Source organism: Lepidochelys kempii, chromosome 1 (assembly GCF_965140265.1).
Source record: "Lepidochelys kempii isolate rLepKem1 chromosome 1, rLepKem1.hap2, whole genome shotgun sequence".
NCBI classification, from domain to species: Eukaryota; Metazoa; Chordata; order Testudines; family Cheloniidae; genus Lepidochelys; species Lepidochelys kempii.
This window is the reverse complement of record NC_133256.1, coordinates 66,553,345-66,621,526: the sequence shown is the minus strand read 5'-3', so window position 1 is coordinate 66,621,526 and position 68,182 is coordinate 66,553,345. Positions and strand designations below refer to the sequence as shown.

Genomic DNA, 68,182 nt, shown 5'->3' with positions numbered 1-68,182 from the left:
GTGGCACAGTTTGAGTCTGTGACCAGAGTCCCAGAGGGAACACGCTGAGATTGCTCAGTTAGGGCAAACTGCAAAGAATGGGGCAGACAATAACTGGTGCTTATTCTAATACTTAGAGTCACCAAGCCAGCAACAAAACAGCTTCTACAATATCTTACTGGTTACCCAGAAGCCAGAAATACAATTCCCTTAAAGCAACCAAGCCTTGGGCTTCCACCCAGACAGCCAAGTTAAATATGATGAGGATTATATTCGATGAAGTGAGCTGTAGCTCATGAAAGCTTATGCTCAAATAAATTTGTTAGTCTCTAACGTCCCATAAGTCCTCCTTTTCTTTTTACTAAAAATCTTGTTAATCATATAAAACATTTTACCAAGCCCAAAGGATCGGACACATTACCCATCAGCTTAACAAATATTTTAGATCTTACTCAAATATACACTTACTGCCAATTCTTATTAACTAAACTAAAATTTATTTAAAAAATAAAAAAGAGGTAGTATTAGTTAAAAGATCATTATACATGAAAATATAAATAAAGTTCTTAGGTCAGTTTCATAGTAGAGGTGGTGAACTTTAAAGTTGAAAAGAGACCTTTCCAGAATCAGTTCATTAAGTTATAGTCCAATGGCCAATATCAGGGTGATCCAGAATGGAGCTGAAGATCTCAGACTTGTGATTCAAACTTCCCCTGATGAAGCTTAAGCAGATATGAGATGAAAGTATCAGGGCCCTACAGTTCTTTTCATAGTTGTTTAGCAGCTTCTTGACAGTGTGCAGTCTTTGGGTGAACAGTAGGCAATTATCCTAGCTTTGAAGTAGAACTCCTATGTCCCAAGCATCACCGGTAATTAGCTACATGGATTAACATAAGGCAGCTGCCCATCTTCAGCTATTTACAGGTAGTTTACTGCAAACTTCAAAGAGAAATAAGAACAATGATATTACTACATTCACAGTTCATCTAAATTTTAACATCTCCTTTTGATCTCTGAATTAACAGAATACAGTGATAAACAGGAACCATTTGGCTATATTGTCAACCTCTAACAATGTATATGTAAACCCACAAAACCCGCAACCATTATCTTCTAATATGTCTCTAAAGGTTGAATCTGGGTCAGTTAGTCTGCTAGTTGTGTAACCCTTTCTGGCCGTGTAACATAGTGATTTAACATATTTACTTTATTTGAATCTATTCTGATGATAACTCTCTTTCTATTCTGCTGGTATCTCTGGAGGATGTTAAACAGAAGCTACTAAAGTCTGGCATTTTTAACTTAGAATATCCAAATAACCTGCACCCAAGAGTTTTAAAAGAAATGGCTGAGGAGCTAACTGGACCATTAATGTTGATTTTCAATACATCTTGGAGCACGGGGGAAGTTCCAGAAGACTGGAAGAAAGCTATTGTTCTGATGATTTTCAAAAAGGATAAACAGGATGACCTGGGCCTGCCGGCTTACATCGATATGGGCAAGATAATGGAGTGGCTTATACAGGCCTTGATTAATGAAGAATTAAAGGAGGGCAATGTAATTAATGCAAATCAAGATGGGTTTATGGAAAATGGATCCTGTCAAACTAAGTTGATATCTTTTTGTGATGAGATTACAAGTTTGTTTGATAAATGTAATTGACTCGAACTTCTGTAAGGTGTTTAATTTGGTGCTGCACCATAGTTTGATTACAAAATTAGAATGATATAAAATGAACATAGCACACACTAAATGGATTAAAAACTGGCTAACTGATAGGTCTCACTATGTAACTGTAAATGGGGAGTTGTCATTGAGCAGGTGTGTTCTAATGGGGTCCCGCAGGGATTGGTTCTTTAATGCTTTAATCAATGACCTAGAAGAAAATATAAAATCATCACTGATAAATTTTGCAGATAACATAAAAATCGGTGAAGTGGTAAATAATGAAGAGGACCTGTCACTGATTCAGGGTAATCTGGATTGCTTGCTAAACTGGGTGCAAGCAAACAATATACATTTTAATGTGGCTAAATGTAAATATATACATCTGGGAACAAAGAATGGAGGCCATACCAACAGGATGGAGGACTCTATCCTGGGAAGCAGAGATCCTGAAAAAGATTTGGGGACTGTGATAGATAATCAGTTGAACATGAGCTACCATGACCTGTGGCCAGTAGAGCTAATGTGACCCTGGCATGCATAAATGCGAGTCTCCAGTTGGAGCGGTGAGGTTATTTTACCTCTGTTTGGCACTGATGCATTTGCTACTGGAATACTGTGTCCAGTTCTGGTGTCCACAATTCAAGAAGGATTTTGAAAATTGGAGCGGGTTCATGGAAGAAAATGATTAGAAAGGATTAGAAAATATGCCTGGTAATGATAGACTCAAGGAGCTCAATTTATTTAGCATAACAAAGAGAAGGTTAATCGGTGACTTTATTACACTATATAAGTATCTACATAGGAAACAAAAATTTAATAATGGGCTCTTCAGCCTAGCAGAGAAACATGATCCAAAGGCTGAAGTTGAACCTAGACAAATTTAGACTGGAAATAAGGCATACATTTTTAATAGCGAGAGTAATTAACTATTGGAACAATTTAGCAAGGGTGGCGGTGGAGTCTCTATCATTGAGAATTTTTAAATCAAGATTGGATGTTTTTCTAAAAGATATACTCTAGAAATTATTTGGGGGAAGTTCTATGGTATGTGTTATACAGGAGCTCAGACTAGAATCATCACAGTGTTCCCTTCTGACCGTGGAAACTATGAATGTACCTGAGTGATTTAGGAACATTGTTAGGATATAGATGTTCAGGCCTGTCTGTAAAGGCCTATACTCTAAGAATTTAGGTATATTCTTATCACTTGGCTAGTGATAGAGGTATAAAAGAAAGAATCAAAATCACTGTCTGCTGGTGTAAGGGCCTTCTCTTACTGTGACAGTCTGAGGCCCTGTTCTTAGGCTAAGGCCTTTGGCTAAGCAGCAGAGGCAGCCATAAGCTGGGAAGCAAACAGTCACATCCTCACATTCCAAACTAGTCACACTGAAATAAGGTGCTATTCGGCTGTTAGGAATACAATCCTGTCCTGATAGTTCCTATCACCTCCAGAGAAAGGGAAGTGCCTAGAAAATGTAAAAGGAAACTTAGGGTATGTCTACACTACGGAATAAGGTCGAATTTATAGAAATTGGTGTTTTAGAAATCGGTTTTATATATTCGAGTGTGTGTGTCCCCACAGAAAATGCTCTAAGTGCATTAAGTGCATTAACTCGGCGGAGCGCTTCCACAGTACCGAGGCTAGAGTCGACTTCCGGAGCGTTGCACCGTGGATAGCTATCCCACAGTTCCCACAGTCTCCGCTGCCCATTGGAATTCTGGGTTGAGATCCCAATGCCTGATGGGGCTAAAACATTGTCGCGGGTGGTTCTGGGTACATATAGTCAGGCCCCCGTTCCCTCCCTCCCTCCATGAAAGCAAGGGGAGACAATCGTTTCGCGCCTTTTTTCCTGAGTTACCTGTGCAGACGCCATACCATGGCAAGCATGGAGCCCGCTCAGGTAACCATCACCCTATGACTCCTGGGTGCTGGCAGACGCGGTACGGCATTGCTACACAGTAGCAGCAACCCCTTGCCTTGTGGTAGCAGACGGTACAGTACGACTGGTAGCCGTCATCGTCATGTCCGAGGTGCTCCTGGCCACGTCGGCTGGGAGCGCCTGGGCAGACATGGGCGCAGGGACTAAATTTGGAGTGACTTGACCAGGTCATTCTCTTTAGTCCTGCAGTCAGTCCTATTGAACCGTCTTATGGTGAGCGGGCAGGCAATACGGACTGCTAGCAGTCGTACTGTACCATCTTCTGCCAGGCAGGCAGGAGATGAGGATTGCTAGCAGTCTTATTGTACCATCTTCTGCCAGGCAGGCAAGAGATGAGGATGGCTAGCAGTCGTACTGTACCATCTTCTGCCGAGCAGCCATGAGATGTGGATGGCATGCAGTCCTTCTGCACCGTCTGCTGCCAGCCAAAGATGTAAAAGATAGATGGAGTGGATCAAAACAAGAAATAGACCAGATTTGTTTTGTACTCATTTGCTTCCCCCCCTGCCCTGTCTAGGGGACTCATTCTTCTAGGTCACACTGCAGTCACTCACAGAGAAGGTGCAGCGAGGTAAATCTAGCCATGTATCAATCAGAGGCCAGGCTAACCTTCTTGTTCCAATAAGAACGATAACTTAGGTGCACCATTTCTTATTGGAACCCTCCGTGAAGTCCTGCCTGAAATACTCCTTGATGTAAAGACACCCCCTTTGTTGATTTTAGCTCCCTGAAGCCAACCCTGTAAGCCGTGTCGTCAGTCGTCCCTCCCTCCGTCAGAGCAACGGCAGACAATCGTTCCGCGCCTTTTTTTTGTGCGGACGCCATACCAAGGCAAGCATGGAGGCCGCTCAGCTCACTTTGGCAATTAGGAGCACATTAAACACCACACGCATTATCCAGCAGTATATGCAGCACCAGAACCTGGCAAAGCGATACCGGGCGAGGAGGCGACATCAGCGCAGTCACGTGAGTGATCAGGACATGGACACAGATTTCTCTGAAAGCATGGGCCCTGCCAATGCATGCATCTTGGTGCTAATGGGGCAGGTTCATGCTGTGGAACGCCGATTCTGGGCTCGGGAAACAAGCACAGACTGGTGGGACCGCATAGTGTTGCAGGTCTGGGACGATTCCCAGTGGCTGTGAAACGTTCGCATGCGTAAGGGCACTTTCATGGAACTTTGTGACTTGCTTTCCCCTGCCCTGAGGCACATGAATACCAAGATGAGAGCAGCCCTCACAGTTGAGAAGCGAGTGGCGATAGCCCTGTGGAAGCTTGCAACGCCAGACAGCTACCGGTCAGTTGGGAATCAATTTGGAGTGGGCAAATCTACTGTGAGGGCTGCTGTGTTGCAAGTAGCCCACGCAATCAAACATCTGCTGATATCAAGGGTAGTGACCCTGGGAAATGTGCAGGTCATAGTGGATGGCTTTGCTGCAATGGGATTCCCTAACTGTGGTGGGGCTATAGACGGAACCCATATCCCTATCTTGGCACCGGAGCACCAAGCCGCCGAGTACATAAACCGCAAGGGGTACTTTTCGATAGTGCTGCAAGCTCTGGTGGATCACAAGGGACGTTTCACCAACATCAACGTGGGATGGCCGGGAAAGGTGCATGATGCTCACATCTTCAGGAACTCTGGTCTGTTTCAAAAGCTGCAGGAAGGGACGTTATTCCCAGACCAGAAAATAACTGTTGGGGATGTTGAAATGCCTATATGTATCCTTGGGGACCCAGCCTACCCCTTAATGCCATGGCTCATGAAGCCGTACACAGGCAGCCTGGACAGTAGTCAGGAGCTGTTCAACTACAGGCTAAGCAAGTGCAGAATGGTGGTAGAATGTGCATTTGGACGTTTAAAGGCGCGCTAGCACAGTTTACTGACTCGCTTAGACCTCAGCGAAACCAATATTCCCACTGTTATTACTGCTTGCTGTGTGCTCCACAATATCTGTGAGAGTAAGGGGGAGACGTTTATGGCGGGGTGGGAGGGTGAGGCAAATCGCCTGGCTGCTGGTTACGCGCAGCCAGACACCAGGGCAATTAGAAGAGCACAGGAGGGCGCGGTACGCATCAGAGAAGCTTTGAAAACCAGTTTCATGTCTGGCCAGGCTACGATGTGAAAGTTCTGTTTGTTTCTCCTTGATGAAACCCCCAGCCCCTTGGTTCACTCTACTTCCCTGTAAGCTAACCACCCGCCCCTCCTCCCTTCAATCACCGCTTGCAGAGGCAGTAAAGTCATTGTTGCTTCACATTCATGCATTCTTTATTCATTCATCTCACAAATAGGGGGATGACTACCAAGGTAGCCCAGGAGGGGTGGTGGAGGAGGGAAGGAAAATGCCACACAGCACTTTAAAAGTTTACAACTTTAAAATTTATTGAATGCCAGCCTTCTTTTTTTTGGGCAATCCTCTGTGGTGGAGTGGCTGGTTGGCCGGAGGCCCCCCCACCGCATTCTTGGGCGTCTGGGTGTGGAGGCTATGGAACTTGGGGAGGAGGGCGGTTGGTTACAGAGGGGCTGCAGTGGCAGTCTGTGCTCCAGCTGCCTTTGCTGCAGCTCAACCATACACTGGAGCAGACTGGTTTGGTTCTGCAGCAGCCTCAGCATTGAATCCTGCCTCCTCTCATCACGCTGCCTCCACATTTGAGTTTCAGCCCTGTCTTCAGCCCGCCACTTACTCTCTTCAGCCCGCCACCTCTCCTCCCGGTCATTTTGTGCTTTCCTGCACTCTGACATTATTTGCCTCCACGCATTCGTCTGTGCTCTGTCAGTGTGGGAGGACAGCATGAGCTCGGAGAACATTTAATCGCGAGTGCGTTTTTTTTCTTTCTAAGCTTCACTAGCCTCTGGGAAGGAGAAGATCCTGTGATCATTGAAACACATGCAGCTGGTGGAGAAAAAAAAAGGGACAGCGGTATTTAAAAAGACACATTTTATAAAACAGTGGCTACACTCTTTCAGGGTAAACCTTGCTGTTAACATTACATACATAGCACATGTGCTTTCGTTACAAGGTCGCATTGTGCCTCCTCCCACCGCGTGACTACCCCCTCAACCTTCCCCCCTCCCTGTGGCTAACAGCGGGGAACATTTCTGTTTAGCCACAGGCAAACAGCCCAGCAGGAATGGGCTCCTCTGAGTGTCCCCTGAAGAAAAGCACTCTATTTCAACCAGGTGACCATGAATTATATCTCACTCTCCTGAGGATAACACAGAGAGATAAAGAACGGATGTTGTTTGAATGCCAGCAAACATACACTGCAATGCTTTGTTCTACAATGATTCCCGAGTACGTGTTACTGGCCTGGAGTGGTAAAGTGTCCTACCATGAAGGACGCAATAAGGCTGCCCTCCCCAGAAACCTTTTGCAAAGGCTTTAGGACTACATCTAGGAGAACCGCAAATGCCAGGGCAAAGTAATCCTTTCACATGCTTGCTTTTAAACCATGTATAGTATTTTAAAAGGTACACTCACAGAGGTCCCTTCTCCACCTGCTGGGTCCAGGAGGCAGCCTTGGGTGGGTTCGGGGGGTACTGGCTCCAGGTCTAGGGTGAAAAACAGTTCCTGGCTGTCGGGAAAACCGGTTTCTCCGCTTGCTTGCTGTGAGCTATCTACAACCTCCTCCTCATCATCATCTTCTTCGTCCCCAAAACCTGCTTCCGTATTGCCTCCATCTCCATTGAAGGAGTCAAACAACACGGCTGGGGTAGTGGTGGCTGAACCCCCTAAAATGGCATGCAGCTCATCATAGAAGCGGCATGTTTGGGGCTCTGACCCAGAGCGGCTGTTTGCCTCTCTGGTTTTCTGGTAGGCTTGCCTCAGCTCCTTCAGTTTCACATGGCACTGCTTCGGGTCCCTGTTATGGCCTCTGTCCTTCATGCCCTGGGAGATTTTCACAAAGGTTTTGGCATTTCGAAAACTGGAACGGAGTTCTGATAGCACGGATTCCTCTCCCCAAACAGCGATCAGATCCCGTACCTCCCGTTCGGTCCATGCTGGAGCTCTTTTGCGATTCTGGGACTCCATCATGGTCACCTCTGCTGATGAGCTCTGCATGGTCACCTGCAGCTTGCCACGCTGGCCAAACAGGAAATGAGATTCAAAAGTTCGCGGTTCTTTTCCTGTCTACCTGGCCAGTGCATCTGAGTTGAGAGTGCTGTCCAGAGCGGTCATAATGGAGCACTCTGGGATAGCTCCCGGAGGCCAATACCATCAAATTGTGTCCACAGTACCCCAAATTCGAGCCGGCAACGTCGATTTAAGCGCTAATCCACTTGTCAGGGGTGGAGTAAGGAAATCGATTTTAAGAGCCCTTTAAGTCGAAATAAAGGGCTTCATTGTGTGGACCGGTGCAGGTTTACATCGATTTAACGCTGCTAAATTCGACCTAAAGTCCTAGTGTAGACCAGGGCTGAGTTTGATAGCATCCTGTCTGGCAAGAACTCACTTATCAATAGCTGGGATGTGAAATCCTCACTTTTGTTTTGTCTTGTCATTGTAGTTCCCACTTTGCTATTGTTTGTCTGTATAATCTCTGTCTGGTTCTGTAATTGTTCCTGTCTGCTGTATAATTAATTTTGCTGGGTGTAAACTAATTAAGGTGGTGGGATATAATTGGTTACATAATCATGTTACAGTATGTTAGGATTGGTTAGTTAAATTTCAGGAAAATGATTGGTTAAGGTATAGCTAAGCAGAACTCAAGTTTTACTATATAATCTGTAGTCAATGAGGAAGTGAGTGGGTGTGGGTGGGGGTGGGCATGGGCATGGGCATGTGGGTAAGGGAGATGGGAACAGGGAATGGGGGTAAGAAAATTGGAATCATGTTTTGCTAAAGGGGGAAATGGGAACAGGGAATGGGAGTAAGGAAGTTGGAATCATGTTTGGCTAAGGGTAGGAATGGGAACAGGGACACAGGTGTAAGGCTCTATGGTGTCAGAGCTGGGAAGGAGGATACTAAGGAAGGAAACTGGAATCATGCTTGCTGGAAGTTCACCCCAATAAACATCAAATTGTTTGCACCTTTGGACTTCGGGTATTGTTGCTCTCTGTTCATGCGAGAAGGACCAGGGAAGTAAGTGGGTGAAGGAATAAGCCCCCTAACAAACATAAGTCCTATTGCTTTTCAGTGGGACTTGTACTCCAAAGTCACTTTGTCGCTTTTGAAACTTCCAGCCTTTTTAAAAACAGGATCTGGATTATGGATATATTGATTTAGTTGGCTCTTCTGAAGTACTAACAGCCTATTTTTCAGTTTGCCTCTGTCCTAATTGAAATGCAGGTCACTGTGGGCACAGTGGAAAAGAAATCTGTTACGTATTGGGGAAAAGACACACGTACACACACATTGCATGTGCTCATCTTTTGATCTCTTCTTCAAAACCCTGTTAGACTCATGTGAATGTGTTTATAGCTGAATAGCCCTGAAATGTTATGTTGCTGATGCAGATTGACCTCCATAAACAGCATGTCTTCTATACCAAGATCCATTTTTTCCACTTGTTTACTGCTCCTTTGAGATGATTTTTACTGTGGTTCCCAACTCTGGGGATTTCTGTTGAGAGCCTGTTTGTAGAATGCATACCACATTTTATCTTTCAAGACTTTCTGGCTCTGATTACCAATATTACTTTTAAAGATGATTTACTGAAGGCTACAGCTGTGCTAACTGGGTTGACAAAAAATGCCAAGAAGCCTCTGATAGGGGTTACCCAACTGCCGAATTGTGAATCAGAGACTCTTTGGTTACAATGGTTAATGTAAAATACATATCCGCTAAAGAGAAATGTTATTTGCTACAATAAAACAGAGAGAAAGCACATTTCTTGACAGAAAAGTAATTCATGAATCATTGCTGTACATTTTGTTACAAGATGTTCACTTGGGTACACCTGAGCTCCACTAGTCTAAGTAAAAATACAAAATCACCTTTCCCAAAACATTTTAGTTTCAGATCCCTCCTGCAATGATCATGACTGCTGTCTTCTCCCTCAGGAATAACACCTCTTTAAAATGCAGAGTCTTAGGTGTCAAAGGCCTGACCTGAAATATTTGGATGCTTTCAAGCTCCTTTAATAGTTTTAAAGACAGATTAAATCATATAATTTAAAAACTACTTTGTAAAAGAAAATTAGTTTAAAAAACACCTATTGCAATGGTACAGGCATGATTCAGTCCCACAGACACTGCACTCCTGTGATGTGGCAAAGTAGCAAAAATAAGAGATTGGTGTTACATCTTTCCTTGGATTGTTCTGTGCCCAATAGCAGGTCTCTTAATGTTTCCATTACAGACCCCTATTTTTAGAAGTTAATAGCTCGGCTATCACAATTTGCTTCAGGCTGAAGCTGGCACACAAAGTCTCAGTCGGGAAGCACATTTATAGAGGAATAGAAGATTACCCATTTCAGATCCTTTTTTGGCTGTCATAAAGTCTACAAATAGTTTCTATTTCAAAAATTACATTTGCCACCTGATTGATCTGTATACTATGATCTATTCTCTTGTGACTGCACTTGACCAATAAAAAGCCCTGTAAAAGAGCATGAATATTTTTCAGTCATGTAAAATAATTTTGTTTATGGCCATGTGTGTACATGTGCATATGAACAACTGTACATATCTGTTTCAGGATTTATGCCAGACACTACGTAGCAAGGATTAGGAGGAGAGCTTCATTGGTCAAAATATACCACAGTAGTGCCAACCCCAAATGTTCAAAAATCACGAGTCAGGCTCACCAAAAATCATGCAATTGGCTTTAAAATCATGAGGTTATGTAAAAATAATAGTTTGGGGATCTTTTTATTTGCCTTCTGCCTGTTGAGCCTTTAGGGTGCACTGGGGTCATATTTTGAAGCTTTTTCCACACCCACAAGGGCTGGAAACTTACTTCTTCTTTAAGAATTGAAGGCTGAAATCATCACATATCCATTGGACTCCAGGAGCTGGGGCTTTAAGGAAAACCATAATTATCATGAGACCCATGACAAAATCATGAGCATTGCCAACACTGACACATCTGCCTACTCTCAGTTCTTGTCCCTTTCTCAAAAGCACCTGGTGCTGTCCACTACTGGAGACTGAACTACAGGGTTTCTCAAGGTGCCCAGGACTGTGCATCATCTTGCTGCCCCCCCATCTCCAGTGAGAGGAAGACTTGCTTGTGCGTATCTGGGTATTAGTTCCCAGACCTCACCAGTCTGTTAGCCACCCAAACAAACTCTCAGGGCTCTGCCAGCCCTTATTTTGCCTTGCAGGTTAATAGTAGGTGCACCTTGCCCCTGGACCCCCCTTGAATTGTTCCCCTGCAGTGTCTAACCCTTAACCACTGAGCACTCACTGAAATTCCCAAGTTTCTTATCCACAAGGGCACAGTATACCCACAGGTTGACTAGTACAACTCATGATCGGGACCTTTATAACATTACAGCACTGAAATATAGTTACAGTGAAAACAATCATAAATTTATTATCAAAAGATACAGATTGAGTAAGAATAATGAAAAGAAATCATTACATATAAAACAAACAATATAATGCACTTCTTAGAATCTAAACTTAACATTTACAGGCTAACATCCTCATCTCAAGTAGTATGTCACCTAAACCAGTCCCCCAGCATTACCAACCAACAGGGGTAGGATCCATGTTTCATAAATGCAGAAAGTGCTGTCCTTTTTGCTCCCTCAGTAATGGGTAACAAAATGTCCTTTTGTGTCTCCTTAGATTTCCCAAAACTCATTGTTTTGCCCCAAGAGTCAGGATGACCCCAGTGGTTTCTTTCCTGGTGTGCTGGCTCCAGGTTGTCTTCACATACTCATGTTGACTCTGTATGCGGAACAGGCTTCCATTGTGTTGATTTACAGTGCACAATCTACATGTGAACCTAGGCAGCCAGGTGAGTATATATCCCTTTGCCTGGCAAAACCTGTTTGTCAACCCTGCCTGGACTCTAAAATGTATCTTCAGTATACACAACTCCTTAAATCTCATCTGTACATATATCTTACAATGATTATGATGATCAGCATGACATAAGCTTTTATTAGACACTTCATGCAACCCTTTTTGGATAAATACTATGACTGCAATGTCATAGGAGTAGTGAATTTGTCACACCTGATAGAAGTTGTTGTTACAGAACAGTAAACCCTTTGCCAGTTGGCACAGAGAGGTTCTTAGGGTCAAGGAGAGACCATGGGTCTGATCCACTGTGGTAGTTGCTATGGTTCATAGGGCTTAATCCTGCAGTACTTACTCATACAATGGCCAATTAATGAGTGTTTTACAAGAGTGAGGGGTGAAGGATTGCACCACTGTTAGTCTTATCTAAATCTATTTGGATTTACTGGAATTTTATTAAATATGCAGGAATAGAGGGAGGAGGCTGGTGGATGAGAGAGAGAGAGAGAGAGAGAGAGAGAGAGAGAGGAGGCAGCCAGAGAAGGACAACACAGTAGTTGAGAGGAGCAGAGTAGGATAAAGCTAATAGAAAGGCTCAGGAGAAAGGAGTGGGGTCTTCTAGAAAAAATGTGAAATTTAACATTTATTAGTTAGAGGAACCAGATATTATTGATTTTTTTTAAATGACCTAAAATATTGTAAAACTCAGTAGACATTCTATATTTGACTAACAAATATTCCTTTTTATGGAGGTATGTTAATACTGTACTTTAATGTTGTTGGGGGTTCAGTAAACAGCAAAAGTCTTGACCCATGCTGTTGTGCTGTTTTATAATCCGTAGTGATCATGTTTTAAATATCACTTTTATATTAAATCTATATTTAGTTCCTCTTTCACTCATTTGATTTCATTGTACCTGGATGTGTTTTAGAGTTTTAAATTTTTCATTAAGATTGACACATAATGAAGCAGTATAATGAAATATACCCAATTTAAAAACATAGAGAAAAAGGAAAATAAAAATCTCTATTCAGATTGAGGCTTTGTCCTGCCATGAGATCTGCACAGTCAGCCCCTTACTCCTTGGCATGCTGTTTAGTGGCACTCTGCCCTGAGATGATGGGCTATCCCTGTCAATCAGATTGCAGGATAATGTTCCTGCTGAGTATTGTAAAATAACCTACTTAAAAAAAAATCGTATGCAGCAGTTGTTACTGTTGATCAACTAAATTCTCCATATTTCAGAAATTATCTTAATACATTTCCCCATGAGCCCTGCCAGTATGATTCTTTCTCATCAACTCATTCACTTTTGACAGAGGTTTAATTTCTGCAGTTTAAAACAACAAGAGCAAAAGTTAGCAGGGGAAGGCTCAAACACTGAAGAGAACAACTTTAAAAAAAAAACACCCATAGAAGATTCACCCCCAGTAATATTAAAGATCTGGCTCAATCTGACAGAAATAAGGAGATTTTGAGTCAAGACTGATGTTCCATTCTTAAACCATATTGAAACACGAATGCTTTGAATTTGCTCTATACAGTAGTTGTCATCTGAGGATCTCAAACTGCTGTACAAAATCTAATTAGCTAAGCCAAGACACCTGTGAGGTAGCTCATCTATCCATTTTACAGGTGAGTAAACTAAAGAATCTTAAAGATTTGGTGACTTGCTTAGGGTTGCGTGGACCGTAAGTGGCATGAGCCAGTAATAGAGCCCCAAGTCCTGGTTCTCAGGCCCTTTGTGTGGTAACTATTAAGCCATGCTTGCATAGTGCTGCAGTTCTGCAGCAAGCACAGTACATCACAGGCAGAGATCCCTGAAATTTACAGGCACAATAAGGCAATTTAAGGAGGAAATTGTAACTTTCATTTTACTATTTATTTTTTACATTGCTGAAGGGTATATAGATGAGAACACAAGGCCCGGTGTTGGTACAGGATTCCCACAAGTAAGTATACAAAAGTTATCATTAGAAAATGAACAGAATTGAAAGTAGAACAGGATTGGTATTTTCAGAAAGGCCTGCAGGTGTTTGTTTATTCAGTGTGGCTAACATCAGACCAGTGGTGCAAGTAAGCTGGTACAGTGAGGTACGCTGTCCCAATAAGACATTAATTGCCGTTATGCCCTAGCAGAAAGACACATTCGGTATCTGCTGAACACCGCAGGGCTCTCCCGGGAATTGCAGCAGCGAAAGGAGCAGAACGTGGGGCCGGCGGGCGGCCCCACTCCAGCAGCTCCTCTGGCATGACTTTACGGCCCCCAGCCTTGTCCTCTGGTGGGGCTGTATAGACCCCAGAGAGTAGATGCAACTGCATGGAAGGGCTGGGAGTGGCACAGCCGTGGCAGAGGAGCGGCACCTTTTGCTGCTGTGGTTCCCGGGAGAGCCCTGCGGTTAAGCGAATACCGATTGATATCTGTGGATATCTGCATCCGCAGGTATAAATTTGTTTCCGCGCAGGGCACTAGCCATGGAACATTAAGGCGACTGGTGGGAGGGGCACAAAGAGTCAAGTAACTCTCCCGAGGCTCAAGTGCCCCCGCCGGCCCAGGTGGGAAGAGGAAGGGGCAGGGCCAGAGCTGGAAGGCCAGAGCCTCTCCTCTTCCAGCCAGGCTGACTGGTACACTGCCTGGTGCAGCGCAGCAGCTGCCTGGGAGAGACAGGCACCCTCCGAGGCAGCTGATGTGCTGCACTGGGCAGCAACCAGGAGTGGCTCCGAGGCCTGGCTGCCAGGAAGAGCAGCTGAATGCCAGGGGGATCTGGCTAAGCGGGAAGACAGAGCCTTCCCCTAATCTCATTTGAGACAAGACCCAAGAAGTAGGGCAGGGTTTGTTTGTTTGTTTGGTTGGCTGGTTGGTTGAGTGGCAATTCTGAAAAATGAAAAAAACCCAAATGTTTTGGTGCGTTGAAAAGTAAAAAAAAATATGGCTCAGATTTTATTTTTGTTTTGAGCATTTTTTAACATTTAAAAGTTTTTAAAAAACAATATTAAAGGAAACTTTGAAACTAAAAGCAATTTCAAATTAAAAAAACAAAACCTTTTGATCTACAGTTTAAAGAGTATTGATTTCAGCGGTAGTCAGGAGGGTTAATATTTTTTATGTGCATTCAAACATTTTGTTTCTATTTTTTCAGGGTTTTTTTTTTTAAGGTATTCCTTTCAATGGAAAGAAACCAGTGAAATTGACACAAATTCGTTAACTGTTTCCGTGTCGCCAAATCTGCATTTTTCACCCAAAAAAAAGGTTAGTAGAAAAATTGTGCCCAGGACTAGCAAGAAATGGGTGCAACAAACAATAGGGAGGAGAAGGAAGGGTGGATAAGAGAATTAAAAATAAGAACCCATATATATGTAGGCCAACAATATGCATAGATAGATGATTTCAAGTTTACATATATATATAACACACACAAACACACAAAATACAAATAACAAATGAATCAGAAAAATACCAGAAGTCCTGTTGCTCATTACAAATAATGTATTGACTAAAGTCTAGTTCTTTAACTTCAAAATCAAACTTCAAAATTTTCTGAAGTGGGATTGTCTATTTCAGAGTTCAATAGCAAACATACTGTGGATACTTGAAAAAACTTTATTGGATTTACCTATATTTGTGCTATTTGTGGTATTCCCTATACTTAGGGAATTTAATATCGCAAATCATTAGTTAGATCAGGAAATGGCAAATTTTCAAGTCTTGATCAAGGTGCATCAGGTTATTGTTCTTCCATCTAGTATGGTCTCAGGAGAGAAGACAGGGCAAAGCCTAGCATGTTGGATGTCAGTAGAACAGAGAAGTTTTGACACCCAGTTCCTTTTTTATGTTTTTTGAATAGTTAATGCGTTTGACCCATAGCTAAGACTGGATTAGAAGTTTGATTGTTCTGACATCCCCCGTATAAAGGGTATTGATTTCCATAGTGTAGTGTGGAGGGTTGATTTTTTCTATGTGCATCGAAGAGCTGTGTTTGGTATCTGATATCCACTGTTGAGTCAAAGAACTGCAGAGCCAGGTCCTTGATTTCTTTTTTTGGTTCTTTGCCTCCTCTACACTTATCCTTTGAATTTGTGAGTCATTACAAATCATACATAGTTTAAAGTAACCTTCACTTTAAATTCCCTGCCTTTTGTTGGTTTGTCAGCCATTCAATGGTATTATTACAGAGTTTTCTTTGTATGAACATTGTCAATCATGCTTACCATCTGTTCTAGCACTTACAATAAATTTTTCAGTCACTCTTATGGCAAATGTCACCTATTAGGCCTTTTCAAAATCCTCACAACTGCTCTGAAATTCCAGTGTATGGAAAAATTTACTATTGTCAAGCAGAGTTTTAATTAAAACTCTACTTTGTTTTCAATCCAATTTAGGAACAAATGAAAAAAAAAAGCAAGATGTAAATTTTACAATGCCTGGCAATGTATCCAATTCTGAGCTGAACAAAGAAGGTTATATGCTGAAAATCTTGTAGGAATAAAGCGTATAAGATAAATAAAAAGCTTCCAGTGCTTAATTCCAATCGTCTCCACAACAACTGGAGCTCCTGATAAGACACTTCCTCAGAGTAATGATGCATAATGTGAAGAAGCAATAACCCAGACTGCATAAGTATGAAGGGATGCCATTCTTTTTAAAGAAAAGTGTGGCAAATGTGAAGCTCTGTTAATGTTCTGAGCCATTTTCAAAGGCATTTTCATGAGCATGGCAAAATGCCAGGTGTTGGCTTTTCCAAACATGATAGGGAGAGCAAGAAATGTAACTATTATAAGGACATCAAGCATTTGTCCATGTAGTATCATGTAAATATTTATGTACTATCAATTCATTATTAGTGGCAGTTTTAATATGAATATAAATATTATAAAGTGTGTGTATGACAGATAAATCATAGGGCTGCTAAAGTAATTTGCAACAGTAAAGCTCATTTTGGATAATTACAGAGCCCCAGAAGATTGTGTTTATGTATTACAAAGAAAGGGGTTGTTAAGAAGAAAACTGTTTTGTGCTGCTGACACTTTGCAGAGACAGAGGCTGATCCTGCTTGGGACCAGATTAGGAACATGTGCAAACATTAATGAAAGATGTTGTGAATAGAACAGGGAGGAAAAGCAGTGTGGCGTTATTTGCAGGGCTAACCTTATTCAGTCAACTTTCATGCAGATGAATTACTGTAACTATAGAAATAATATAATAAATGATTAGTTAAGATTATGTTAGCAATAAAGATTCTAATGTTTTATTACATACTGAGTTCTATTTTGCATTTTATGTAGGGGTAAATTAGACCATAACGTTGTTTATTCTTGTTTTATGAAGGCTGTTTTCAGATCCATATTAAAGCTTATTATTGCTTTCCCCCTTCTGTCTCCCCACCCACATTTTATCTGGTCAAAGTGGAAGCTGTTTCTTTAAATCTGTTGAATAACCATTAAATACTGTTGAAGTTTAAAAAAACAAAAACAAACAAACAAACAACGTGCCAGGCAACAGAGTGATAGACTTTGGAAGGTCATATTATAATGAGATTAAAATGTAGTTCTCTCAGCTAACGTTCAGCTGCAAATAAATGTGATTCAATTCTTTTTCATGAATGTTTTACTGATTAGATTAATTTCAAGTGAAACATACATTATTTCTATGACAAGCGAGTCAGTGTCTACCCAGTGGATGACTGTTCAACTAAAATGCAGTGAGAAGAAACAAAACTATTTTCTGAAGTGCAGTAAAATAGTCTAAAATTAGATCTCTCTCTCTCTCTTATGCACTTACACAAACACACATGCACAGTTTTTAGCCATTAGGGAAGACTAGAAGCAGAATACCAAGGGTTTTCCTTTTACATGGAATGGAGTATCAAAACTCAGTTGTCAGTTTGGAGGGCAAAGCTTATCCTAGAGAATTGGTGTAAGAAATATCATCCCTGTTTTTCCATTCATGGGAGCTCCTGACATTCAAGGATTGGTTTTCCTTCATTTTGCTCTATCTCAGCCAACATCAATACCAAAGTGGGCAATTAATTTCCGGATGCAGACAATCAGCATCAGGACTTGCTTGAATGGGAACTATGGCGCTTTCTTCTACTCCATCACTTTGACCACCATTTTCCACAGCAATCACATGTCTACAGTGGCATCTGTCTGAGAAGCTGGTGTTTGGTACTTTGGAGCAATGTAGAAGAGCTGTCTAGCTTAGATGCAGGCCAGGATGCTGTGCTACAGGTCCAGGCTGTGGTGGATATGCTTCTCCATAAGGCAGCTCCCCCAACTCCTCCAGACACTCAACCAGCCTTCTCCCCACTGCAGGTTTTCCCCAGCTGGCCTGTTTACCTTTCAGACAAATGTCCTGGCTGGGTGCATTTAAAAGATTAAAATTATGCCCAGCTAGGCAAACCTACATTTCTGAACAGACTGGCATGCCTACAGCATCTAATGGCTGCCCCTGATGATGTGTCACTCCTCGTCTCCAAGAATCTGATAACATTATCTGCATGCTCTCCCCACCTTGCAAATCTCAATGTGTATCTTTACCCTCAAACCCGGTCTCCCACATAGCAGCCTGACACATCAAAGATCAAGCTGCGGGGTAGACCCAGAGAGACAACTTCAAATGCTTTGAAACAGAAAATAATACAGTTAAATTGTTAACCAGTTCCAGGAGCATTACAAGTGCTTTCTATTTCTAGTACCGTCTCTTCTGTATGGTCCAACTAGTTAATTTAGATAGCATTTAACCAGATGGAACTTGAAGATATTTTCAGAGCATGTAGCTGGCCTTAATTGATTCTTACATTGTTATATCCATGTAACTCTGGTATCACTCTCTCTCTCTCCTGATCGGTCATCTCTCTTTTGGAGTCTGCCTTCATTTTATTTTTGCTTTAGACTATTCCATCATCCTCATATCACAAATTAACCGTTTAATCTGTATCTCCTTGTTGAGGTGATGTTGAAATGCATTCTCACCTTTGTACCTTTTAATCCTTATGTACTGAAATTTTTGTGAGCTCAGCGCCTGAATATTTATGATCATTTAACTAAAGAGAATGTACTGAATCGATTTCCAAAAAGAGTGGGGGTAGGGGTGGAACAACCTCATCCTTACACCATTTTCATTGTATTGGTCACAGTTAAACACTTAATCTTGTTGCACAGTGGTTCTATGCTTTTAAGATGATTACATTATTACAAGTTTGATTATTCATTATGCTGTATTTTGCCAATTGCTACAAAAGTTTTTTAAAAATGTTTTGTCCTTTTTAACAGACAGGCTTTGTGCTGGTTTCTTCTGCACTTTCATGATATGATGTTGCAAGAAAGAAACAAGAGGAGGCTGTGCTGAAATGTGAGTGTGTAGCAATAGCAGATAGATCTCCTTCCTTTGCAATGACTCACCCCACTCAGAGGCTAGCACAGTCCTGCTGCACTCCAGAGACTATAGTTTGATTGCTGTCACTACCAGTTAGATCATTAATCATAATTGTGGTACTGACAGCAAGTTTCTTGACCTCATCATGAAAGGCAAGGAGGTCATTCCTGGGAGCGATTTATCCGTCAGGTGAGGGAAAACTACAGGGAAGATTTATTTTTTTTATCTACAGTATTGTCTTTTGTCCCCTAATTTTCCCTATAATCAGCAGAAATGTGAGGGCTTTGGGGCAGCAGGGTCTGGCATTTCCTCTACTCTTAGGGAAAAACCTTTTTTCTTTTTTTTTTAGATCACTGAACTACTTGCTCCTGCCCTCAACATACCCCAGCTTGGGGTTGAATGTCAGAAATGCAGTAAGTATCTGCAATAGTGTAATGACAACGGCATACATTCATCTGTGTCTGTGTTTATATGCTTGCTGATTGCAGGGGAAATTACTAAGCAGCCTTCTTGTGGACGACAGTGCATAGTCTGCTCAAATAGTGGTCACTTGGCAGTGTTCTCCTGAAAGGAAGCCTGTGATGTTATTACAGCGTGTTACCACCAATGGCCTTCATGCTGAGTACCTTGGAGGAACTTCTCTGAAAAAGAAGACTGAAGATGAAAAGGTAGAAAATGCTATGCACAAGGGGAAAATATTAGTACAGAAGTCTTTTTATTGGGTAGCATGTAGTTTACTTTTGGAGTTCTATTAATTTTGTCTGTGGTATATGTAGTGTTGTTCCCTTCACTCCGATCTACATAACATGCAGTACATTTGCAGGCTTATAATATTAGTATATTTCTGCTGAGAGCATCTGTTCCTCTTACTTGGTATGCTTTTTCTCTTCCTCATCATAGAACTCCTTCATCTTCCAAGCTCTTTGAATACAGCCAATGTTCATCTTCAAAGAGATGATCTCATGAAAACTCTCACAATTAAAGCCAATATAATCTCTCCTTTTTTAAAAAGAATATTTCCAAAAACTGTTACCTTTGTCAGCGCAAAGTCATAAAAGTGCACTTTCAGGTCTTGCACAGTATCAACAAGGTCAGGTTGTAAGGAATTTGTATTTTGAGATTTGGAAAATGATTGGAAACAATAATAACTTTAGCAAAATCTTGAAAGAGGTACATTATCAACTACAATAATATAGTGCTACAAATTCATATGAAAGACTTCAAAGTAGATATTCAAATAAATACTTGAATGAAAGGATAATTAACGAGGGTGTGTCATAGGCATTCCTTAATACCTATTTCATTGCTTTATTAATGATTACCCAGCCAGACAAAGTATCGATGCAATATTATTGGATTACTAAGTAGAACCATGCCTTTTCAAAGACCATAAAGAACCTTTAATCAGATAGAACGTTTTCTGCAGTTTTGTAATTTATATGCTGCACTGTAACTTATATGCTACACCTATCACTTAAATCAGCTTCTCTACCAGATGATTGGAGGATAGCTAATGTGACACACAATTTTTAAAAAGTGTCCAGAGGTGATCCTGGCAATTACAGGCTGGTATGTAACAGTAACTTCAGTAACAGGCAAATTTATTGAAACTAAAGAACAGAATTATCAGACAGATAGATGAACATGATTTGTTGGGGAAGAGTCAACATGGTTTTTGTAAAGGAAAACCATAGTTTACCAATCTATTAGAATTCTTTGAGGGGTCAACAAACAGGGGGAGAGGGGTAAGCTGGTGGATTTAGTGTACTTGGACCTTCATAAAGCTTTTGACAAGATCCCTCACCAAATGCTCTAAAAGTAAGGAGTCATGGCATAAGAGGGAAAGTCCTCTCATGGATCAGTAACTGCTTAAAAGACAGGAAACAAAGGATAAATGGCCAGTTTTCAGAACAGAGTGAGGTAATAGTGGTGTCCCCCAGGGATCTGTACGGAGACAACTGCAGTTCAGCATATTCATAAATGATCTGGAATAGGGAGTAAACAGTGAGGTGGCAAAATTTGCAGACAATACAAAATTACGCAAGATAGTTAAGTCCAAAGCTTACTGCAAAGAGTTACAAAGGACTCTTTCAAAACTAGATGACTGGGCAACAAAATGGCAGATGAAATTCAATGTTGAAAAATGCAAAGTAATGGACATTGGACAGCATGACCCCAATTATACTTACAAAATCATGGGATCTAAATTAGCTGTTACCACTCAAGAAAGAGATCTTGGAGTCATTGTGAATTGTTCTTTGAAAACATCTGCTCAATGTGCAGCAGTAGTCAGAAAAGCTAACAGAATGTTAGGAACCATTAGAAACGGGACAGATGATAAGACAGTAAATATCATAATGCCACTATATAAATCCATGTATGCCTACATTTTGAATACTGCATGCAGTTCAGGTCATCCCATCTCAAAAAATATATATTAGAAATGGAAAAGGTACAGAGAAGGGCAACAAAATGATTAATCATTAACAAAATGATTAAATGGTAGAACAGCTTCCATATGAGGAGAGATTAAAAACACTGGGACTGTTCAGCTTGGAAAAGAGACAAGGAAGGGGGATAAGCTAGAGGTCTATAAAATCATAAATAGTATGGAGAAAGTGAATAAGGAAATGTTATTTATTCCTTCACACAACACAAGAACCGGGGTCACCCAATGAAATTAATACGCAGCAGGTTTAAAACAAACAAAAGGAAGTACTTCTTCACGCAATGCACAGTCAACCTATGGAACTTGTTGCCATTGTATGTTGTGAAGGCCAAAACTATAACTGGATTCAAATAAGAAATTAAATAAATTCATGGAGGATAGCTCCATCAATGGCTATTAGCCAAGATGGTCAGGGATGCGATCCCATTCTCTGAGTGTCTCTAACTTCTGATTGCTGGAAGCTGGGAATGGACAATGGGATGGACCATTGATGACTGCCAGTTCTGTTCATTCCATCTGAAGCATCTGGCATTACCCACTGTTGGAAGACAGGATATTGTGATAGATGGACCATTGATCTGACCCAATATGTCCATTCTTATGTATTGCTTCTTAATAAGTATTTACATTGTTTTAAAAGCAGTTTACAAAAAACTTATAGCCCATAACCATAACACCTGTGTTTACTCACAGAAGTATGCCTCATTTTGGTGGTAGTGTGTGGAGCGGCAGGCAGCACTGATTTACTTCACACTGTGTAGCCTTATACTGTCCTTGAATCAGCGCTTGATTCCCATTTATAGTATAAGGACTTGTGCATGTTGATTAAAGGGAGCATATGCAGTAATATTGCCCAGCATATTTCACTTAGTATTTGCACAGTAGGTACAAGGTTAGGACATGGTCATTAATTACAGGCTTTTCTATTATTCCATACAAATGTGTTATGGTAAGATGTTGGTAAACATTCCTGAAGTTTCGTGGAAAGTTAAAAAAAAAATCACTAATGGCCCAGTCCTGTGAGTGCATGCTCAACTCCTGTTGACTTGAAAGAGAACTGAGGACATTTATCACTTTGCAGAATTGGACCCCCAACTCCTTTTCAGGCACATGTACTTCATGTGTGGATTTGAAATGTCCATAAGTTGCTAGATCATAGGCGCATACCACTGGTGGCCAGTAATGACTTCTCAACTTTAACATATTTACATTGCCCCGCAAATTAAATATAAACTTGGTAATTCCTAGCGTACCAAGAAATGTAGAGCTATGGGTAACACTGTAACTCACAGATCATAATGAATCATAGGAAACAAGTATAGAGACATAATTTCACTTTCACAAATTTTGTAATTCATGCTCAGGTAATAAATTGCTCAAAGACCCTTAGAAGCAGTTTCTTCTGGGAGGCTGCAGCTGGATCCTTGCTTGAGGTACACATCTTTCCTTTTTAGAAGAATTGCTTAGTCCTAAACTCCTTAAATCCTGGGGTTACTCACTGGCTACTTCATCAACTTGGACTCCTAATGGTCCAAGCTGTGAAATGCCAGTGTCTCTCTCCTGGTACTCTAAGGAATTAAAAAGGCCCTTTCTCCTTGCTTCTGCTCAGTGTTATTGGTCTTGATGTATGTAAATGGAGATTCAGCTTTGCCAAGCTAGTCCTTTATTCATCCTGTTTCTTCATCACACTTTCTCTTTCTCAATTCAGTTTTTTTGTTTTGTTTTTAAACAAGACAGTCCACACTATTGTCACACGTTCAGAGTTATTGGTATCCAATAATGTAACATGATACCAAATTTGGTAAAATTCAGTTATCATGTGAGTAAGTTACTAATAAGTGCTGTTTATTGCCAAGCTTTAGGCAGAGTTCAAGCTTTTCACACAGCTTACCCTTCTGCCTTAACCCAAACCACATCTGCTAACCTAGCACTGGCCCTGTCTTGCATAGACACTGCCAGTTGTGCAGAATTGAGATACACTTATGTGTTTGCCTTTTCTCTGAAATGGACAATCATGTGCAAAGGACAATGCAGGTATCACTGAATGCATTTCAGTGGTTAAGTGGAATTTCAACCAGCTAAATGAAACTTTTCTAACAAAAATCCAAATCAGGTAAGGCACATCTAAAACTGGGGACTTTTTAACTTAAACATAAGATTTGCTTAAATTTATGAACCTATCAGCCCGTGTGCGCCAAGGTTTATGTGAACGTGGGTAGATTTGTCGTTTCAGGGGAAAATCCATTAAAGCTTGGTAGTGTTGCCAGTTATGCCTTGAGATTTTGGGTTAATTTGAACCCCAAGCCCCAAATGAAGCTTGGGCATGACCCCATAACATATGGAAACGAAAAAGAAGGATGCATATCAAGGTAAAGCTCTGAAGTTTATACAAATCTGATTTATTCCTAATCTACAGAAAAGGCCAGTGAATCAATCTAATGCATACTGCCAAGATTCTGAAACTAGTGTAGCCCAGTAGGTAGCTTGTCTTAATTATATTCACTGCTTTGCATTACATTCTGCTTTGCATTATATTCAGCAGTAATGCAAGAAACATACAGGCCTGTATCCTGTAAGACATTAGCTTCAGCAAGTTAGAATAAGGCTTGAGGCCTATGAACTTTGAACAGATAAATTTTGCACCACCCAATGGAAAACCCCAAGTATTTGGGGAGCTGAAAATAGAGTTTAAGGGGAAGTTCTGGCCACAGGCACATGATTCAACCACAGAAGTGTCCTGGAAACAAACTGATGTACGTAACAGTTACATGAGATACATCTAACGCTAGCCTGCTTGCTAGCCTATATATCTTTTCTTATAAGTTTCTTATTTACTTATGGGTTTGATCATTTGTTTTATTACAATAGGCTTGTAAGTTTATATTAGAGTATATTTTGCCTATAACACAAGGGACTTGCAGGCCACATCCTGTATGTTGAGCTAAGGCAAAGTTAGCATACATATGTTTGGTACCTTTCACCTGGATAGATGGTGATGAGCTAAAGCATAAAGTTCATATATGGCTGCAACCTTTAACATAGAGAATGCGTTGAAGTAGGCTGGCATGGGGGCTTCCTACATTCGTACCGTTTTAAACTTAACAGGTACACCACAACTTGGAACGTGGAAGGAACCGAAATAACCCGTTAGGACAGAAATAACAAATGTGATACCTGACCACAAAAGGGTCATGGTAACAAATTGGCATATATGATAGTAAGATGAGATAACTGATGTACTAACCTATAGAAAAAAAGACACTCTAACATTAGTAAGGGGAGGAAATACAAATAAGGAAAAGGGGAACAATCCCTACTGAATATGCATCGAACATAACGGCGTTAGTGTAACATATAAAGGTGGCATCCCAGTTTAGGGGCAGCAGGAGAGAGAGTTGAAGTCCTTGGGAGGTGCCATAATGATGACCACTGGTGATGAGGGGGAAGGCGATGGTGAGGAGAAGACGATGGCTCACATTTCAGGTTGTTCTACAAGGGATGGTATGAGTATATGGATGTGCAGCGGTACATTCTGTAGTATCTCTATCTACCTTACTGAGTTGGGGTGTTTGTGACTGTGCTAAATGTGTTAATAAACTATATTTGTAAATATAAGAGTTCCTATAGTGTGAATGTTGTAACTGTGCACATCGGGGTTCCCAACTATAATCTGAATAATACTGGGCCTGATCTTGGGGCAAGAACCTGTCCATCCTCAATGTGATAACTGGGGATTCTTAAGTAATCAATCGGGTTACACTATAGGTGTGGAAATCTTTCTATTTTCCTAATAAAGATCACAGTAACAAGCTGAAAGCACTGCTTTTGAGTTCTAATATGTCTGTTTTTATTCGGTTACAGTATGTGTGCAGATGTATGTAAGTAGTAAGGCAGGGGAAGAGAAAGATGGGGATGTTTCTGAAGGGGAAAAAAGAGAAGGAGGAAGTGAAAAGGAGAATCATAATTTGAGAAAAAATAAGGAAATTGAACTCTGACCTTGAGCTACTAGGACAGATATAATGCGTTATGCATGCAACATGTTTCTGATTATGCTCTGGATTTCCTGCTACGTGCTCAAGTGGGCAAACAGAACAATCATGTTCCATAAGGTAAGGCTTTGTTTTCTCTTTAAAAATCATTTTGTGCATTCTGAAATCACTTCAGAAGTGTGCCTTTCCTCTGAGATTATGCCCCTCTCCCAAGCAATTTGGGAATAGATAACTAGGCTGACATTTTGTTTAATTATCACCATAAAAAACAAGCTTGTGGTACATTATTGTAATAAATTTTAGCAATAAATGAAATAATACACTAGACTTAACAAAGAAAAAGTGGGGGGTTTTTTTGGTGGAAACATTAGAAACATTAAAAATCCTTTGTCATTTGGGTCTGTAATAATAGTGGTCATATAAATTATATGATTATCATCATTTTTTTGTGTCACAAAGGTGCCTAAGTCCAATATTTCGGTGTAACTGACATTCTCAAAACTACCGTTCAGCTGCCTAACCCTGTAGGTACCTAAGTTTCCACCAGTTAGAATTTGCAAAGCTATCTAAGACCTGATGCTGCTTCATAGCTAGTGAGTTGCTTGGAGCCCTAGAAGCAAAAGCTCTGGAAGGGTTCTCAAACTAGGCATTCCCGCTATCTCACCGTTGAGCTTGATCCTGATCAGAGGATGCATGGGATCAGGCCTACATGACGGGGCCTCATGCCAAAGAGGGAGTGTGTCTAATCACCCAGTGGTTAGGGCACCACTTGGGATGTGAGAGACTCAAGTTTGAGTCCCAACTCTGCCTGATTTGGAGCAAGGACTTGAACCTGACTGCCCTAGGCTATAGAGTCAATCACGCTCTGTCTTGCTCAAGGAGAAATACTTAATACTTAAATACTTAAAGGAGAACAGCTCCAACAGGACAGATTGAAAGACACCTCCCAGAATAGCCAAAAGCCCAGTGGTTGTGTTGCTGATGTGGGAGACTTGCATTCAAGCCCTTGCTCCAAATCAGGCAGAGAAAGGTGTTGAATCTGTTTCCTACATTCTAGATGAGAGTGCCCAAACTTCTGGGATTTCTGTTCTGAAGTCTCTCAGGGTGTGTCTACATTGCAATAAAACACTCATGTCTGGCCTGTGGCAGGTGACTTGGGCTCATGGGGCTATACAATTACAGTGTAGATGTTCAGGCCTGGGCTCTGGGGACCTGCGAGGGGGAAGGGTACAGATGTCTATACTGAAATTTTATAGCCTGAATCAGCTGTGGGTGTTTTATTGCAGTGTAGACATACACTCAGTCTCTCTTTTTTTATGAGAAAGGGCTGTCCTGGTGGTGGTGGTGTCTAACTCCAGGAGAGGGTTTACACTTGAGAATCCTGAGCAGAGGGAGATGCCTCCCATGGGCCTGCCTGTCAGGAACCTGTGATCTAGATTAATGGGACCTAGGTGCCTAAGTATCTTTGGGTACGTTTACACTGCAGCTGGGAGCATAAGTGCTGATTTCTTCTGGCACCGGTGGGTGCTCGACCTCCTTTTTCCCCCAGCCCCGCCCCGACTCCACCCTTTCCCTGTCCCCTCCAGCCCCCATTCCAACCCCTTCCCCAAAGTCCCCGCCCCAACTCTGCCTCCTCCATGCCCCTATTCGACTCTTTCCCCACATCCCCGCCCCACCCCCACCTTTTCCCCACCTCCTCCCCTGAGTGCGCCACGTTCCCGGTCCTCCCCCCTCCCTCCCGGAGCTTGCTACAGCTGTTTGGCGGCAGCAAGCACAGGGAGGTAGGCTGAGGAGTGGGGACACGGTGCGCTTAGGGGAGGAGGTGGAGGAGGAGGTGAGGCGGGGTGGTTGGCTGCTGGTGGGTGCAGAGAACCCACTAATTTTTCCCCGGGGGTGTTTCAGCCCTGGAGCACCCACAGAGTCAGCGTCTATGGCTGGGAGGTGTGATTCCCATCACTGGTAGATAGACTCGAACTAGCATACTAAAAATAGCAGTCTGGAGAGTGTGGCATGGTCAGCGGCTTGGGCTAGCTGCCGAGCTTGGACCCCTCAGAGGATTAGGTGGGCTTGGGTTTAGGTGGCTAGCCTGAGATGTCTCCCATGCCGCAACATCCACACTGCTATTTTTAGCACAATAGGTCGAGCAGGGCTAGCGTGAATCTGTCTACCCACGCTGGAAATCACACTAGCCTTTGCTGAGTAACCATGTAATTGTAGATGTTATCCCCACCTTTCCACCCCTAACCTTTCCTTTCTTAGTTTGTTACATTGGGGGAGATTTTAAAGGCACAAATGGGAGTTAGGTGCCAATTTTCATTGACTAACTCCCACTTGTGCCTTTTGTTCTGGAACGACAGTGTATGCTCTTCAGAAGAGGGACCATTTTTTAATTTTTAATTTTACTGACCCACTTTTGGGAACCATAAAAGAATAAATAATTAATACTGATATCAGGTTCAATGACCAGGGGCCCTGCACATCTAAAAGATCACCTTCATTGAGGGGAAGACCATGGCTGACAAATTCACTCCTCTGGCACAATGGAACTTTCTGCCACAAGGGTAAAGCTCATCTGTGCAGGAGAGAAAGCTTTCTCAGGTGCTGGTCCAAGACTGTGGAATGAACTCATCCCTTCCTCTGTAAGTGTCTGACCTACTTCTTTGACTTTCTTTTCTCTAATATAAGCACATAGCAATGCACATGTTTAAAAAAAGAAAAAGAAAAAAACCCCAACAAGCCAAACCCTACCAAAACAAAACTCATCACTGCACACACAGTTCTCCCCATGGGGAAAAGAATGAGAGAAAGAATTATTCACATGTGACAGATGTTAGTTATGTTGCTTAAGACATTACTGCAAGGCACTCAGATACAAGGGTGAGGAAGGCGGTATAAAAACCTGTATGTAATAGAATGCCACCAGTGAGGTCAGTGCGGCTTCATGGACATGGTTTGTGTGTTATCTCATGTTCCCTTTCTATGAACCAAACACATTTTAGAGTGTAAAATTGTTTTAGTGTTCTTTATGCGGGATTTTAAAGATAATTTGAAAAACTACAGCCATTTTGATGTCCCCTCTGTCAGCTTTTAATTTGCGTTAGTGCCTATGTGTGTGAGCAAACATTTATGGGTCAGGTCCTGAAGTCAGACAGAGCTGCACAAGAGCATTTGAGAGCAGGTGGTGTCTAGCCTGTTATGTCTGGATTTTTTTTTATATTGCTGGTAGAAACTCACAGTAATTTGGCAACAGCTTTGCTTTTTAATACTTAAAAAAACAACAACAGAGTGTACCAGATCTTGAGGTCCTTACTCAGATTTTACAACGTCGGTCTATTGGCTGTTAATGTTAGTCCCATTTTCCAGAGAACACACTGAGTAAGAATTTCAGGATTTGAACCTGTAACAATTAGGAAACAAAGGAAACCAGAAATCTGGTTTTGTTTTTCATTCCTCCCAGCAGAGAATCAATGCCCAAAATATGAAAGTATGTTCCCATAGACAGCACAAGCTGAAAAGTATGTGTACCCAACAGAAAAATCAGAGGGGTACACAATCAGAGGGGTACACATTTATTGGTTGTGGGTTTATTTTGTTGTTGTTTTGCTTTTAATTTACTTATTTGGAATGTTATTGTAATTTGAGGGAGCAACAAAATTAAAATGTCATTAAAGTAATTAAATCTGTATACCTCTCCCACCCCATTTCTGTAATGTTTAACTTTTAAAAAGAGGCCTCTGGTAGGTGACTATGTCACTATGGAATCTATTTTGCAAAATTTATATTGGGATATATAACACTTAGGGAAAGTAGGCAGACAAAGACACAGAAAAGATTGGAAAATTACATTTTATATTTCATTGTGCTATGCAGTGAACATTGAACTTTCTTTTATATCCTGCAGCCATAATCTCATAATACTAGGTTTTTTTTTTTAATCCCTTCTTTTTGTTTGCAGATTCTCCAGGAAGTAGCAGCCTATCTAAAAGAAATAAATGATAACTCTGAAAGTTCTTTGGTACAGTACAGATACCGATTAATTCTGATGTATTTTTAGTCATGTTTCATTAAATATGTAAAATGATGAGTTGCTAGTATCGGTGAGAGGGGGAAATGGAACATAATTAATAGATGAAAGAATGCCCCCTTCAAAATGTAGCTGCTGTAAGTATACTTGGCTGATCATGACATTTCTAATTCCAGACTTCATATCTATATTTTAGATTGACTCTACCCTCGGGCCTCAGGAGTGAGCTTCATTACTGAAAAGTCATGGGAAGTCATGTTTATTGTCTCAGCAGGTAGCTGCACTTTAAGCGTAATACTGAAAGACATGAGAAAGCAGAGGCCAGTTTGTGTTATTAGAGACCCACTGCAGCTTCCCAACAGATGTGCACAGCAGAAAAAAAAAGTTAAAGTAGTACATGCTTCAGAGTCTATCAAGCTTTAAATATTTCTGCTTTAAAGACGTCAGCTTAAGTTCTTTACTTTTCCCAAATACATGATAATGGTGTAAGCAATTTCTTCCGTGGGAGAAAATGTGGCCAATCTCACTGTATAAGCAACACTGTCTGTAATCCTTTGTGTAGACTGTGAGCATTTCAGCCTTACCCCTGAGATGCATATCAGTTCTTTAACTGTGCCCATGGAAGGATTTGTGTATTAAAAGTGACTACAGTAATGAAATATTTGTTTATTCAATTTCAGAAAGGATATTTATCTCTGTGGCTGCAAATCAAAACATTATGCTAACATACTTCAGCTATGTAGTCAGCAACACGGCAAGCCTAGACAGTCTTGCTCTCTCTTTGTCACATAATATCCTTAGCGTCTAATAACGTTCTGATAAAGGGACTGTGCTACATGTCCAGCCATGTCTATTGCCATATGGTGGTTTCCAAATTACAGTGCATTGTGATGAGTAGAGATTGACCAGCATGGTCTGACTAGCTCCCAGCACATGAGAAGCTGCTGACAGGGCTAGTGCATGCTAATAGCAGTATTATCATTTGATAATGCGGCACCATCGATAATGTTTTCACTGAGTTAGCTTTATTGCTGGATATTATTTTCTGTAGAAGAAACGCTTGTGGTGTTTACTATTATTATAAGTGTTACTAATTTATCATTCTGCCATAGTACCTATACTCTCAGTAGTAATACTTGAATCCATGGTTTAATACATACGTATTGGCAGAAGTCACTCAAGATATCCAGATAACCCACCTATTTACTTGTAGCTTCTTTATTATCTGCCCATAATTGGAGTATTAGAGAGTATTAGCTTGCTTTCTCACCAACACAAGGTGGTCCAATAAAAGCTATTACCTCACTCACTTTGTCTCTATAATATCCTGGGACCAATATGGCTACAACTACATTGCATACAATAATTGGTGGTGTTCATACTACTTTCTGAACCTGACACTCACCAAGTGTGTATTAAAACAAATGGGTTGAAGTGGAGAAATCTGCTAAACTCTGACAGATTTTCCAGATCATTGATATACTTATTGATACGTACATCATTTGTACCCATAGTGAGAAACATACCTCAGAATGTTTTCCATGCCACCCCATAGACACTTCATAACCTTTCTTCTTTTATGGCTTGTTTGTCTACCTGTTCTGTCTGTCATTATCTAAACAAATCCAATCTGGTCCTTATGTAATTATGTATTTTTATGTAATCTAACATAACCTATGTAGTCTAGTCTATGTTATGGCAAATGCATACTCTCATAAAGGCATACTTAAGCATATAAGAAGCGGATTTGCATTTTGGAATTATTGCATTATGGATTCAGAGCCATAATTACATCTTTTATAATTACATTGCCACCTGTTATCCCACAGTGGATTAGCACTGAGATATTTAGCAAAGTGGTTCTAGAACTGAAACACATTGGAAAATTCACAGGGCTTATAACAATACTCAAATTCACTTGGGTACCTGGTACAGTAGTCTGCTCCTTACACCCAGGGTTTCATACATTTTTGTTTTTTAACTCTAAAACCGTGAAAAATTCACCTAGTTTCAGATCACAATGTGGTTAAAGTTTGCAGAATCAGGCTCTTATTAAATAATGTTTATGATGTGCTTTCGAGATCTTAATTTGAAAAGTGCTATAATAGGGCAAAGCAGTACACATGTTCAGCCTATTTATTGCACATGCCTGAGGCTTGTGTGCACAGTTTAGTCCTTGGGGCGAGATACTCTTTTATCTAGTAACAGGCCAGGAATGAAAAGGGCCAGTAGGAATGGCAGTGGAGACTTCATCACACACACACAAACTCCAGAGTGGATTCTTCATTTTCAGCGGGCCATAGCTGAACTTACCTGGGAGAGGAGCAGGGACAGCACAGCTGCCTCATCAGTGACTAACTCCCATCCAAGGAGTTTTACTACTGTTATGCCGCATACTCTTCATGTCCTCTAGTTGCCTGACAGATTCCCAAGCAGTATCGGTCCTGATTGTTTCTTATGTTGAGCATCAGGCAATGTGCTTCTCCTTCCCTTACACACTGTATCTTTGATTGGCCAATCATATTGACTCTATCATTCACTCCCTCAGTCAGGCTGATCTTCCCCTATTGGCCCTTTTTGGGGTTCTCTTCCTCACTGCTATTGCCATGCCCAGACCCATCTCCTTGCACTGGATCCTATCTAAGATCTCCAAGGGCTGATGCACTACCCATGCTGCATGTGTGTGTGTGTGTTTGAAAATATCCCATCTCAGGTGTTTCTATGAGCATGCATATTTCATTAGCATATATAAATGAGTGATTTCAGTGAGATGCTGGTGCTTAGAAATGCACAGGACTACATATCAGGGTCACATGCATATTCTCTGTTGAAAAAGAGGGCAGCAGACATCTACCTTGCTCTAGAGTGAGGCTAGAGTGAGATAGCTTTGAAAATCCCACAGGAAAACAGATGGAGCAAAACTGAGCATCTAGTTTCTTTGCCTTTGAAAATTCCCCTCCAAGAGCCAAATCCAACTCCCAATTAAATCAATGGAAAGGCCCCCCTTTGACTGTAGTAGCAGGAGTTGGCTCAAACCCTAAATCCATTACAACAGAAAGTGAAGAGTTTCATGTATCCTCTTCACTGGGCAGCATTCCATTTGATGTGTCTTAGACTTAAACCCATGCAATTTAGTGGCCCATGCTGTTTTGAAACTCTCTCCTCACACTACAGTACATAAGTCTGTCACTAGCAAAGGCACTGTATGGCATAAAGTCTAATGAACTGTGCCTTACACATGGCTGATTGCTAAAGAAAACATTTATTTGAAGGGTGAGCGGTGTGGACTTAGGAGATAACTGAAAGAAGATTCTCCAAAATCTCCATTCTCCAAAAAGAAATAAATAAGCTATTTATTATGTTTGCTGCCAGTATTTCAATTCTCCCCAGTAACATATTTCTGTGAGGAGTACAGCCTTTAGGTTCTTTATAATAACTGTCTCTCCCTCCTGCAGAGGATGTCTCAATCAGCATGTCAGGAAGGGTCATTTGACGACATCAAATCACTTGTCTTTTTATCTTGCACTGTCTTCATTGCTCTGTGCCTAGGCAATTTTGTATTGCCTTTGGTTTATATGGTTGATAAAGGTAATAGTGTCAATGTAATATACTTAGGTGTTTGACTTGGTATCACACAACATTTTGATGAAAAAACTAGAGCAATATAGAATTAACATGGCACACATTAAATGGATTAAAAGCTGGCTAACTGATCAGTCTCAAAATGTAACTGTAAATCAAGCAGTTGTGTTTCCAGTGGGGTCTCACAGGAACTGGTTCTTGGTCCTATGCTATTTAACATTTTTATCAATGACCTGGAAGGAAACAAAATCATCATTGATACAATATACAGATGGCACAAAAAATGGGGGAATGGTAAATTATGAAGAGGACAGATTACTGATTCAGAGTGATCTTCACTTGGTAAACTGGGCACAAGCAAACAATATGCTTTTTAATATGGGCAAATGGAAATGGATATAGCTAGGAACAAAGAATGGGGGATTATAGGGAACTCTATCCTGGGAAGTTGTGACTCGGGAAAATATTAGGGGGTTGTGGTGGATAATCAACTGAATATGAGCTCCTACTGTGACTCTGTGGCCAAAAAGAGCTAATGTGATCCTGAGATGCATAAATAGGGGACTCACGGGTAGGAATAGAACACTTATTTTATCTCTATACTTGGCACTGGTTTGACTGCTGCTGGACTCCTGTGTGCAGTTCTGAGGCCCAAAATTCAAGAAGAATATTGATATATTCAAGAGAGCTCAGAGAAGAGCCATGAGAATGATTAAAGGATTAGAAAACATGCTTTATAGTGACAGACTCAAGAAGCTCAATCTATTTAGCTTAACAAGAGAAGGTTAAGGGGTGACTTGATCATAGTCTGTAAGTACTTACATGGGGAACAAATATTTAATAATGGGCTCTTCAATCTACCAGAGAAAGATATAGCACAATCCAATGGCTGAAGCAGAACGTAGGCAAACTCAGACTGAGAATAAGGCATATATTTTTAACAGTGAGAATAATTAACCATTGGAACAATTTATCAAGGTAGATTCTCTGTTATTAACAATTTTTAAATCAAGATTAGATGTTTTTCTAAAAGATCCGGTCTGGGAATTATTCAGGGCCAGTTTGTTGGCCTCTGTTATACAGGAGGCAGACTATATGACCACAATGGTCCTTTCTGGCCTATGAATTTGTGCTGTGCAAGGTACAGCATGGTTGGTTTGCTGTTGTATTTTTACACTTCTAATAAAAGGCTCACTTCCCTTGTATTAATTGTAACAGCAGACAGAGCATTAAAATGGGCCATCTCAGCATTAATACAAATGCGTGTATGTGTGTGTGTGTGTGTGTGTGTGTGTGTGTATATTATATATAAATAAAAGGAAATAAAAAACTGGCTAGGCACAGAGCAATGAATTCAGTGCAAGATAACAAGATAAGTGCATATAGTCAAATGACCCTCTCTGACATGCTGATTCAGATGTCCTTTGAGGGAGGGAGTGTCAGTTATGGTAAAGAACCTGAAGGCTGTACTTCTCACAGAAATTTGTTACTAAGGAGAAGTGAAATACTGGCAGAAAGCTACACGGCATAATCAAAACATCACTTGATTATCATTCATTCAGGAATATTATTTTCATTAAGGACATAGAGATTTCAAGAGCTTTCATACTTCAGTCTCTTAGAAAAAGCATGACCCCCAGCTTGAAAGTCAGTTAATAAAAGCTTTCCAAATTGGAGGTAGGCAGTAGTGCCCACCAAGGTGATGTTTGTCACTATTTGAATTGACCTTTCTGTGAAGTCTGAAAACCAATTCCGATGTGATCGTAAAAGCAGCCGTTTGGTAATATCCTATTTTATTGACAAAAGGGGAGGGAGTCAACTCATTTTCATAACAATATGCTGGAAGAAATCCTTAAGTACTCTATCATTTACATTTGTTTTCCAGTATAGCCTGTGAAAATGTTATCGGGCTAGGGTGGGGACATTTCCTTGTTTTTTAAGAAGAAAAGTCTAAAGTTAGTGAGCAAGAATGAAGAAACATTTAACAAACATGGACTTTTCTCTGTTTGTTAGCCTATTCTAGCCTTGAAGGAGACCTCCTTTTAAAAATAAGTAGTTCTTATTGAGAATATTTTTTACTTAAATGGAAAGGGACAGAAAAGGAATAAAAATACAAAGCAAAACAAGCAACAAATGAAAAAGTGCTGGCACATCCACTACTATGTCAGAATGTGTAGGGTCCTGGGAGACAGCAATGGCTGGATGAGAGGATGCAGGAATGGGTCTCAGGAGACCTGGGTTCTCTTCCTGCCTCTGCCACTTATATTCTGCAGCCATGATGAATAGTTTATTCAATGAATTCATTCTCTTTTTCTGAATGTGAATTATCCTTGTTCAAGAAGTGATTTTCACTGATTAGTTCATTATGCATAATTGTTGGGTGAATGATTTGTATGAACAAATTGCAGCCTATCAGTTGTTCATGAGCAGTTCACTGTAAGTATTCATGATTTGGCATTTGAGTTGCAGGACTGGTTCCCCATATAACATAGAAACATTTTTGGTCCTTAGTTAGATAAACTAAGCTTTCTAAACAGAAGTGCCTGAAGAAATAACTGAAGTTTTGATTCTGTTGGGGATTGGATGGAGTGTGAAGACCCTCATTCTAGGAAACAACATATAGCAAGCAATAAACAGTGAAAGGGAATGATAGGAGATTAAATTTTTTTGATGTCCTCCTTTGCACAAAACAGGACATTATTTTTAGCTACATATATGGACCCCTGGTTTGAAAACAATGAGGTTCCTTTTTGACTGATGACGAAATGTAAAGAAGATTTATTGGTTGTCTAGCAAGACTTTCCATTCAATTTTCTCTTCATGCCAAGTAATTGTCTGCTCCTAATGAAGCCAGATCTTTGTTTTGCTCATCTAGTTGTTTCTGTGCTAGAACTGAAAGGGTGGTCAAGGGTCTTCAAGATACTGCTGTGTAATTCGTTCATCCCATATAAACAATAACACACTTTTATATGTCTGCCAAGGAAAAGCATGCATAGAATACACTGGTCTCCATTGAACAGCATGTATGTGCAGAGTGTTGTTTGACTGGCATTAAGCATGTTAGTGGCAGGTCTCTCACTTGGGCTTTTTGAGTGGTCTGTCTTATTGCTCGGTGAAGTGTCCCAAACCAAGTTGTACTCGAGGTTGTCTGCTCTAGTCATTCCCCTTCTTCAGTAGTTGGCTGCATTTCACTCACTCAGCTGAATTACCTGGCGTGCCCTGAAGTACTGTGAGAATGCCTCTGTCACTTGTAGTGGCCTCTGCCACTCCCCAGCATCATCTATCCCCTGCTGTAGCTGCTCATTGTTTACTTTGACCTCCTACATCTACAAAAAAAAACAACTTTTGCCCTTCCTCTTCTGTCACCTAACCTACCAAAAGCACAAAGTGTCTGCATGTATATCCTCTTGAATATTTATTCACACTAGTCTTCACAACACTTTTACTTCTATGAACATTCTTATGAATAAAACCGTGCTCTCCTGACTGGTTGCTAATAAAAGGAGTTGCAAATACAAGCCAAGTCACTTTGCAAGTGCTGTTATTTGCAAGAACATTTGCCATTTCCCCCCTGTATTTCTCCAGTTCAATATGACTCCTTCAAAAAACTGGTCATAAGAACTTTGGGGAAAATTCTCAGCTTGTGTAAGATGGCATAGCTCCACAATTAAATACTGGTTTACACGAACTCCGGATCTACCCATCTATTTTTAATCACCAGTTTTGTGATGATCCCTTCAATAATATTTATTTCCAAAGAGACTGATTTCATGAACACAATGTTTGCCAATTCAGCCTCTTAAAAAAAAACCCACCAAAAAACAATCCCTCCAAGAAGTTTTAATTAATTATAAGGGGCAAAATCAGGAAAACACGCAAATATTAAGAAACGAATGCAGTTTTGCAAAGTGCAAGAGGGAGATTAATACACGTATGTGTTCCTGTATAGGGAGAAGCACTTTAAATAGAGCTGTGTGCAGAGGCAGGCACAATGGAATATCTATTCTTGCAAATTGTTTTCAGTAAATCTATCTAATCTATTTATTTATCCCTAGATCTTGTGCATTTAGATCAGAGTTCTGCCAGCTGAATTAATAATTCTTATCTGAAAGTAATTAGGTTGGTCCGTAAGTTTTCACCCTGTGTTGTTCCACATCATATCAAACTGAGTGATGTCTCATCACATTAGCATACAATGCTTTGTGGTGTAGCACAGCATAGTGTGGTGGAAGACGAGAAATGATGCAGAATTCCCAACTGGAGTGAACTGATAAGTGTCAGTGGTATTAGGTATTTGGGAACATCACAGTTTGATTACTCTCTGAAGAATTTGTTTTTTATCTCCCCTTTACATTTAAAGCACTTAAATTAACTTTTATGACCCAGATTAGAACAGGAGAAACACTGTAAGTACCCCAAAAAAACATTCAAACCTACCTTTTAGTGACAAAAATGTGCCAGTTCTGAATTTATTGACCATCTGCCAGCCTTCAGTCACTACTAGCTAGTTGTCATTGCTTGTTATTTGATGCACTTTTATAATGACTTACTGCAGGGAGCTACCAGTATCTCCATCACAATGGTTAATGAGGTCACCATCTATCCACAAGCATCTCAGTCCATAATTATTTCCAGTCACTATTCCTAGTATGTCAGTTCACCATTAAAGCAATGTATTTATACACAGCATATGTCCCTTTCTTTATTGCTAAGGTTTCTGTTGCTTCCTGATTATTAACATTTTTATAGATAAGACATCTACTCAGCTAGCCCCATTCAAAATAATCTTCTCAGGATATAACAGCAAAGACAACAGTTAAAATAATTGATCACAAGAATTTAAGACAAAGTCCTCTTTTTCATGTATTGTAGATCTCTATTGCATTCCCTGTGGCATATTTTGTAATTGGAATTTTCATTGATGTCAATGGGCATACAGAGAGTCTTATTATTTATTATTTTTATTATGGTGGCTCCCAAGTGTCTCACTGAGGATTGGGGCTCCATTGTGTGATGTTTTACCAGTATATAAGAAGACAAAGTCCCTGTCCTGAGTAGTTTATAATCTAAAAAGGCAAGACGTACTGTATTAAGGAGGTGAGGGAAAGCAATAAAAATATGTGAGCAAAGTTAGAGAAGAAGGATTTCCTTGTGGTTAAGGTACTACACTAGTACTTGGGAATCCGGTTGGTATGTGTACACAGCCCACAGGAGCAAGCCTCCAGACTGAGACGACAGACTCTGGCTTGCCGGGCTCACGATAGCACTCTAAAAATAGCTTAGACAGCATCTTCAAAGCACTGTCTACATTGGTATTTTTGGAGTGCTAATGTGAGCTCCACTCGCCTGAGTCTGTTTATCTGGGCTGGGAGACTCACTTCCATGTGCTGCATAGACATGTCCAGTGTGTCTATTAAGGGAGGTCTGGACTTGCTGAATTTCCCTCTTACCCATTTGATTGACAGAACTTTACTTTGGAATTACATGTGCACACATACACGGATTAACATTAGGAATTTCCAGCCTGTGGGGAAATTCTGATATTTCAAAATTTGTTTTTGTCCGGGACTGAGATGAAAGAAAAGTTCCAACAAATTTCAGTTCAGAAATGTCAAAATGTTTCATTTCCACATTTTCAATCAAAATGAAACTTGGACATTTCCAACTTGAAATGTTTCATTTCAGGTCCTTTTAACATTACTCTATGTCCTACTGAGCTGCACCCGTCCATCATAGGAGTTATAATTCAGCTGCCTTATGTCCTGATTCTCCTTCAACTGGTAGGCTATCTGGCTAGACTGTGTCACTCATTATGCACCATGGTCATGTGACCCACCTGATACATGTCAGTTCATTATATGAGATGTAGTCCAGCCAGGAAGCCCAGCTCACATTAGAAAATGGGGGCATGAGTCACCTGAAGTGCATCTCCTATGAAGCACCACAGTAGTTCAAGCGGAAGCAGAATAATGTTGAAATCACCTGAAACAGAACATTTCAGTTCAGTTTGTCAAACCAAAATGTTTCCGTTCACATGACCTGAAACAAAAGATTTAGTTTAGATTTTCCCAGTGGGGAAAGTTCTGTGACATTAGAAGTACGTGTGTGTACGTGGAAAAACTGTGGCTATTTCTGAATCTGAGCAAGAACAGAGGGATCTGCATAGACAGGAGACATTATATTTGTCCATTTATCCTATTAAGTATCTGACAAAAGAGATGAAGTGTTTGGCTTAAGAAGCAATGTCCCGTCAAAAAATGAGAGTTTAAAAAAAGGATAGTGTCAAATTCTATTTTTTCAAAATTGAAATTTCCCGAGGAAATTTTCAAGTTTGCGGACACAGGATTTTCTGTTGGAAAATGTGTTGGCAAATATCAAAATATCATTGTGAGTAACCCGATTTTGGCCGCTGCTGAGGCCGGTCAGGCAAAGACAGGAGACATTCCAGCCCTCACATGATTTCCTGCCCTTTCCAGGGCCTTCATCACTTATTGCCTACTGGGAAGTTTAAGCTCCCTCCCCCTCTTTCCCACAGGAGCCAAGAGACAGTTTTGGATAGGGGAAGGAGGAGAGACAGCAGCTGACACCATTCTCACAGGAGGGGTGGAAAGAGCCCTGCAGCTCAGGGACGGATCAGTTGGTTCTCTGCTTTTCTCTACTCTGTCCATAGGGCAAAGGGAGTGGGGGAAGAGCCCTCAAAGCTGCAGGAGAGGCTGAGACATGCTGAGGGGAGAGGGACAGATAAGAAGCTGGAGTTGCATAATTAATTGATAGGCTGGGGGGACATGCAGATAGGGTGTTGGGGGGGCACAGAATTAATTAAAACTTTGGAGTTTGTGGAGAAGCTTCAAGCACTGCACTATCGAGCACAGTGGTATGGGAACTGAGAGGACCAGGAGCGCTACAGCCCTCCCACTTTTTGAAAGTGGATGGGCGGACCCCGCCCCCTTCCCCTCCTCTTCCCCTTGAGGCCCCACCCCCTGGCCAGGCCAGCATAGAGCCCAGCTGGGGAGCCTGGGCAGCTGTGGGAGCCGCGCAGACCCTCCACCTGCCTGTGGTACAGGGGGGAGGGGGCTGAGAGCAGCCTCCAGCTCATGTCCCTGCCCCCAGGCTCCCTGCCCAGGGCAGTTGGAGGTGGAGGGTCGGTGACTCCGTGCCTGTGTGGCTCTCCCCGACTCGGTTCTGGCCAGAGGTGGGGCCTCGGAGCCACAGCCCAGCCATGGTAAGAGCTGCGTGGGCAGCTGTGGAAAATTCCACTTGCCCTTGGCAGGGGGTTGAGGGGGCAGGGATATGGGCTGGGGGCAGTTCTCGGTGCTCCCCCCGCCAGGCAGGTGGAGGGTCAGCACAGCTCCCACTATTACCTGGGCTCCCCGTCCGGACTCCATGCTGGCCTGGCCAGGAGGTGGGGCTTGGGGGAAAGAGGAGGGGCAGGAAAGGTTCCCCCGGCTTTCTCCCCCCCCCCACACTTTTGGAAAGGCTCCAATGTCCTTGATCAAGCACCAAGTGATAGCTCTTGCTATAGGGACCAGAATCATCCTACTCCACACATTTGGTAGAGTTAGCAACAATGTTAATGCCACATTTGCTGTGGGTGGGCAAGATTGTTCAACAATAAAGGAACAGAAAAAAACAATATAATCTTTAATAAAAAACAACCCTCATGATTTGAGGGCCAATCTCAAACTAAAAACATACAAACAAATTAAATAAATACAGTCCAGCCAGAAGAACAACTGCTCTCTTTATTTTACAGCCTATTTACTAGTTGAAGGAGTTTGCTCATTCTCACAGTATTACAGAAATAACACATTTATTGGAAAGGATACAGCAGTTTTCACAATTTCCTTCTGAGCTTTACAGTGAAGATAAGAATTGATGCCTTTCTTAGCATCACTAAAGTGCAATAAAAAAGATACTACTATATTATATTGAAAAAAAAATACAACCTGTTCCCTGACATTAGCAATGTCATTATTATTCTTTCAGTTCTGCATTGTTTTCTACTCTGCAGCTTTGTGTTATACGGTTTGTCAAATTTGTCAAAATGCCTTGTTCTTTGTTTCAAATTTTTTAGCCAGCAATGTTATTTTTCCACTAGCAGTTCTAAAAATATGTCCCCAGCAGACACTATTTGGTTGATGGTAACCCAGATTGCAAGAGGACTCACAATTGAATAATAGGAAAAAAATAAATCTAATATTTCCTTCATGTGCATAAATCAGCTGAGGTGTTTTTACATCAACTGTTGGGTTTGAGTGGATGTTGCATCTATGGTGAAAGGTAGCAATTAGTCAGCATTCTGATTACACTCACTTAGGAACCATGTACATTGGAACATAGAAACTGTTTAGATAAAAGGAAACCTTAGGACCTTGGACACCAACCAGCCTGCCTTCCCGTCTGGAGGATTGCAGCTCTATAGTGCAGCCTCCGGTGGCATTAGTATTAGCACTGGGTTTCAGGCCAAGTACCAGCATGGGACTGCAATACACATCCTTGCCACTCTTGACCCCTACCTTCCCCGCTCATTGGTCTGTTCCATCCACTTGTTATGTTTTGTCATAAATCTAGACTAAGATTTTGGGACAGGAACTGTCTTTTTACTACACGTTTGTACAGTGTCTAGCAAAATGGGGCCCTGATCCTCGAGTTAGAGACCCTAAGCATTAATGTAGTACAAAACAACTGTAGTGTATTTTATCTCAGGGGCAGTAGTGTTACAAATTGCACCCTGCTAATGACTGATTAGTGATTTCACTATCTTCCCACTGCAGAAATCAATAAAAACGTAAATCCTTGGTAATTTCCTTCCATTCCCTTCCCAAAAATAAATACAACATTGTACTAACCCTTCTCCAAGATACAGCTTCATCTTTTGTGTCATAAGAATATGTTTCAGTCTGCATAATCTTATTTCAAAATTTGGAAATGGATTCCATCTGGCCTTAGAGATTTCAATTTGCAGAACTTCTAATTTCTTGGCTGTTTCTTTTGCACATGGAAAATATGTTATGACAAATTAGATATATGTCAGGACATTACGAACTGTCGAGATACAAGCACTTAATATGAAATTTTCCTTGAAGAAAATCCATGCATTAACCACATCCATACAGTCATTAAGGGGATTGTGTGGGTTAAAGCACTCTTCTTTGTCTGAAGGTATATTTTAACCTTTCTCAATTTCTTTGTGTTGGAGAGCAATATTGTGACTATGCGATCCTGGTTGAACAGCTTTGGAGTAGCAGTTTACCAGACAAAAAGCTCAGAGGCTTAGACAAGAAAAGTGAACAGAATGTTTAAGCACACAGAGTCCAAGAGTATGTCTACACCGCATTCCAGAAGTACTTGCAGTGAGACAACAGCAAAGGAGAGCAGATGGCCAAACTTCCATAAAATAGTGAGATGCACTTACCTTAGGAGCCAGCAGGAGTGGGTAAAGTAGAAGTGCCCTGCACTTGAAAGTTGAGCAAGGGTTTCATAGCACCTGTAGAGGCCAATATAGCCTAGGTAAGTAGCATGCTGGTGGAAGGGAACATATCAGGCAAATTATGCATCTGAACCAGGCATTGAAAAGAAGTCACTATCCACTGCTCACAATTGATGACATATAGACAGAACTTTTTAAAGCCCGAGTCTTTACAGTCTGTGATATGAGGAATGGGTTTTGGCATGTGAGAATGGATAAAGAGTCCTGCATGCTGATCACCTTTGCAACACCATTTGGTTACTACTGATGGCTGTGCATGCCGATGGGCATAAGCTCAGCTCCAGAGATGTTCCAGAGTAGACTCACTCAAGCACTGGAAGGACTGCCTGGGGTGAAAAGAATTGCAAATGATATCCTCTTTGTAGGTGAAGGGAGCAATGATGCAGAAGCTAAATGAGACCCTGACTGAAAACTACAAGCTTTTCCATAGTGGTGCAGAAACAAGAATTTAAAGCTCAATCCAGAAAAAATGTGACTCAAACAATGTGATGTGCCATGCATTGGATATCCGCTCACAGGAAAGGGTCTGAAAGGAGATCTCACTGAGATCAAGATAATCAGAGAGACATGCCAGCTCCAGTTGGTATGAAAGAGGTACAATGCTACATAAGAATGATACATTTTCTGTCCATGTTCTATCCAACCTGGAGACAGTAGCTGTAGGGGTGCTCCCATAAATCTTTCACATGGTGCACACCATCAGTCCCTGTGGAGCCATCCCTGCTGCAGCTGCTGGCCTCAGTGCCTCACCTGCTGAAACCACACTGCACTCTGCCCCTGCCTTCCTGCCCAGCCTGCCTGGGTAAAGTGTCGCTCCCCAACCCTGAGAGGGGACACAGGCTGCTGGAAGCCTTAGGGTCACAGAAGCACTCTGTGTCAAGTATAGCGAGTGTAGCACTCACTATACTATGTTAAGGGTATCTCTCTATACCTATACAAAAGTTACATGAATCGGTCTGTACTTCCAATCTAGTGTGCTTTGGTCATTGGGTAAAATTTTCAAAAGCAACTACGTGATTTAAGAGCCTGAGTACCATTAAAACTCACTTGTCTTTTCCTGTGCACTGTACTCAGTTCCCCTTGCTGGTCAGGGTGTTTTTCATAGTAACTTTGTGATAAAAACTTTAAGCTTCTTTTATTTCCCTAAGCCTCTTCTATAACTGAGAAACTGCTTTACAGTTTCTGCTACCTAATTTCCACTATTTCTTATGGTATTATTCCTTCCTTTTTTTCTCCTTCTGAATTCATTGTGAGGTTTCTGATTCCAGTATTACTTTGCCTCATAACATATGCTCTAAGCGCCTGATCCAGCACCCACTGAAGTTAATGTGACCCTTGCCATTGACTTCAGTGGAGACTGGGTCAGGGCATGAGGGCCAAATTCTATCTTGGGATAGGTGTACATACACAACTCCTATTGATTTTAATGCAAAGCTGCAGACTTCTTTTATCATATCTTAGGACAAGATTTGGCTCTGTAGCCCCTCCTGTTCTTGCTGGAATCACCACTTTAGGGACACCTACTGCCCTTCCATATGTGTGGGACTCCACTGGAGTGATTGGGAACTTCACACATGCATCTCAGGGCAGAATTAGGTTCTAAATACTCCATCTATGAAATGTTCTTTCTTCTGAATGTTTTTTCTTGAGTGAATTTGACTCTCCAGATCCCCATCTTCATTCTCTGGGTGATCAATAAACGCACCCCATTGGCCACATCCATGCTCACCTTGGTGACACAAGTAGTCCTTCTAAAGTTATAGTGACCACTTATGTGAATGAGGTGAACAAGATATGGCCTCATGTGTGCATCTGCCTGCCTCTAAATATTTTCACTTGAGAAGTATGAGAGCCTGCAGACTTTTAGATCACTGATTTCCCAGATGCATGGTCCTTTACAGTCTGTAAAAAAAAAAAAAAAGAATCTGGAAAGGAAGAAAGAAGACAACAACTCAACACAATGCAAAGACAGATAATCAGTCAACGCTCTCAAAATCAGCAGCAGCTGTAGCCCAATTAAACTCAACAGTTCACAGGTGTTCACAGGAATGACTTTAACATAAAAGCACACTTCTCTTTAGTGCTCCTTTAAAAATATTTTAGAGCTCTTTAAATTTTATATACTTCACCCAACTAAACTAGAAAAAAAATAGCTAGATAATTGGAGATTATTTGAAGATAATTCACTTCAAATTCAACATGTTAATTGTTTGATTTTGAAACCATAGTGAGAGACACATACTAAAGGGGAGATTACACCATGCCCAGTCATGTAATTAGTTTCTGAGTTCCCGGCAAAAGATATGCACAATTAAAATTGATATGTGCATGGTCTGAAAGGTACTGGAAAGGTCTGGAACACTATAACCATCCTGGTTTCAATGGTGTATAATTATTTCTCAGCAGAATGTGGTGGAATCTGTCATTGTCTTAAAACCTGGACATTGTGCTATCAGCCAGAAACACAGCACAAGTGTCATTCAATTTTTTGCAAGCTGGTGCTTGCCTGACTGGTATTTGAGGAGTTTATTGAGAGGAATGGGCTGACAGATAATGCAAATGTTTTTCATGAGTACCCATTGTTACGGTATTAACATTAATTCTTTGTATTAACATTAAATGTCCCACCTCACTTTCTCCTGCCTAGGTGCTGGAAGATAGAATTCCATCTAGTTGTCATATTCTATTTTATATTAGGATGTTTCTACACTGGAAATCAGCTAACACAGATTTTGCTTTAGTACAATTTCTAAAATGACTGATGATTTTTTACAATAGACCTTAATAGATTTCTTGCTTGCATACATTATTTGCATTCAGGAGGAGATGCACTGAGAAGTTCAAAGAATGTGCTGGAAAGTATGCATGACATTGCCAGCATGAACTGCCTTTACTGTAAAAATCTTACGTTATCTACTCTACACCTGTTCTTCAGTATTACTCTTTCTCATGCCCCTTTTCAGTCTATTTGTTAAGAAAATGAGCTCCGCATAGCTTAATTTGCCCAAACCCTTAAGATCAGGGCTGGTAGCCTCTAGCTTTTGCCTTTATAGATTTGATAGAAAATTACATCTGAGCAACAGGGGCAAACTTCTGCTTTGGTATTTGAGAACTAGTGCAGTCATAAAATTTCCATAAAAAATACCAATATCTACCTTAGGGTGTGTCCCTACTGCTAAGATGGCCTGGGTGATGGGCATCCAGTTTAGCTCAGCCTAGCCTGGTGTGAGTAGCCATACTGCAAAGCCATACCTGAATCACTGTGTCCACACTGGTCCAGCACTCCCCCATGTATATGTGTTACTAGGACTTCTGGGAGCACATCACATTCTTTGTGTTGCTCCGGCAGGAAGCTGAGCCACTCTATGATTCTTTTCTAGTGAATTGGAGGAGAACTTTTCTCTCCTTCTCGGCACATGGGAGGAATTGTGGGAAGGCACTGGAGGACTATAAGCACTCAAGTGATTTAACTTATGTCATCTCTGTTAATTAGGGGAGTTACCAGCCTGAATGAAAGCAGCACCTGGGCTCTAGCCCATATCCCTGGCTGTAACAGCTAGCCTGGGCTGAAAGCATCACTAACTTGGGTGAGAGGTTTTTGTGTGGATAGAAGAGGAGTTAGGAGCAACACTCGGATAAGGGCTCAGGCTAACTCTGCAGTGAAGACATACCCTTAGATGTTAGAGGCCCCTCTTTTATCTTAAATAATTCCAAGATAATACATGTAATTTTAATGATAACATATGATTAAAGCTGTTATAATACGATGATATGGTAATAATGCATTTTACTGGGCTGGTGAGCCATGTTTTCTACTGCAGTTATTGTGACAGTACTGTGACCCTTCTTGAGATGTTTGCAAAGGGTGTGTAAAAATTCCATCCTGTCAGTCCAGTAGTTACATTAGATCAAAGCAAGAGGGAGAGCTCACCAGTTTGGATGGTCATTGTGATGATTGGTTTCGCTGTTGCATGCAGCAGTGTTATTGCATTATTTGTGGGAGTAGATTGGAGCATGGGGAAGAGAAAGGAGACAAGAGAATTTATCTGAAAGGAATCAATGTTCCCAAGCAGGCCCGTGGCCAGTCAAACAAGTTTCCCTCTCCTCGTGTTCCCTTACAGAGAGTGAGTGTATGTGTGGACAGGTTGGAGAGTGGGTGGGATAGACCCATTGGCCAGCGCACATTCTCTTTTCTCATGAGTCAAAGCCTGACAACTTCTTCTCAATGAGAGAGAGAGAGAAAAAACATCCTACTTTCCCCTTCTTAAGGAGCAGAGGGGCCCACTGGCCCCCTTCCTCTCTCCTTTTATGGAGTGTGAAGGGCAGCAGGCGTGTCCATTCACTCCCTCCACCTCAGAGAATAGTGTTACAGTGACATACAAATCCAGCTCTGCTCTACTCCCCTGAAAAGATTGGAAAGAAACCTGCTGGTGTTTTCCCTCCCTGTTTACCCCCCAGGCCAGGATTTCTCTTGCTTCCTGCCAGGTGACCGTAAGCAGTTATGTCACGCAGGCAGAGCAGTAGTGAAGGGATGGAGAGCTTTTCTTAAGCCTAACAAAGATGGGAGAGCACAATTTCTGTTTTATTGGAAGAGATGCATTCCATTGCATTCCCCCTACTTTAACCTCCATGCTCCCACTAGTCAGCACTGCCTCCTAGTGTACTGAATAAGGAGCTAGGAATTCTAATCCCAGCTGTCCATCCACGAGTCTGTATTTGTCACTTAACTTCTCTGCATCACAGTTTTCTCCATCAGCAAGAAGGTAGCTAATATTTATTTGCAAGGGTCTTGTGTCAATTAAATAAGGACTAATGTTTAGACACTCATCTGAAAAATATAAAGTGCAATGTAGTGGTATCTATTATTACTTATTCATTATTTGCACTTTGTTATCATTTGTAATTTGAAGAGGCGTTGGTGGCCACATGATTTTAACATTTCTGAATCTCAGGTGTATTAGTTAAAAAGAGAAATCTCCCCAGCATCAAACAGAAATGGGTTTCTTACACCTTCCAAAATGTGTTGCAAAACAATTACTTATGCAGTTAAATTAAATATGGAATTTGTTTCCCTTGCAAAAAATATTTTAATTATCAATAATATTATTTAAGTAAATTTAGTGTGATGCTTTAATCTCAAACACAGAGTAATAAATATAATGCAAATGAATACATTATTACTTAATTTAGGTACTACAATACATAATTTTCTAAGTGCTGTTGCCCTTCTAGAATATCTGTGTGTCTCTGAGGGGTGGATGTTGGCTTTACTGTTGGAAGAACTATAGACCAGTGAGGTTAGCCTGGTGGGTAAATCCCATGCACCTGGGAGCAGTGTAGTTGCTTGTGAGTGAGGATTGATGTCAGGATTTGCGGGGACTTGTGCATCTGAACACTCTGCCTCCTTTGCACCTCATCTTTCTGGTGCTGTCACTCCTATTCTACCATGGAGTAACAGGAGGAGTTACTGCAGCCCTAGCACTGATGTAACCCTTTTACTTGGGTCATATGAGGGCATCAGACCCTGTGTGCTCATATACCATTTTATAAGCACACAGAGCTGGGAATTTCAAAGGACCCCAGGGCGATGGCTACTTGGCTCCTGCTGAATTTCAATAGGATTGGGTGCTTAACTCCTTTAAATTCTTTTGAACAATTCCAGCCTGAATACCTAGATAGCTACGTAGGGCTAGACACACAAGACTCAATGCTTCAACACCTAACGTTTAGATGGTGGCCACCCACAGCCCTGAGTTAGGTGCCCAGGATCCCTATACGATGCCTGGGGAGAGTTAGGTGCCTAAAAATGGGGTTCACAAAAGCCAGCATGCCAAGCAGGGAGCTGCCTGAGCTAGTCAATGGGGGATGCTGGGTGGGGTGTGGCTGAAGTCCCCACAAGGGACTTACGTGCCTCAGTATGAGCTGGAGGGAAGCAACACACTCAGCCATGGACTTGCTCCTGGGTTATGTGTCTATGCCCTATTTCACAAATTGTGGTGGTGGTTGCCCTCAATAACCTATAGGCCAGTGGTTAGAGTACTCCACTCATGCTGGATGTGGGAGACCCAGCTTCAAATCCCTACTCTGCCTGGTATGGAGCAAGGATTTGAATCCAGGCCTCCCACCTGAATGCCTTAATCATTGGTGATATGGGGTAGTCTGAGATTGGTTTCTCTCAGTCTCACCTGCCAAAGCCATTTCAGTTTGTACAAATACTCACTGGAGTAGGGACTTGCATATGGGTGTCCCACGTTCCAGGCGGGGGGCCCTAACACCTGAGCCGTGGAGTCATTCTTGCTTTTTCTCTGGCCCAGTGACTATTTTAGTATTTCATACAAAATGGCAACTAAGTGGCCTGGAATTGGCCTTTCCAACATGCTTTTCTCTCCATTCCTCACTAACATCTGGCAGCCTCAATTTATTGCCATTCTTTTGTTAATTACCACCCTTTCAGAGGTAGGATAGGTGATACCGAGTGGTCCAGTGGTTAGGACATTAGTCAAGGATTTCGGAGACCTGGATTTAATACCCTGCTGTGCCACAGACTTCCTGTGTAACCTTGGGCAAGTCACTTAGCCTCTCTGCCTCAGTTTCCCATCTGTAAAATTGGTGTAATAGTACTTTCCTATCTCATGAGGATGTTGTGAAGATAAATATATTAAAGACTGTGAGGTGCTCAGATAATACTGTGATGGGGGCTATATAAGTAGGGTATTTAAATGGTGATTCTATTAATGTTATTTCTAGAGCCAGTAAATTTTTTTCTGTGGAACAGTTTTTCAACAGGAACATATCTATTTCACCAAAGACTTTGCAGGAAATCATCAAATAGTTTTGTTGTAATGGTCAAAGTGTTTTGATAAGGTCTGAATGTTTCGTTTTGACTTTATTGCTTTGACTTTTATGGTAATATAATATATAACAAAATGAAAAGGATAAAATGGAAACAAAATATTTCAATCTTATCTAAATAAAATGTTTCAATAAATCTTTCCAGAATATGTCATTTCAGAAAAAAAAATCTGAGATTTTGTTTCATCCCAATGCAAGATGAAATCAATTTTCAAAATCATGACATTTCTTTCGGAAGGGAAATTCTGTTTTTTACTCGTTCTAGTTATGTCCCATATGGGTGGCATAATAGGCTGAGTCTTGCCGGTGGACCTGCACCCTGACACCTTCCCAATCAGCAGTCATTGTGGCCAACTCTCAGTATTTTGTCTTAATTCTTGCACTAGTTAGGGTTTTTTAAAGCCCTGGCTCTTGGAATCAAGAAATTATACCTCGGGATTCATTTTAAAACGTTTCTAGTCCCCTTGGTTACAGCACAAAATTTGAAAATGTGACCCCTGAAAGCAGAACAAAAAGCAAGCAAACAAAAACAACCCACACAACTAATGAAAAGAACAACAACAGCAACAGTTTTAAATCTCATGATTTGGGGGCCTAACTCATGGTTTTGGATCACATGGTGTTGGTAATACTGAACTCCAACTATGGCTATGTTTATACTATGAGCTAGGGGTGTGATTCCCCAGCTCGTGTACAGAGACTTGCGCTAGCTAGAGTATATATAGTAGTATAGCATGGGTTGCAGCGGCAGGAACATGGCTGAGCTGTGCCAAGGACATACCTGCTGGTTTCAGGCAGCTTTGGACTTGGCACAACTCAGCCATGCCTCTGCTACTGCTACTCATGAGTATGTGTACGTGAGCAGAAGACTTACACGCCTAACTTGTAGTATAGATGTAACCTAAGCAGTATTTCCTTTGAGGGGCCCTCTAAGGTTCCTGTGTTGGGGATGGCAGGGGTGTGTGACAGAAGGGCTGAGCCCCATTCTGTGAGATTCAGGGTCTTTCTGTCCCATTTTGCATTTATTTGATCCCTTTTGTCTCGCATAGGGAAGGAAGCACTGAGGCCTATATCCCTACAACAGAAAATGTATAAAATCACTGCCGTTATTCAGCAGCAATGGTCCAGACCAGTGGTTCTCAAACTAGGACCACCGATTGTTCAGGGAAAGCCCTGGCAGGCCGGGCCAGTTTGTTTACCTGCCGCGTCCGCAGGTTCAGCCGATCGTGGCTCCCACTAGCCACGGTTCGCCGCTCCAGGCCAATGGGGCTGCAGGAAGGGCGGCCAGCACATCCCTCTGCCCGTGCCTCTTCCCGCAGCCCTCATTGGCCTGGAGTGACGAACAGCGGCCAGTGGGAGCCATGATCGGCTGAACCTGCGGACGCGGCAGGTAAACAAACTGGCCCGGCCCGCCAGGGGCTTTCCCTGAATAAGCGGTGGCCCTAGTTTGAGAACCACTGGTCCAGACCAACACAGTACAATATACAGTACTGTTATTGCAATGCTTTGTCTATTGCTGTACAAAGTTGTATAGTACTTTTTATATAAAGAAACTGTTATATACAAAAAAAGAAAAGGAGGACTTGTGGCACCTTAGAGACTAACAAATTTATTTGAGCATAAGCTTTCGTGAGTTACAGCTCACTTCATCGGATGTTATATACAGTATGGTCTTGTTTCCTGCATACTGTGCTTTTAAATTGGTAGGAACCTGCTGTCTGTAGATAGCATTTTGTGAGCTCATATATGCAGCATGCTACAGAGGAGATGTACACATGTTGCCATTTCATGGAGACTTTACTTTTGTTCTTTTTTCTCTTAATCTAAAATAATTTATTTCGTTTATGGTCCTTCTTTGTGCATGGGAAAACAACAGACACAGAGCCATGGTTTCTATACTTTTTTACTGGGAAGGATTGAAACTTCTCATTACACTGTGGAGGAGCCTTCAAATAGTTCAAATGAGACTTTAGCATGATCACAACATGGTATGTGTTGACAATATTAATATTGAGTTCTGGGCAAGAGACAGAAAAAAAAGAAGAAAAACAGGAAAAAAACTGGAGAGAAATAGCAAGAATGAGCAAAGGGAGAGTTGAAATAATCTTCACTTTCATTGACAAACTGAGATTATTTTCTCTTTTCCTATTGCTCCTATAAACCTCAAGAGAAAACTGAGCTGTAACATCTAGAACCAAACTAAATGGAGCAAAGGGATTGACAAGAATTCGCTGTCTTCCAGCCCATCAGTGTAGCACTGAACATAATGCTTCTTAGTCTCATCCTTTAAGTGCTTGCTGATGAGGTGAGATAAGCAGGTTAGTGTCAGGCATGCGAGGGAAAATCTGGAGAGAATGGAAATCTCTCACAGTTTAAAGAGCATCTCTAAGTAAAGTCGTGTAAGTGAGTTTCTTTCCAGGTTAATGAACTACATTAAATATGTGTTACCAGTAAATTTTACTTTGTGTAGAAAATAATTGCATAACATGGCATAATATATACCAAGATTTTAAGTACCAATCACTTTGCCACTGGCTTGGACAACAGATGTCATTGCACATGGTTAGGAAAGATCATAGATTCTATAATTTGCTGGTATTTCTTTGTCTTTAAACTGAAACTTTGTCTGTGTCCCAAGGCTTTCACACAGCATGTAGAAAGTTGCAGAAGTGAGGCTAGGTGGTGCCTCTAGAAAGAGGCATAGCTGCTGTGCCAACTGTTCCCCGCACCTTTGCCAGGCAATGTAAAAAGTGAGGAGGCTGTGCTGTTCACTGACATGTTGAGACTCCCAACGCCTAGTGCCCCAAGCCTGCTTAGATCCACTGAGTCTTACTTAGGTGTGCCACTTGTTAAGAACATCTCTTGAGTGGGTGGAGAATCTTCCTATCTTCTGTTGCCTCCCCTCTGCTCCCACCACTAGGGGTTGGGTCAACTCCCTGCCTTACTTGCAACTGCAGCTTGGATGCTGTTTCTTCACTGGGTGGAATCTGTGAAATGGTCCACTTAGCCCCTGCACCCTGATATTGTCCAGACCTCCTGTCTGAAGCCTATTTGCCCTCCTCCCCCCCTTTGGTGGCTGCATCATGTCTCTGTTTCTGCATCATCCTGTACATCACTTCTTCCCTTCCAGGCTGCCTCTGCACCATTCCTAGTTCCCCACCACCCAGCCTGCCTGTGAACCAAAGAGAAAGTTGTTTATCTTTGCAAATATTGATGGCCAAATTGTATCCTCATCCTGCCTGTGAAACTCCCACTAAAATCAGTGAACAAATATCAGCAGTGAAATAGGGGGCTTGGATTGTGATTTTCAATACTATCTCTTCCACACTCTTCTTTTGTAGAGGGTGGCTAATAATAAAGTATTGTAAAGAACACGGTTTCTCACATCATGAGCTTGCTTCTCTGCAGAAGCTCCAGTCTTATCCAGAGCTGGCTCAACCAACCTCAGGGAAAATGAAAGAGAAATATTTTCTCCTTTATTGAATAATCTTTTTCACTTAGGACTCAGGAAAAGCAGAACCTTCTGTTGTACACTGAAGATATACAGTGTTAGAAATAATTGTGCTCCAGTGTTCATATTATACATAAAAAGTGCCAATTTCCTTTGGACCAGTGCTTCAAAATGTCCAGAGAAAAGAAAAAAGCACTATTAAACATGACCAAACTGAGAGTGGTCTACAGGACAACTAATGTGGCACCATCCTAATGCTGTTTAGATTTTTTCCAAGAAAGGAAATTGGAGTAATGACTTACGTTGACTTTGCAAAGTGCCATGTGACATTTAAACATCATTACAGATTTCAGAGTAACAGCCGTGTTAGTCTGTATTTGCAAAAAGAAAAGGAGTACTTGTGGCACCTTAGAGACTAACCAATTTATTTGAGCATAAGCTTTCGTGAGCTACAGCTCACTTCATCGGATGCATACTGTGGAAAGTGTAGAAGATCTTTTTATATACACACAAAGCATGAAAAAATACCTCCTCCCACCCCACTCTCCTGCTGGTAATAGCTTATCTAAAGTGATCACTCTCCTCACAATGTGTATGATAATCAAGTTGGGCCATTTCCAGCACAAATCCAGGTTTTATCACCCTCCACACAAACTCACTCTCCTGCTGGTAATAGCCCATCCAAAGTGACCACTCTCTTTACAATGTGTATGATAATCAAGGTGGGCCATTTCCAGCACAAATCCAGGTTTTCTCACCCCCCCCCCCACACAAACTCACTCTCCTGCTGGTAATAGCTCATCCAAACTGACCACTCTCCTTACAATGTGTATGATAATCAAGATGGGCCATTTCCAGCAAAAATCCAAGAGTAACCAGAACGTCTGGGGGGAGAGGGTAGGAAAAAACAAGGGGAAATAGGCTACCTTGCATAATGACTTAGCCACTCCCAGTCTCTATTTAAGCCTAAATTAATAGTATCCAATTTGCAAATGAATTCCAATTCAGCAGTTTTTCGCTGGAGTCTGGATTTGAAGTTTTTTTGTTTTAAGATAGCGACCTTCATGTCTGTAATTGCGTGACCAGAGAGATTGAAGTGTTCTCCGACTGGTTTATGAATGTTATAATTCTTGACATCTGATTTGTGTCCATTTATTCTTTTACGTAGAGACTGTTCAGTTTGACCAATGTACATGGCAGAGGGGCATTGCTGGCACATGATGGCATATATCACAAACCAGTCGGAGAACACCCGATGAAGTGAGCTGTAGCTCACAAAAGCTTATGCTCAAATAAATTGGTTAGTCTCTAAGGTGCCACAAGTACTCCTTTTCTTTAAACATCATTAGAGGAACTGCCCACTGGTTCAAATATTTTAGACTCTATGATTAAAGTAAGTAGTATGATTCTGGGTTTTCCTGTATACTCTAATATGCCCACCTATTTATTAGGCTGGTTTGAGTGATGAATGACTAGATGAAAAGGCATTTTTGTTATTAATAAGCGTCAATCATCCCATTCCTGCTACTTAGCAAAGTTTTTAAGTAACATGTTTGTCGTTGGTACCTCTCTATTGTCATCTGATACATGGGTGTCATTAAAAAGTTACCAGTGTCCACCAGATACCATTCCATGATATTAGAATTAAAATAGTTTTTGGATGTTCTTTGAAGTAATAAAATACAGTGACTATGTGGGGAGGCAATGTGTTTGAGTGGCTGGAGGAATGGATTGGGATATATGAATACTATTTCTGCCTCTGACCTACCTTGTGTCTCTGAACAAGTTATTTCACCTCTCTGTACTTCTTTCCTCTCTCAACTTTTGTTGTGTTTATTGAGATTGAAAGCGCTTAGGGGCAGCGATTGACTCTCACTTTATGTTTGTACAGTGACTGGTGCAATGTGTTTGTGCCTCTAAGCATTATAGTAACACAAAAAATAAATAATTATAATAATATGTCTGGAACTTGGGCAATGCATGACCTCCAATGGTAACCACTGTGTCTGATCTAGTTTGCTGATTTCATTTCCCTTGGCTTTCATGTGTGCTGATATGCTTCTTTGCATCATTTAGCTGCTCTCTGAAAAGAATGGGTACAATTTTCTTTTAATTGTTTTACAGTGACATATGTGAGAAAACACATTAGATTTGAGATGAAATTGCAAAATTTTGCAGCGTAGTCATGCATATCAGTGAAATGAAATTCATATTGCACATGTGCCTTTTCAGACATGAAGTGACACATAGATTGTGGCATGCTACAAACTAGCAGTGTCATGGCACAACCCAGGTAATCCATCACAGTCAAAAAGCATTTGCGTAACATGCCTCTGATGCCAATGACATGCATGCCACATGCTGTGAAATATTACAGTCCCCTTTGCATAATACTGCAGTGTACAGCACTCAAGTGTATAGTTCTGCTGGACTGTATAATTCAGTGTTTGGAAGCCTTACAATTATCTGATGTTGAAAAGATTAATGGCTTAACATCAATCCTACGGTTCTAAAACGTGGATCTGCAAACTGCTCCCCCACGTCAGATCCACAGAGCGAATGTCATGGTTCTGAAGGCTTCTAATTTGGCAGAAGTTTAACAGTCATCATAGTGAGAAGAAATCTGCTGGAATTTTCAGCTGAAGTACTATTTTGATTAAGCCCTGAGGGTCAAATTCTGTTCTCGAGGAGTATGGGTTTTGCCTTTAGATTTCTGAATTTATGATCTAAGGATAATAATGGAATCCTTATATAGCTGTGTATATATAAATGTTCATAACATCTTGGCCAGTAACAATCCAAAAAGTACTTATGCTTGCATTGTAACACGATTTTTAAGCAATAAGTGAGGCTACATTTTAGTCATGGGTATTTTTAGTAAAAGTCATGGACAGGTCACAGGCCATAAACAAAACCTAAGGGGCCCGTGACCTGTTCATGACTTTTACTAAAAATACCCACCATGACTAAAACTTGGGCCATGGGTACTCTGGGAGCGGGGCCGGTTCGGGGGCCTTGTGGGTGCTAGGGGGAGGTAGCCCAGGACCCTGCTGGTCCTGAGGAAGGGGGAATTGGCAGGGCTGGCAGGGGCTTCCTACCTGGCTCTGTATCCCTGCAGTTCCTAGGTGGCGGAAGGGCCAGGGCAGGGGCTCCCACCACAAGTGCCTGCTGCCGCAGCTCCTGTTGGCTGGGAACCACAGCCAATGGGAGCTGTGGGGGCGGGGCCTGTGGGCAGGCAGCACAGGGTGCAGAGACCCCCCCTGCCCGGGCCCTCCACTGCCTAGGAGCTGCAGGGGGGCCATGCCAGTGGGAGCCGGGGAACCCCCCACCCCGAGGTAAGCACCCCCCCACAGGCCCCAGCCCCCTGCTCCTATCCCTGAGCCCCCTCCCACACACTCAAACTTCTGCTGCTGGCCCAGGGGCTGCCTGGCTTGGGCAGCCCCTGAGCCAGCACCAGCCACTGCAGAAGTCACTTGAAGTCGTGACTTCCGTGACCTCTGTGACAGACTCTCAGCCTTAGCAATAAGTATCAACAGTTCTGCAGCCAATACTTAAAATAACCCTCTGCTTTTCAGGCTTTTGTGGCAATCAGTATAACTGTTGAATAGGTTCCATTTTTTATTGAGAGGAACATGCTGGTTGTTGTCACATAAATGTAACAGTTTTAAATTCTAAGACAAGCAAAATTACTAGCACATGCAAAGTCAGTAAGATGTGAATTTTATTGTGGAAATCCCCTTTGCAGTGTATGTTCCTTGATTTAAGCTCTGAGGCACTTCAAAATCATTGTGAATTTGGAGAAGTAATACATCTGCTAAAATCTAGAGGATTAAGGTTTGCTCTCCTTCACCCCATCGAGCTTTGCATGATATGTAATGGGAAATGTCTTTTCATTAGCACAGTTGATAAAGTTAAAACTTTTATTGATTAATATTCTCTTGCAGAAATCAGGTACTTCTATGGATTTATGCTACGGATGTGTCACAGTGCTTGTAATTTCTTTTGTACTGAAGATACAGCTGGTACAGATTTTATTTAATAAGGATAATTGTTGTTGAAGGGTTTGGATGTTAAAGATTCCTTAGGTATCTCTACTGGCAAATCTAAAAAATGTGAGAATCTCTGGTACTTGACGATGACCTTCAGTGATATTATAGGGATTTATGCAAGTCATATTCAGGGAAATGGTGCAGGGAATAGGGTGTTCGTTGTTCTCATGTTGATACAGGATATAAAGAGATAGCAGGCAGGCAGTGTTTATTCTGGGTAACTCTGCATAGACCAGGACTTTCTGTCTGCCTATCCATTAGGGTCTCTCCACTCCCTTAAAGCTATCCCTTAACCCTCCCCCCAAAATCCACACCCAAATACTTAGCATATATCTTGATACAGGTGGTAGGTGGCACAATTTAATAAACCCTTATAAATCCTATAAAACCAGTCTAAACAACATTGTTATACAGGAACTGCAGAACAAATTTGGCCCCTAATTAGTCTTGGACAACTCTGTTGACTGCAATAGGATTGCAGGGTTATTTCTGTCACTGTTCAAGGGTAACTGCACTAATATACCTGCCTGCACGGTCTACTTCAGGAATGCCCAGTCAGGTCTCAGGAGTCCAGCTATCATTTGTGTCTGGATAGGGACTTTTGTCCCACTTGCTTCTGACCAAGGATTTTAAGTCTGCACAGCTCCCTGCCTTACAGTGTGTTATACTCAGCAAGGCAGTCTGCCTAACAGTCAGCACCTGTGGATTGCTCCCTCTCTTCAAGGGTACCCAACACTATATTGCCAGCAGTTACAAGTTACCACACAGCTCTTTCCAAGCAAGTACATTTATTCTTATGGTAAAAGTCTTATATAGAAAATATAATAAAAACAATAAACAGATTTAAAACACACACTAACCATAGTAGGAGTCACCCATCAGACTTATGGGGCATTAGTAGACCAATGACTTTCCAACCCTTCCATAAGGATTGGGCCCCCCTTGGACAGAAGTTCCTGTCCATTTGTTGGATCAAAAAGAAGGCCCTGAGTCAGTTTATATGCAGCCTTTTTATGCCAAAAAGTAATTTCTTTGTCTGTGGTTCTCTGGAAAACCTAGTTTGAACCATTATATGCAAACCATCCAAGGGAAGGGTGCCTTTCAGGAGCTGTTACAAACTGAGTGATTCACCTTAATCACCCCACACTGTTTTTTTTTTTTAGGCTACTGGAGTAGCTGGCCACAGTGATACATAAAACATACATTAATTTAATACTAACATGGTCCCCCAAAGATATTGTGATACTTACAGAGGGGAAAATTTGCCCTAAGGTGTCTCTGAAAAGAAAACCAGGAAGTAAGGGGAGAGAAGAGGAAGATCAATACTACATTAACACAAATGTGTAATTTCAATTTTCTGTTAATAGGAGGTAAATAGGCAACCAAACAACATGAGTCTGGTCATACACCTCAAACATATAGACAGTTGTAGTTAGCAACTCAATTCCCCTGGAGACCAATTCTGCTGCCTCTACTCCAGCAAAATTACTTATAGAGTAATTCTGCCTGTGTAGGGAACTCTTGGGGGCAGATCCTCACTTGGTACAAATTGTCATAGCTCCATCAATTTCAATGGGGCCATGACAGTTTTCATCATCTGAGAATCTGCCCCATTAACTTACATGGCTAAATCTTGTGAAACAGAGGGATATTTTTCAAAGCTGGATTGGATTTTTAGAAATTGTTCTTCATGTCTTGGAAGAAAGTCTTTCCAAATCTGCCTTTTGAGAGACATCAGCTGGCAGTATTCTAACCCTGTGCAAGTTTGCAAAGGGAGGAGAAGATCGCAAGGATCTTCACCACTTGTGCTCCTGTGCAGTGATTGGACATGATCACAGACTTCATGCTCAGGGATGCACTAAAATTACTGGAATCTAACCTGCCTGTCAGCACTAAACTCTTCAGAGAAGGTGGGAAGAAAGAAGGCCTTACACCCTGTTCCCTATGCACCAGCCATCAGCAAAATGCTGCAGCCTATCTAAGGATCCATTCCTTTTGCTCCCTTATCATGAAAAATAAAAATAAAATAAAAATATCTCTGAATGTCTTGTGGATAGATCATCAGCTGCTACAAATCAGAGAAGTGTCATTGAAGTCAGAGGGAGAATTGAAATCAAAGGAGCTGCACTGATTTACACTAGCTGAGGTTCTGGTCCATTATCTGTGTGTTGCTACCATTCTCCACTGTAGAATCTGAATTAATATTTTACAGCAGGTATAGGGCATCCATGGTAATTTTAAGGGTTAGCATTTTGCAGCTGTACATATTCATTAACTTACAATGTTTGTGTTCTCCCCCCTGTAGTCTTTCTTATGGTTAGCTGAACTCCCAGGGTATTTCATTCTATTTGAGAACTTTAATTGTATTTTAATTTCCTAATGGTCACAGCCTCCCCTAATTTTAGCTCTTTTCACTCAGATTTGTAATTTTATCTGTGAGCTGGATTTCGGTAATATTTAGAGTGAAATATATTAAAAGACTCAGAGGCATATTTCTATCCTTCCAGGGTAGACTTTTTCTACAAGGATTTCTTTTTAATAGAGCAGAACATCAGAGTTACAAAAACCTCGGGAATGGAGGTTGTTCGTAACTCTGAAATGTTTGTAATTGAACAAAACACTATGGCTGTTGTTTCAAAAGTTCATAACTGAACATTGACTTAATACAGCTTTGAAACTTTACTATGCAGAAGAAAAAATGCTGCTTTCCCCCCTTTTTTTTTTTTTTTTAGTAGTTTAAGTTTAACACAACACTGTACTGTATTTGCTTCTCTTTTTTCTGGTCTCTGCTGCTGCCTGATTGCATACTTCTGGTTTCAAAGGAGGAGTATGGTTGACTGGTCAATTTGCAATTCTGGTGTTTGTAATTCTGAGGTTCTACTGTATCTAAAACAGCACAGTCTATAGTAATGGATCAGAACATTGATCCAGATCTCATTTCTGATCGCTTTAGCATTGATTTAACATTATCCTTGCCCTACCAGGTATAGTATGATACGAGGTGTTGTGTTCATTCATCTTTTTAAAAAGATGAATGCATAAGAAAGGCTTTAGGAGCCTTTTAAAGAGCAAGATGATGGAATGGCATTCTCGATCTGCATCCTTTCATGTTGTTTTATGGGAGATATTGAAACTGTGTCTTTTAGAGGTCAGATTATTTTTTTCTCTCAGGTAGGGAAAAAAATAACATCAAGAAATTAGAGCTAGTGTGTTCCAGATACAGACACCCATTCCCTTGAACATCATGACTCATCAAAAGCAAGAATTAGCCTGAGCTGTAGAGATGAAATCTAACTTAACGCTCACCCATTTGAGGATTGGGCTTTACCAGTTACAATAAAATAGAGGAATCTTTGGTCTGAGCACTTAGAAGAGAGAAAGGAGGACAACCTGTTGGAACAGAAAATATATGGAGGAGGTCTTACCTGATCTAGAGTGTCTATAAAGACTTTTATGCCACACCTTCATCTTTTATTCTCTTCTAAATTATAGGCCAACAAACAGGAATATGACATTTTTCTAACCAACTTCCCATTGTCATTTTTATCAGTAAAAGAAGGGTCTGTTCTTGAAAGAAAGAAAATAATGAGAATATTAGCTATTTGGGAATGGGTTAAAAGAGGCATTAAGGGTGACAAAAATCAGCATGGTAAAACAAGTACCTTTGGAATCTGACAGATCATCTAAAGAGTAAATGTCCATTAAAATATCAGAAGCCTGGAAGCTTGCTGGGTGGCCTCAAAAAGACCTCTTCTTTGTTGTAAATTTGGCACACCTTTCTCCAAATGGAGAAAAGAGAAAAATGCTAGGAGATGTGCTTCCCTCTTATCTAAATATCACTCTAAGTATATTTTCCTAAAACGATGGCAGGGGATTTTGAACTTCCGTTACTAAAATTAATTTATTCCGAGCAGGCAAGTTTGAAGTCACTTCTCTGTGGACAATATTACATAAAATTTGAGAAATAGAGAGATTATGCTAAGTAACATTACCTTGATCGTGTCACTATCCTTTCCAGCCGCTACAAGAAGGTATTTTTTAGACAGATGTACACTGCATAGAATGCGGGATTCACATTACAGTGTAACGTCTGATTAATTTTGGCACTTGGATTTAGGTCCTTATTTCCAACTCTCCCCTGGCTTGCTGTACCAACTAAGAAACATGGGTCAGATCCTTTTCTGTTTTACAGAGGTTTGTGTCAGGGATGAGCCCTAGTCCTTTGTTATTCTTTTAAGTTGAAGACTCAGTAATATAGTCTTCTACTCTTAATTCAAAGGTGGTATGCTATTTTCCCCATTTATTCAGTCCTGTATTACCTTTAGTTTTCTCTTGCTTGATCCAATGCTACATTTGATCACAAAACTGATCAGAAAATTCCCATCTATCTTTTGAGACCTTCCTCCCATGTTTTTGAGTACTTTGGTTAGTCCTCCTTAGTCAGTAAAAGCTAAACAGGAAATCTGTGTAGGGAAAGTCTTCTTCCATTTACTTTAATTAAACATACACAGATTATGCTTATTATTGATAGTCATGGTACAGATTTAAGATACATTACTGTTGTTACCATGATAAATATGACTAACCTCCCTTCCCAAAGTTCATGCAACCACCCTTGGGAACTCTGGAAAGAAGTTAGTCCTAATTGTGACTTCTTTAACTTGACCATTTAAATGGCCTTTCTTGAAGTGGAGCATGGCTGTTTTTATTCAGTGGAGGTCATCACAGAGTGTAATCATCCTGCAGTAAGTGTACTGTCCCAAGGTAAATGTAGCATGTTGTTGTATTAGTGAGGCAGCAGATTTGCATTAAATTTACCATGGAAAGATTAGTGGTTTAAGCAGATTGGAAGAGAAGCTGTAGCTCACCAAGTGCGACAGTCATCTTGGGTTGCAGTGTTATGTGTTAAGACAGAGTTGCACTATAGCGTGGTGATCAGGTACAACAAAAGGCAGAGAATGGGAAGAGAAAAAAAGTCCTGTGTCCCCAAACAGGCTTCTAGCCAGCCAAGCAAAAGTGTGTGTGTAATGAGAGAGAGAAGGGCACATATCTCATGCTCCCCATCTCCATTCCTACAAATGCCTGGATTTGACCAGGATGGAGAAGCTGTAGAAATGTAAAAGCAAATTAAAATGGAAGTGAGGAGTAGGCTGGGGATTCTTTTTCCCTAGCAAATTTTGATGCAGTTTCTGGCAGAGTGGATTTCAAAGTATTTCAAAGATGAGATGTTATGCAAACTCTATGTACTATGTACTAATCTATCACTGGAAGGGGAGAGAGAGCAGACAGCGTGGATGGGTGAGGGAAGAGAATCAGTTCCACAGACTGCAGTGGAGAGGGTGAGCTTATCTTCCTTTAGATGAATGGGGGACTCACAGATGGGATGCCTCTTCCCCATCAGCAGCTGCCACTGCTCCGCCAAATTAACAGTAAGGACAGCTTGGCCCAGGACCATATACTTCTGCTTGCACTTCAGATTGCTTTGTCTGGTGAATCTTCACCTAACTAGACAAGGAGCGGAAGCTCTGGAAGAGTGGGACTCCCTTGAGCCAATGAAAGAGAAAGTTATGTTCTGTGTTCTTCTGATATAACATTTCTTGCTTCCTCTGCTAGCACCGGATGTATGGCACATTCACTGGTGAATGATGAAAAGTTTTCATGGCTGATTGATTTAATTTGAAATCCATCATTAATTATTTTAAGGAATAAGCTTGCCAGTTCATAAATTCAAGGTGTGCTCACTTTACTGAAACACTTGTTTTGCACTACTGAAAAAAATGTAATCACTCTATTTCTATTATTTCTACAACGCTTGTACCAAGTGCCTCAGCCTATTGATGGCATACAATGAATTCACATTTGCTCTTTATTGTATTATGAAAAGAAAAGTAATTGTTTCCTAGGAGCAGCTAAAGTAGGTGATATTTTTAGAGTCGAAATGTGAATAATGAAGATTTGAATGACATGCTGTTACTGCTTTGGGCTGTCCTGGTTGCAATAACGAAATAGTTTCACCTCATGGTTTATGGTATCATCACACATCTCTTTGTTTGCTATTCTGTTACTATACATCAGTGGAATATGCCTCTGTACTTTTTTCCCTGAGTAATTACATAGTGAATTCAGGATAGCATATAATAACTGCTATCATAATGCCAATACGCTTTTCTGAAGTCTTTCTTGTTATCTTGTTATTTGTAGAGAATATAGGCATCCTTACAAAGAAATAAATCCCCTAAATAATGTTATCCTTTCCTCACCTATTATGAAAAATAGTGCAAGCATTTAGGAGACACCAGAGGATTATGGAACCATGTACCCTAACTGAGGAATAATCCCCTTGCTCCAGGGACAATGATTCAAAGGCGTTGGAGAAAGACAAACAAAACCCCAACCTACTTTGGAATTTCTTTTTCCATTAGCAGTGTGAAGAAATAGGCAATATTGAGCCAGACTCAGAGGGATATAACTGGCAGTGTAAGGTATATGTATCAGTGCAAATTTTAAATTCTGCACAGATGGTGAAGTGTAAGGTGACACCTTTTGCTTTATCACACACCTTCTTACATGCCTTTGTTGGTAGCTTTGTCTGCTTCGTCAGACCCTGATTCTAGACTTCTCTGAGGCTTCTGAGTGCCAGCTTTTCAAAACTGACACTCCTCCTGCCAGAAAGCATCCCTGTCATAAGGTTGGTAGAAGAGAGTGTGGCCCAATTGCACTGCACTTAGACTATTCTGGGTTGCACTAATGACCCAAGGAGGGCTCTTAAAAAAAGTAAGTAGTCATGGGGCATGAGGGAAGGTCCTTTTATGGGTCTGTAACTGGTTAAAAGATAGGAAACAAAAGGAAGGAATAAATCAGTTTCACAATGGAGAGAGGAAAATAGTGGGGTCCTCCAAGGGTCTGTCCTGGGACCTGTGCTGTTCAACATATTCATAAATGATCTGGGAAAGGGAGTGAACAATGAGGTGGCAAAATTTGCAGATGATGCAAACTTATTCAAGATAGTTAAATCCAAAGCTGACTGAGAAGGGTTACAAAGGGATCTCATTAACTGGGTGATTGGATAACAAAATAGCAGATTAAATTAAATGCTGATAAGTGCAAAATAATGCACATTGGAAAACAAAATCCCAACTATACATATAAAATAATGGGATCCAAATTGGCTGTTACCACTCAAGAAAGAGATCTTGGAGTCATTGTGGATAGTTCTCTGAAAACACCTGCTCAAAGTGCACTGGCAGTCAAAAATGCTAACAGAATGTTAGGAACCATTAGGAAAGTGATAGATAAGAAGACAGAAAATATCATAATGCCACTATATAAATCCATGATATGCCCACACTTTGAATGCTGTGTGCAGCTCTGGCTGTGCCATCTTGTTCAATATCTTCATTAATGATCTGGAGGATGGTGTGGATTGCACCCTCAGCAAGTTTGCGGATGACACTAAACTGGGAGGAGTGGTAGATACGCTGGAGAGCAGGGATAGGATACAGAGGGACCTAGACAAATTGGAGGATTGGGCCAAAAGAAATCTGATGAGGTTCAACAAGGACAAATACAGAGTCCTTCACTTAGGATGGAAGAATCCAATGCACCGCTACAGACTAGAGACCGAATGGCTAGGCAGCAGTTCCGCAGAGAAGGACCTAGGGGTGACAGTGGACAAGAAGCTGGATATGAGTCAACAGTGTACCCTTGTTGCCAAGAAGGCCAGTGGCATTTTGGGGTGTATAAGTAGGGGCATTGCCAGCAGATCGAGGGACGTGATCCTTCCCCTCTATTCGACATTGGTGAGGCCTCATCTGGAGTACTGTGTCCAGTTTTGGGCCCCACACTACAAGAAGGATGTGGAGAAATTGGAGAGGGTCCAGTGAAGGGCAACAAAAATGATTAAGGGACTGGAACACATGAGTTATGAGGAGAGGCTGAGGGAACTGGGATTGTTTAGTCTACAGAAGAGAAGAATGAGGGGGGATTTGATAGCTGCTTTTAACTACCTGAAAGGTGGATCCAAAGAGGATGGATCTAGACTATTCTCAGTGATAGCAGATGACAGGACAAGGAATAATGGTCTCAAGTTGCAGTGGGGGAGGTTTTTGGTTGGATATTAGGAAAAACTTTTTCACTAGGAGGGTGGTAAAACACTGGAATGCGTTACCTAGGGAAGTGGTGGAATCCCCTTCCTTAGAAGTTTTTAAGGTCAGGCTTGACAAAGCCCTGGCTGGGATGATTTAGTTGGGATTGGTTCTGCTCTGGGCAGGGGATTGGACTAGATGGCTTCCAGAGGTCCCTTCCAACTCTGTTATTCTATGATTCTATGATCTCAAAAAAGACATATTAGAATTGGAAGAGGTACAGAGAAGGGCAACAAACTGAGTAGGGGTTAGGAACAGCTTCTATTCAAGGAAAGATTAAAAAGACTGGGACTATTCATCTTAGAAAAGAGACAACTAAGTGGGGGGATATGATAGACATCTGTAAAATCACAAATGGTGTGGAGAAAGTGAATAGCGAATTGTTATTTACCTCTTCACATAACACAAGAACCAGGGGTCACCCTATTACATTAATAGGCAGCAGGTTTAAAACAAAGAAAAAAGAAGTACTTCTTCACACAACACACAGTCAACCTGTGGAACTCATTTCCAAGGGTTGCTGTGAAGGCTAAAAGTATAACAGCATTCAAAAAGAATCATATATGTCCATGGAGGATAAATCCATCAATGGCTATTAGCTAAGATGGTCAGGGATGCACACCTATGTTCTGGTTATCCCATCACCCCTGACTGCCAGAAGCTGGGACTGTACAACACAGGATGGCTCCCTTTATGATTGTCCTATTCTGTTCATTCTCTCTGAAGCATGTAGCATGGGCCACTATAGGAAGACAGGCTATTGGATTATGTGGACCATTGGCCTGATGCAGTGTGGCCATTCTTAGGGCTTTATCTGACTTACTTCAGGGACAACATTGCTACCCAGCTGGCCCCTGATTCAAGGAGGTGCAAAGGTGGAATAAAACACTGGACCAGACCCAGGGGTGACCTAAGAGGTGGTAGGAATTACAAGTGAGTTACTCCATCTTGTAATTTCTGCCATTGTTAAGACCCCAGGGATTCTGTCCCGTGTATATATGTGTGTGGTGGTTCCTGGTATAAGTACATTAGGTTGCATTTTTTTAACTTGATCAAAAAGGTGTGTGTTAGCTTAGACCTTCCTGACTTATTGAAGCTTTCTGGGTTATATTCAGTGTCATCACCAAAGCTGCAGGTTTGAATTTGGCCTTCTGATTTTTGTGTTCCTTTCACTATGACCAAAATTTCCTGTACAATAAACAGCTTTTCCTGTACATTGTTCACAACAGTTTTCCCCATGGAATAATGAATTATATGATGACAGCTTTTCATTAATAAAATATTATACTTGAATGATCATAAGATAGATACATCAGTGCTTTAGAAACTGATTTTCTCATGTGATGCAGCATAGATCACGTGTTCCTGCTATACTCAATTATTCTTCTGCACCTCACTGACCTCTGAGGCCTTACGCTTAACCGTGGGGTTCTCTTTTCATCATAGAGGGACAACCTATCATCCTTCACAAAACTGCAGATCACAGATCTGTCAGACTCAGTTAACAGTGTGTGTATAAATGTAGCTACTGGGAAATGATTCAACAAAAAATTAAAAAGGAATTTCATAACAGGTTGGCACGATCCAATCTGAAACCAGATCCAACACCTCTGAAAGCAGATCCAGCATCATGCATAACATAAAAATCTCTCATGTAGCACTCATTTGTGTGACAGGGAGCTTACATGAACAATTATCAGTGACCCTTTTTCTGAATACACCAATCCAATTTGCATTTCTCAGGACAAAAAGGGGCTTTTTTATAACAATAAAAAGAAAAAATGAAATCTTCCCTTTGAATGGAAAGCCATAATGAATGTCAGCATGTCTCCCAATGGGAATTATTCATGAATTTTGTCAACTTCTATTCAGACACATTAAAGAAAAGAAAAGAAAAGAAAAGAAAAGAAAAGAAAAGAAAAGAAAAGAAACTCCAGAAGAAGTAACATTAGAAATTTTCCAGAACAATTCTTGAAAATAAATGTGTCCCTCGAGGAGTGAGGCTAGGACTCTGACCTAGGAACATTAGGCCAGTCTTTCTAATGCCTAATTATAGATCATAAAAATCCTCTAGAAACCAAACCCTAAATGAGCTCATTGTGCATCTTGAATATGTCATTCTATATATTTACTGGGTTATACCATACTGTACAACAGGGGATGGATCACTCGATAACTGCCCTGGTTGCGGTTGGAAGACAGGATACTGGGCTAGACAGACTATTGGCCTGATGCAGTATGGCCATTCTTATATATTTTCAAGCTCTTATCTGGGCCAGATACCCAGCTGGTGTAAATTGCCATTGAAGAATCTGGACCTTTGAGTTTAGATCTCTTTAGCTCATTTCCTCTTGCTCTGTGTCCTTTACCCTGTCTGTCCCTACTCTAAAGCATGGCAAATTTAGGAGATCATAACCTGTTCCTGGTGGAGATCCCCCTTATAGTTCCTATGTTAAAAAAACAACAATATAAATTAATAGGGTTGTTGATTAATTGCAGTTAACTCACACAATTAATTCAAAAAATTAATTGTGATAAAAAATTTAATTATGATTAATCACACTGTTAAACAATAGAATACCAATTGAAATGTATTAAATATTTTTGGATTTTTTCTACATTTTCAAATATATCGATTTCAATTACAACACAGCATACGAAGTGTACAGTGCTCACTTTATATTATTTCTGATTACAAATATTTGCACTGTAAAAACAATAAATAAAGGAAATAGTATTTTTCAATTCACCTCATACAAGTACCATAGTGCAATCTCTTTATCATGAAAGTGCAACTTACAAATGTAGGTTTTTTTGTGACAAAACTGCACTCAAAAACAAAACAATGTAAAATTTTAGAGCCTACAAGTTCACTCAGTCCTACTTCTTGCTCAGCCAATCGCTAAGAGAAACAAGTTTGTTTACATTTATGGGAGATAATGCTGCCCACTTCTTATTTACAATGTCACCTGAAAGTGAGAACAAGCATTCACATGGCACTGTTGTAGTTGGCATTGCAAGATATTTATGTGCCAGATGCACTAAAGATTCATATGCCTCTTCATGCTTTGGCCATTGTTCCAGAGGACATGCTTCCATGCTGATGACACTTGTAAAAAAAATAGTGCATTAATTAAATTTCTGATTGAAGTCTTTGGGGGAGAATTATATGTCTCTTGCTCTGTTTTACCCTCATTCTGCTATATATTTCATGTTATAGCAGTCTCGGATGATAACCCAGCACATGTTGTTTGTTTTAAGAACATTTTAACT

At 41.0% G+C, this 68,182-nt stretch overlaps 2 long non-coding RNA genes across 3 annotated transcripts; both read left to right on the top strand.

Moving 5' to 3' along the window:
* The first annotated feature begins 11,335 nt into the window (after positions 1-11,335).
* Positions 11,336-14,735, top strand: LOC140903501 (uncharacterized). The gene is made up of 3 exons (XR_012156266.1): positions 11,336-11,498; positions 13,407-13,456; positions 14,645-14,735. It is a non-coding gene; the product is annotated as an uncharacterized lncRNA (long non-coding RNA).
* An 8,389-nt stretch (positions 14,736-23,124) lies between these two features.
* LOC140911995 (uncharacterized) lies at positions 23,125-31,047 on the top strand. 2 transcript variants are annotated; one of them, XR_012159199.1, is made up of 4 exons: positions 23,125-25,437; positions 27,772-27,956; positions 29,273-29,332; positions 29,538-31,047. It is a non-coding gene; the product is annotated as an uncharacterized lncRNA (long non-coding RNA). The 2 variants fall into 2 exon arrangements; XR_012159197.1 differs by having other exon boundaries at positions 29,273-31,047.
* The last annotated feature ends 37,135 nt before the right edge of the window (positions 31,048-68,182 follow it).